This window comes from Zingiber officinale, chromosome 2B (genome assembly GCF_018446385.1).
Source record: "Zingiber officinale cultivar Zhangliang chromosome 2B, Zo_v1.1, whole genome shotgun sequence".
NCBI classification, from domain to species: Eukaryota; Viridiplantae; Streptophyta; class Magnoliopsida; order Zingiberales; family Zingiberaceae; genus Zingiber; species Zingiber officinale.
The window spans coordinates 144,893,102-144,965,190 of NC_055989.1; the positions used below are offsets into that span (position 1 = coordinate 144,893,102).

Sequence of the window (72,089 nt, forward strand, 5' to 3'; positions counted from 1 at the left end):
ACGCACAAGCAATGTATACACTTCAGTGCGGCTTAACGAATAAGGAGCTGAATCACGCCGGCCCATTCTCAAGCGCCAAGGAGCTGTGGGAGAATCTGATTCAGTTACACGAAGGCAGCCAAGTAAGTAAGCATAATTTAATAGATGACTTATTTGAATTAGATGAACAGTATGATACTACTTCGGCCGAGGAAGGTATTACGTTGGTTGCAGGTATAAGAAAGACAGAGGAAGCTAGAAAGAAACAAATGATGAAAGCAACATGGTCCGAGTCATCAGACGAATCTGAATCCGATGAAGAAGAACAAGCAAGCCTCCTCGCTCTACCAGTACTAGCACATGTTGCCGAAACCGAGTCCGAGCTTGAATCCGAAATCGAGAACGAATCAGACACCGAGTCCGAGCGAAGCCACGGATCCGTATCCGTTTTCAAAGGACCCAAACCCACTGTAAGTTCTATAATGTCTAATATTAACCTAGATGATTCGAAAAACTTAATTCCTTACTTGCTTAAGAAGTTGGCCAAATCTAACGTCCAGGTCAAGTCACTTCTAAAGGAGGTATCAGCCCTTAAAGAAGTGACTAACTCAAGTCCCTTAACTGAGTCAGTTCAAATTGGAAGTTCAACTCAAGTTCAACAACTTGAGGAAGAAAATTCCAATTTGAAAACTCAAGTTAAAAAACTCAAGGACACGTTGGAACGGTTCACATTGGGTTTCAAGAATCTGGATATGATTCTTGGAAAACAGTGAGCCGTTTACAACAAATCCGGACTTGGATTTAAAACTAAAAGAAAATACAAATCGTATTTATCATTAGTATATAGAAATAATAAAAAGGTAGTCCAAGCATGGGTACCTAAGTCCAACTTGGTCAATCAAGTTGGACTTGGTCAATATTGGGTCCCCAAGGATCAAGTCTATTACCTTGATAGACCATATCGAGGCTCAAAAAGAAAAACGATACTAATAAAACGAACTTAATTCAAAATTCAATTAAAAAATCGAAATTAAAATTCAAAATAAAAAATTAAAAATTAAAAATAAAAAATTCAATTAAAAAATTTGAATTTAAAATTCAAAATTCAATTAAAAAATTTGAAATTAAAATTCAAAATTCAAAATTCAATTAAAAAATTCGAAATTAAAATTCAAAATTCGAAATTAAAATTCAAAATTCAATTAAAAATTCGAAATTCAAAATTCAAAATTCAAAATTCAATTTAAAATTCAAAATTAAATCAAATTCAAAATTAAAAATTTGAAATTAAAATTCAAATTTCAAAATTCAATTAAAAATTTGAAATTCAAAATTCAATTAAAAACTCAAAATTAAATCAAATTCAAAATTAAAAATTCAAAATTCAAAGTTCGAAATTAAATTCAAAATTAAATTTAAAATTCAAAATTAAATTTAAAATTCAAAATTCAATTAAAAATTTGAAATTAAATTAAAATTGAAAATTTAATTTAAACCAAATAAAAATATAGAAGAGGATCCAGAATAGCTGGCACCCCTAACTAAACTACCCGATTGGGTAACCGAACTTAATCTACCCGAAATGTGTAAACAAGAGTAGACTACCCGGCAGGGTAATTAAGGTTAGAAAAAATGGGCTAGGTTTAACTTGACCCACGGTACTGGTGAAGTTTTTAGATGATAGTACGTTAGGGAAGCTTGGGCATCGCATGTCTAGGAAGATATGACTTCGACCTGGTGCATTTGGCCAAGTAGAACTGACCGAAGCTACCCTTAAATGAATCCTAACTAGTTAGACCAAGGTTTAGTATTAAGTTCAATGGGTAGGACTATTTGGGAAACCTCGAAGGCATTGTTACTTTAATGATGTCCTTATGACTCACCATAGCCCAGAAGTTTATCCAAAGAACGCCTACTTATTGAACCCAAAGCTAAACCTGAATCTAACCCAAAGTTAAACCAAACCCTTAAATCGAACCTCAATTCATCTCACAAAAAATTATAGGATTCCCTGATTGAAAATTTAGATCGGGTGAGATGACTAAAGAATTTAAAATTCAAATTCAAAATCAAATTAGTAACTATAATTAATTCAAATTCGAAATTGAATTCATAATTAATATTTCTTTTCAAATAAAACTTAATTTCAAAATTATTTCAAAAACTTTTAAAAATTATTTTAAAAATCTTTTAAAAACTTAATTTCAAAATTATTTCAAAATATTATTAAAAATCCTTTGAAAAATCTTTGAAAAACTTATTAAAAATCCTTTGAAAAATCTTTGAAAAAAAACTATTTAAAAATCCTTTGAAAAATCTTTGAAGAAACTATTTAAAAATCCTTTGAAAAATTTTTAATTCTCAAATCATATTATAAAATTATGATTGTAAATGTTAACTCCAATTAATTTCTACTATAGTCTCAAAGTTTAATATTTACTAATTTGACATTCAAACTTATATTTTCAATAGTTTTATTGACAAGGTTAACTTTATCTAACACTCTCTCATAAGCTAAACATGCCTAAAAACCTAGAATGGGTGAGATGGAAAATTAGGCAATAAGCAAGTAGCTAAAGGTTAGATAGTTGGTGAAGGAAATGGAAATATTAAGATTCAGCATGCTTGTACTTTAAGGCTCTGATATCTGATCAAGACATGTTAGATAATTTGAATGCTATTTATCTTGACTCATGTTTGGACTTAAGGACCAACTGAATAATTAACCTAAATTATATTTTTAGCTACTCTCTCTCTTCATCCTTAAAATTAACAACTCCTAATTTTTTCAAAAATAATTATTATTTTATTCAAAATTAAGCTAAGTCTCTGTTTAACTTAAGTTATATTTTCAAAATCCAATGTTTGCAAAAGGCTTAGCTAAGTGACTATAGCAACTTTCAAACTTTCTCAAACTTAGCCACCTTTATAAATTTTAACTCTAAGTGCTAAAATATTTTTCTAAGTTACCTCTTAGATTCATTCTATACTTAGCTAAAAGCATTATAAGCTAAGTGATACACAAGCACTTTTTCTTTCAAAGACTAAATCTGTTTTTCTAAAAACTTAAAACTTGCTTTCAACTGGTTTATTTTTTGATAAATGGCAAAGGGGGAGAGTAGGAAATTCAAAAGTAAAAATTCAAAAAGGAAGCCCTGTATTAAGGGGGAGCTTCGTAAAAGTTTAAGTGTTAGCTTAAATTATGCTTTTATTTGAATTTATATACTTAAGCTTGCTCACTTAAAACCTTTTAATATACTTATGCATTTGTTTTACTTAACTTTGAATTTGGGTTGTCATAATCAAAAAGGGGGAGATTGTTGGTGTGGAAAGCATCCGACGATCAAACCTGAGTTTTGATAATGACAAAGGATTCAAAGTTAAGGTGTGTTGTGATCTAACGTGCTTGACTAAGTGTTTCAAGAAAGTCCTAACTGTGGTTAGGCAGGTAAAAATCCTAGGGGGTGGTAACCCTAGGTCATAGGGGGTGGTAACCTTATGCGGAAAATCTTGGCAGGTCGAATGCTTCAGGCAAAAGTCCTAGGGGGTGGTAACCCTAGGTGGAAAGTTCTAGTGTCGCGAACCAGGTAAAAGACTGGACTAGCCGGGAAGCGGATGTCCAGCAGAAAGTCCGGAAGCTTCGAGTGCTGAGCAAAAGTCCAGTCGATCTGGAGGATCGCACTGGCAGCAGGTAAATCTCCTGAGTGGAGTAGGTGAGGACGCGTTCCCCACAGAGGGAACAGTAGGCGTCAGGTCGACCTAGGGTTTCCGGTTGGAAACCCGAAGTTAGACTCGGACAGTCTGGAGACTGTCAAACTTTCACTTTTATACTATCACTTATGTGTTATGAGCTAACTTTGTGCTGTAGGGTATTTTTGTGTTTAACATATCTTGCAGGGACCAAAGTGCAAAATTGGCCTCGGATGAACAGTACCGAGGCGCCTCCATGGAGCTTGGAGGCGCCTCGGGTGCAAAACCTGAGCTGGCTGCGAAGCAAGCTTGGAGGCGCCTTGAAGGAAGCCAAGGCGCCTTGGACAGCTTGATGAAGGCGCCTTGGAGAGGCTGAAGGCGCCTTGAACTTGATAAGGTTCAACTAGTTCAGCCCTTATCTCCACGGCTGACTCGGCTCATTCAAGGTGCCTTGGTGAACAGTAGAAGGCGCCTTGAACACCCTTTATAAGGGATCTCGACCAGCAGTTCACAACAAGCAATTCCAAGTAATCTCTCTGCGACCAGCTGCTAACGACACGATCCCGAACTGCTGTGACAACCACCCGACGACCCGGAGCTCCGAAACTTCAGTTTTTCTCACTATCATCGGTATAATTCAATTGTTTATTATTAGCTATTGTACTTCATCTTGTAATCATTTTTATCGAGCTTATAGTTGTTGCCCACGCAAAGCGATCAAGGATCGCGGGCCTTCGAGTAGGAGTCGATCTAGGCTCCGAACGAAGTAAAATCCCCTACGTCTTTCTGTGTGATTATTTTTTGTTTATTCCGCTGCTTTAACTCTTACGCCTTTACGATTTCTACAATCGAAATAAAATAATCACGAGCACTATTCACCCCCCCTCTAGCGCTTCTCGATCCAACAGTTTCTCCATACCTTGTAAAATCGGTTCTGAACTCATACAGAGGGCCTTCTGCGACTTGGGAGCCAGCGTTATCCTACTCCCGTACTCTTTATGTAAGAAGCTGGGACTCCATAACTTTAAACTAACCACCATGGAACTGCAGTTAGCTGACCATTCATGTAGATATCCGATGGGAATAGTGGAAGACGTGACAGTAGAAGTGGGCGGATGTATCATTCCCACAGATTTCATCATTCTTGATATGGAGGAGGATCCCAAGATACCGATCATCCTTGGAAGACCATTCCTTGCCACAGCTGAAGCCCTCATTGATGTGAAGAGTCACAATTTATCCTTGAAAATCAGCAAGGAAAGGATTGAATTTGATTTATCCGACTCTTCTAACTGCGTCTCCTTTTCTTAGGAAAACTCTAGCAGGATGAACATACACAGAGACGAGGCATGTAGTTCTCATCAAAGTTCCCCTCCAGCGAACAATAAGAAGTATATATGTCTTGAACGAGCAAAACTAAAGGCGCAGGCTAGAGCATTAACCCTAGGCGGAGAGTCGTGCTTCCATGGGTTTAGTCCACACTGACTGAATGGGGTCGAGATAAAGACTTAAAACAAGCGCTTCTTGAGAGGCAACCCAAGGGCTTTTCATTTTGATTTGTTATTTCGTTTATTGTCTTATTCCTTAGTTAGTTAGTCGAGTATTTTATCCCTTTTTTTTGGTATTTCATTTTCAGGATGTACATAGCCCCCACGAGCTAACCATGAACGTTTCATGGGCGTGGAAGCGACTGAGGAGCCGAAACGACGACATAAGGTGAGTCACCGTGAGCTTAAAGGAGTTGGCCGTGTGACCTCACATGGTCGTGCGGAGCCAACAGAGAAACGGAGACCATGAGTCGTGCAACCCTACATGGTCATGTGGCTTGTGCAGAGAAGAGAGGAGCACGGGCCATGCCAATTGTCATGGTCGTGCGATGCTGCCAGAGAGGAAAAAGAAGCAGGTCGTGACAATTGACACGGCCGTGCAACTTGTGCAGAGAAGAGGAAGGCATGGGCCGTGCCAACCGGTACGACCATGCAACTTCGGTCGAGGGGAGAAAAGAAGAGGTCGTGCTAATCGGCACGGCCGTGCAGAACTCCATTTGACCCGACCGTACTATAAGACACGACCGTGCCCTAGCTCGTGTGCACCACCTACTCCTCCAAAAACCCTAGTTTCTACCTCCTCCTCTCCCAAGAACTTTCTCCTTCCCACTACACCTCATCTAACCCTAATTCCCCCCCCCCCCCCACCCTAGAGTCCAGTTTTGCTTAGATCTACATCCAGATCTAACACCTCTTCAAACCAAACCGAAGAAAAGAACCCCCACTTTCCTTCTTTCTCCTCTCCCATACTCAATACTCATCTCCACAAGAAACTCCTCAACACTTTGCACACCATGTCGCAGATCTTAAAGAGACTTCATCGAGAGAGTAGTGGATCTGGTGAAGTAGATGCGTTGGGAGGCGACAAGGGCAAGGGGAAGGCTTCTTCATCAAAGGGGAAAGGAAAAAGGGTGGCACGCAACGAAGGTAACGAAAGAGAGTTCAATATTTTTTTTAGAAATCATGAACAAAAAGCTAGATTTGATATCCTTGTCGCTAGAAAAATTATATTCACTAGATATATGGATCCCGTTACTATAGAAATACTAGGAATTAAGGATGACGTAGATTGGATGACTAGTTCTTTGGATTGGAATGACATTATGTATGCTCATGCACCGACTTACCCTCGTCTAGTCCTTGAATTCTTGAGCTCGCTTGATGTTAAATTTTCATCTGAGGACGACTACGTAGGGGTCATAACTTTTAGGATGATGAATAAAGAAGTTCGGTGGACTTTTAATGATTTTAATGATTTTAATGATTGTTTTGATTTAACTAGTGGTGGTGCCCGTGGATTTGATAGTGGAATTATATGGAATGAATTTTAGAAGTCAATAATCGGATCAAACGACCCTTATGAACCCTCTAGAGCCAAGGCATCCCGCATGCAAAACCTGACCTTTAGATACCTTCACCGAGTGATAAGCAAAACGATCTTTGGTCGAGGAGAGAGTGATGGGGTAGTTAGAAAGGTAGAGCTCTATTTTCTTTGGGCAATGTTGAATAAAGTGAATTTTGATTCAGGATTTCATTTTTTGCAAAATTTGTTAAGGGCAGCTAAATCATCTTCGAGGATGATAGTGTTTGGTGGATTGATCACCCTAATAGCGTTCAATTTGGGTTGTGAGCTTGATGGATTAGAGATTATTCATAGCAATGATAAGATCGACATCGATTCTTGTCTTGCAATGAAGATGATTTGTCGGGATGAGAATGAGTTTGCCTTCCCTAGAAATAATGGTTTTCCATTACCCCTTCCTTACCCCGAGCACACTTCAGTTCGCAACCCCGCGAACTGGGTGATCACTGATTTATACCCCGGGATTATTCCTTCCCTTATGGAGGATACCGAATACCACCAAGAGCCTTTGTCATCAGGAGTCCCGCAGCCTTTCGGACATCTGGAACCTCCTAGACACTCTTTTGCTTATGGCACGGGACCCTCTCGATTTGATTTTTTTGACTTCCGTGTCTCCCTAGAATCCCTTCACGAGAAGTAAAATATCCAACAACAATTGTTGGAGGGTCACTTCAAGTTATCCGACGACCAGTTTAGGGAGGTGCGAGATCACTTTCAGTTAACTAGAGATTTTCATAGTCAGGTGACGAGATTCGTTCAGGATTATGAGGTTGACCAGGAAAGAATGAGGAATTTCATGGATGATATGAATATCATTAGACAACAAGTAGATGTCTTGTATCAATATCATCAACACATTGGTCATCTTCCTGGTATGCCTAGATTTCCCCCTGGTACACATCGAGAGCCTCCTTATCCCCCACCCCGCCACCGTATTAATTTCATCGGGACGATGAAAAGTCTAAGTCTGGGAGGGTGTTGTGTTGCACAACCTGAGTGGTGTTGTGTTGCACAACCTGAGTCAAGTCGAGTTGAGTTTTTCTTTTTCTTTTTCTTCTTGCATATTTTATTTAATTTGTCTTGTTTTATTTAGTCTTGTTTTATTTATTCGCATTTTATTTGTTTCTATGTGCATCTCATTTGCATTTTCCTTTCCTATCTTTAATTTTATGACATATTTGAGAGCATCAACCATCTACCTTTTCTGCTACTTGTCCGATAGCAAAATGACTAGCATTTTCTTAGTTCATGAGTTGTCCAGATAGTGTTAGTATGTTTGGTATATCTCCTTTCTCTATCTTTAGTAGCATGAAATAAGCTAAGTATTGTACGGACTTTGGTATAAGTTTTGGCCTAACCTTAAGGACCTTATTTTCACTACACTTAAGTACTTAAGCTTGAATGGTTGATATACTTTTGAAATAGTTATGATTCATCCAAATTATTTAGTACTTTTGTTGCCATGGTGATTCCTTATTTACATTTTAGTTACTAGGTAACCTCGGATCATGGAAGCTCATTTGGAAAAATCCAAATCCCAACATATGCATCTCGCATGTGTGCTATAAATAAATAAATAAGGGATAAAAAACAGTTGTCGTGAGTGGAAACTAACAATTCACTCCTTTGAGATCGAGTTAGGTTGCTGGGGAAATGAATGTTATGTTTCTCTTGATTCCGAGTAGTATCCTTTGAGACCTTGTGTGATTTAAGGAAAATGAATAAAGTGTATGGCAGGTAAGTGCCTATCACCGGGAACATTAGGAATTCAATTGTATGACGACTTAACTAGGACAGAGAATTGAAACTTGAAGAGTTTGAGCTACTTACTGCACTGAGCACAAAGGACTTTGCTTAGGCCATACTTAGGTTACTCCACAGTCATGCTTATCAATGAAACTAGTTGATAGAGTTAGGCGAATGCATTAGGGATTATGAAACACTGCAGGAACTCATGAACATAGTTTGTAGCATTTTGCTTGAGGACAAGCAAAGGTTCAAGTCTGGGGGTGTGATGTGCGTAAATATTATAACCATTTACGCATATTTTAGCACACATTCACTTATTTTATGCATGTATATTCGTTGAATGATCGCCTCTTTCATCATGTACTCACTATATATACTCTTTTATTCGGATATCTGCTCTTTATTTGGTTTTGTGTTGACAGAGACAACTTTCAGAGCAAAAATAATGATTATTGATGCACCATAACAAGCCAGAGAAGATGGGCGTGCAATCTCGCACGGCCGTGTGACCAGATAGAAGGGGAGCAGTGCACGACCGTACAACTCTTGCACGGCCGTGCGGCCAAGATCGAGGCAGATCAGCAACCGAACAATGCACGACCGTGCACCCTTGCACAACCGTGCCCTAGGAGTCGAGCCCGGAGACCACACGACCATGCCAATTGGCACAGCCGTGCAGCGCGACCAGAAAAGGGAAAGGGCACGACCGTGTCGCCGCAGCCGTGCCCTAGCCTATATAAGGGTGTCAACCCTTTTTCTCAAGGGGGGAGAGCCGGGAAGCGAGCCGTCAGTTAGAGAAATGTCTGGGTGTCATCCCAGGCCGTCTTGGACTTCCGTCCAGCGATCTTCCATCACCACATCGACTCCAGAAATAGAGGATTGGATATGAAGGCCACTCGTCGTCATTGATAAGCATATCTCTTCTTTCTTTCTTCGTGTTTGAAGATTGTATGTCTATATACACTATGTCTTCGTGGATTTCTCTAGCACCTATGGAGTAGATTCCTTGTTCTACGATTAGGGAGTAGTTGTAGTTCAGTTTGATGTAAGACTCGTATTTATGCTTATATTTGTTGGATGATCTCTTTTGTTTTGTCTCAGTTGCATGTTGATTGATTGTGTAGGAATTTGTTAACCTCGTAAAGGGATTATCTCTAGATCGTACACCAGAGGGGCCCTAGTGACAGGGGTAACCCGTTCACAGACATCTAATATACTTTCTTGAAAGGAGAGGTAAATTCTCCTCAAGGAAGTGAGAGACTAAACTTAGCTCTTATTCTCTATTCTAAATAATACCAATTAGAGTTGTGTTCTTAAGATTTGCCGAGGCGCCCTAGTAACAAGGGTAAACCGTAATAGGACTTCTTAGGGATCTTCTTTATTCTGGTACTTAAGAATAGTCGCCTTAGCTTCCGACAAATGCATGTTGAAGGACAGTGAGTGTAGGATAGAACGTGACACATCAATACCACCACAACGAAACCGACCTCCTAAAACTCCTCATAACCAAGTTGACACTTCGACTTACCAGTTCTCGATTCTTCTTCCCGACTTTTCTTCTTTAGATTATTCACAACTATTGGTAGTCTAGCTAACCCTAAGTGAATCATTGCTAGTGCTTATAACCAGTTCCTGTGGGATCGATATTTTTATTACTGATGACGAATCCATGCACTTGCGGATCGTAACACTACGCTCTCCACCTAGTACTGCAAACGAACGGGAAAACTTTAGTGCCGATCGGATGTAAATCCTGAATTTACTGCCAAATACTTGCTCCGGTGGACATTTGTAGATAGATATTGGCGAGTGTCCCCGGGGGCATCATCGTTGCTCGCGCCCTGGCTTCCTCCCAAAATGTCAGTGAGTGGCCCACGGATAAGGATTTGGTGCTCGGGAGTGCGCGGCTGGGTGCTCGGCTCGAGGTAATCCTCCATTGGCAGGCGGAGGATCGCCGTTACGGACCACCGACCGCTTGGGGCCGACTGAGAAGATGTCGCTGGACCGGAGGGTTGGGCCTCGGAGGCTGGGAGGATCCCGGATCGCAAAATCCTCCGTCGGGGCGGTGGCAGAAACTAGATCGACGGTGCGGCAATGGTCTCTGGCGGCAGCTCGGCCAGGGACGATGTCCGATCAGATGAAGAGACCTCCACCATTTCAGGGATAGCCGTGGGAGATGAAGTACTGACTTGCTCGGTGGCCCTCACAACTGAGATCGCGGACTGGGAAGGCTTGTCCGCTCGGCGCCTCTTGCGCCTAGAAAAGGGCTCGCCGGAAGACCCGGAGCCTTCGATCCGGGCGGCGAGCTGTGAGTTAGGGGGAGGGAGCGGCTCGCCAGCCACTTCGATGCTGGGCATATGGCTGGTGACGCCCTCGCCCACAGTGGGTGTCTCCCCGCTCTCGGAGAGCGTGCCTTCATGGGACCCGACCGACGTTAGGCCGCGGCTCGCCAATTCTTTTGCAGTCGCTGCCTCGACCTCGGCGTCCTTGAGCTTTGTTAGACCGGCCACACGTGCTCGCATCATGACTTTGGCTGCAAAAGAAAAAAAGAAATCAGTTAGACTCAAAGGAAAGGATCCAAGAAGTTCCATACCTAGGCTGCTCGGGAGCTGGGTGCGGATCAGACTCAGGTCGAAGATGTACATGACACCTTTCAGTAGTAGCTTATGGATGTCATATTTTTGACCGACCATCATGGACGCTGCATGAAGATAGTTCGATCGGTTCTTATACTTCTTCAGATTGGGTTGAGGTGGTAGTCCGACCTGCTAGCGCGTCGGAAAGCTAGGTCATTCAGGAAGTCGCATGAAAATTTATATTCCTTTCAATATTTGTTGAAAGTTGGCATTTTGTCAAAAAACACTAACCCAACCTGAGACTGAAAAAGAAAGGTCCTTAACTCGGACTGCTTGGGATAATAAAAGTAGTGAAAAACTCGGGGGGGGGGGGGGTCAGAGGAATGTCGTGCAACCGAAACAACACAATAACGCCGCACAGAAGGCGAAAAGAGTTCGGTACTAGTTGCGGAAGGGGGACGCGAAAATAGTTACAGACTTCAATAATGAAGGGGTGGATAGGGAATCACAGACCGACCACAAAATGGTCCCTGAACGGGCATATGGTGCCAGACGACGGGTCATTTGGCCGGTCAAACGAAGAAGCCAAGATGATCTCGTTATCAGGAGGAATCTCGAAAACATTTTTGAGGCTCTCAGCATCACCCACATCAAACCTGGCCTCCATGATGGTATACCAAAGACCAGGAGAAGGATCTGGTGGTTGCGAGGAGCTCGCCATTGCCAAAATACGAGAAAGAGGGAGTTCGAAGAGAAGAAATGCGAGCGAAAAAAGCAGAAAGCACTGGAACAGAAACACAAAGATTGAAGGTAAGCAAGGTTTAGGAGGAGAGCTTACAAAAGAAGAAAAGGTGGCTACAGAAGAGGGGAAGAAGATCGCCGGAGCACTGATTGCAAAGGGACAATTCGCCGGCAGCTTTTGCAAAAGACGCAAAGTGGGAAAAAGAAGCCAGCGTTGCAGCTTTATAAACTTTGGGGTTGACCGACCGGAGCTATCTGATCTAGGTCACGGAAACCGGAGCACAGATCCAGCCATAGAATTCAAACCACCAAACGTCACATCAACGCCTGTCGCTTCGGGCATGCGGCGCCTACAACAATGACACGCGGCATTTCCTCACTGGTCCACATTTAATGGGCACCATTACCAGTCATGGGCGCATGCTTGGTCTTAATGGGGGTGATTTGCACAAATTCTAAGAGATCCGGGTGACATCAGCATTGATCGCACTCGTCCAAAGACACCGAATGAAAAATTCCAAGTGCAAATACGCGAAGCGCTGATTAGCCCCAAGGATCAGTCCCATGGCCTACTGACATTCTTCAGTAGGCTTATCGGAGCCCAACTAGTGGCATGGCTGATCGGCCAACCAATACCTACAAACTTTTTATCTAATCAGTCGGACTTGTAGTCTCCTTCGACTAGACTTAAGAGGGAGGCATACGATGCGGTGATAAGGAGGGGCCCACCCCGCAGAGGGTTAACACCCCTATATCACCGATCGGTCGGGCGACCCACTCGCCCGACCGGGATAAACAAGGTCCGATCCAACACCATCGCAGCTCAGCCACGTACCGAGCTTCTGGTGCTTAGAGAGATGAGTATTGTAGGAGATTCGCCGAGTGACCATCCCGCTCGGCCTCACATAAATCCTTGAAGCCAGCGAAGCAGAGTCATGACCGAGCAAACTACATCAGATATGATGAGATTAAAGTCGAGCGGCTCAAAGATCCCCTGCACGACACACCAGCGATCGTTCTGCGATGACAGTGGAATATTGGCCGAGTGGCCCATCCTGCTCGGCCCAAGGGCAGAACGACACTCAGAGGGATGAAGGCTGGACGAGCGGCTCTCTCGCTCAGCCTAGTAACAGACAACAAGAGGATATGTTGATATCTTTTTAGGAACCAGTGCCACCTGTTGGAGCAATCCCAATGGTCCGTGTGACCATGTGTTTTGGTATTTGGGCAAGGGGTTTAAGTTAGGATTACCCTCGTTCTTTGATATATGTATGTGAGTATGTAGGTTTACAGGATACACATATGCTTGATGGCTTCGGGTCCGGTGAAGGATGGAACATCCGAGGGACCGTGGACAAGGCAATAAGGACAAGGGCCGAGGGAAGTGACTTCGAGGCATACGCGAAGGATGACATTGGGAACGAGCCGCGAGCTTGGATGCATCCGAGGGATGAGAGCCAAAGGAAGTAGGCTTGAAAGCAAGAGGTCAAGGCTGCAAAGAAGAGTCAAGTGAGTCGTGAGGGTACGAGTGCATGAGAGATTGTACTCGGGAAAAAAATCCGGTGGGGGGGGGGGTACTATAGCAGTCAATAGGGCACTATACAGTCAACGGGTACTACAACAGCCAATGACACTGTAGCAGTCGACTGATGCACTGTATCAGTCGACTGGTGTACTATAGCAGTTGACTGGTAAAGAGCCGTTGGGCTGGCACCAGTCGACTGGTGTAAGGACCAGTCGACTGGTAACGGTAAAATAGTAGGGTTGTTTTCTTCCAAGCTTTATGAGAAGGAGCTTCGGATGGCCGACCAAGGTGATGAAACTAGACTTGGTTAAAGTCTAATTAGTAGTCACTAAGTGCTCAAGGGTTCCCTTGTGTCCAAGTGTTCTTGGTGAGCGTTGTGGTGAAGTTTCTCCACCCACAAGGAGGTTTGAGCTAGCCAGAGTTTCCGGGGACTAATCCACCGATAGATTGAGGGATCGTCCACCTTACGAACAACCGTGGAGTAGGAGCAAGTTATCTCCGAACCACGTAAACAAACATGTTAGCGGTTTGCATTTCTTTCTTGTTTATATTTGTATTCGTATTTGTTATTATATTTTCGCTTGCACACTGACGAATACCTAGGAAGCGAACGATTGGGGGGCACATCTATTCAACCCTCTTCTAGCTGGCCGCATGATCCCCCTACAATCTGGTATCAGAACGAGGACGCTCTCCATCGAACTAACCGCCGAGAAAGCTAAGAAGATGACCGACTTGATAAATCCGCCGAAATATGAAGGAGGAAGCTTATTGGACATCACCTTTTGGATGGTAAAGATGAATAACTTCTTTGAGACAGATTGGGACACAATGATATGGTGGAAGAGCCATTTGAAGTCTTGAAGGACAAGAAAGGGAAGAAGCTCCGACCACGACATTGGACGGAGGAGCAAACCACATGGGCAAAGGCAAATTCAAAGGTAATATCTATTTTGATTGATATTTTGCCTAATGATGTGATGAGTCATGTAGGTGAATACGAGAATACTCATGAATTGTGGATCAAAGTGAAGAAAGTTCTAGGAGAAGAACTTTTACCTACACATGAAGAGGCAGAGCCCAAGGAGATAGGTTTAAGTGCTCAAGAAGAGGAGGTGGAACAACCGGAAGTTGAGTCATGCTCAACATCCGAGGAAGAGAAGGAAGATGAGGAATCATCTACACCCTCAAGAATTGAAGAAGATTCCAAGACAAGTGAAGAAGAAGAAGAAGAAGTCTTGGAAACCAACTTAGTGAACATCTCCACCGAAGTGAAGTCAAAAGATCACATCATTTGCTTCGGATGTAATGAGAAGAGACACTACAAGAGTAGATGTCCATTGGATAAGAAGAAGGTAACTCCTAAACCCAATCAAGTTATTTTAAATACTAACAAGGGGTGTAAGAATGAAGAAGTCCAAAGGAGGAGATTGCGTATTGTGTGCTTCACGTGTGGCAAGAAGGGACACTACCATACAAAATGTCCCAAGAAGGGAGAGATCAAGAAGCTAACGCAATTAAAGAAATGGGAGCAAGAGAAGAAAAAGAATGGAGGTTCATGTCAAGGGGGAGCTCCAAAGGTAAAGTGTAAGGTAAACCCTAGTTTAAATTTGAAGTCAAATTTAAATTCTTATACTCCTTGCATGCTAGGAAAAATAATGTTAGTCATTATATGCCCATGCAAAATTTTGGCTTTAGATATCATGATAAAAATATGGTAAATGTCGATTATAACCCTAGGAGACCTATGCATGATAGACCTAAACATGTTAAATTCTCATTACCTAAAGAGAAGAAGGTAATGGAGAACCTAGGCATTAATCCTAAGAAGGGAAGACACATGCATAGAAAGGGTAGGTCTAGGAATGTCCAAGGTGGACATGTTGACTCTAGGTTTAGGAACCTAGAAAGGGAAAATCAAGCTTTGAAAGCAAAGCTTGATAAATTGGAGAAAACTCTAGAAAGATTTAATGTTGGATCTAAGGGTTTAGGTATGGTGTTGGGTAGTCAAAGACCCAATAATGATAGATCGGGTCTAGGATACCGATCTAGTGTCTCCAATGCTAAGGGAAAGTCTTATGCTAGAGTTGCATATGACTATAGCAAGGAGAAGCCAATAAATGACAAGGGAAAGTCATTTAATGGTAAGAAGAAATTAACCAAGGATAAGATGCCCAAGGTTAAGAATGTTAGGTTTGTAGGCCAAGTATCACCGGAGGTACACCGATGTGACCTAACAATTATGAATGAATCACCTAGGGAAGTGACTAAGGTAAAAAGCTCTAGGGGGAGCTCAAAGAGTCAAATTGAGACCTATGGTAAATGGATCTCAAGTGAGTTTTACTTGGGAGTCTAGAGGAGCCATGAAGTGTGCTAAATGGTTTGGAGACGGACTTGAGTCTCAAACCTAAGGAATTGACACACATAGATTGTGTTTCATACAAGGAAATATGACATTAGGGTCATATAGCATAATAAATGATTTTGGATGTATATATGCCATATAAACCAATACTAGGGATGCATTGTGGGTTAGTATGAGCAAATACATCAACAGGAAGCCAAAACTATGACTTTAGGTCAATGTTTAATTGAACCATTTAGCTAGTTTTGTGATTTTGTGTCAATCTTGGGATTGGTGATAGATACATTTTGTAATGTATTTTTCCCAAGTATAAAAGGGTACAATATACCTCTCCACAAAATTTGAGAATTTTTGGAGGTCTGTGGAATTTCTGGTGCATTTCTGAAGTTGACCATAAAAGGCTGAATTTTATAGAAATAGGGTACCAATCGACTGGTGCGGATAGCAATCAACTGGTAACAATATTTTTCGACCACAGAATGCTTCTGTAAGGTTGTGTCGAGGGTGTTGGAGGATCGGTGGCCGCTAGAGGGGAGGTGAATAGCGTATCACCCAAATCGATGGTTTCCTACGTATTCGTTAGTGCGCAAGCGGAATAATACAATACAAATTACGAATACGAAAGCTAAAGATAAAGAAAAGAACAAGAAAACCAATGCACGTCGATGTAACGTGGTTCGGAGATGATGCTCCTACTCCACGGCTGTCCGTAAGGTGGACGATCCCTCAATCCGTCGGTGGATTAGTCCCCGGAAACTCCGGCTAGCTCAAACCGCTCCTTGTGGGTGGAGAAACCTCACCACAACTTCAACCAAGAACACTTGGACACAAGAGATCCTTGAGCACTTTGGTGACTACTAATTAGGCTTTAACCAAGTATAATTTCGTCACCTTGGCCGGCCATACCAAGCTCCTTCTTATAGAGCTTGGAACAAATCAGAACCTGATTTGCCCGTTACCAGTCGACTGGTCCTTCCACCAGTCGACTGGTGCCAGCCCAACGGCTCTCTCAACGGCTATGCTACAGTGCATCAGTCGACTGATCCATCACCAGTCGACTGCTACAGTGCGCTATTTTCATGATAAATAGCATTATAACGATTTAAATTTGAACTAGCATTTAAGTTAGGGTTTACCTCCCTTACCCTTGAAGCTCTCTTCTTATCCCACTTCTTCAAGTGCACCAATTTCTTGAGCTCTCCTCTCCTTGGGCACTTTGTGTGGTAGTGACCCCATTCACCACATGTAAAGCACCTAATGTGTTTCTTCTCCTTCTTCTTCTTCTTCCTACAACTCACATTAGTTTCTAAATTAACTTTAGTGAGTTTAGGGTTTACCTCCTTTACCTTCTTGAGTGAAGGACACCTACTCTTGTAGTGCCCCATCTTACCACACTCAAAGCATTTGATGTTGTCCTTTGTGCTCTTCTTGGTAGTTGAGGTGGAGGGTTGAGCTTCCAAGATCTCCTCTTCCTTGGATTGCTCTTCTTCCTCTTCACTTGAAGATGTCGTTGATTCCACTTCTTCCTCCCTTGAAGATGTGGATGATACCTCCTCATCTTCCTTCTCCTCCTCGGATGTTGACTTTATGTCAACATCGGATTGGTCATTCTCTTCTTGGACCAATGAGCCCTTCTCATTGGACTCCTCTACTCCTTGGAATTGTGACGGGTCTTCATGATAGGCAATGATCTTTTTCCAAAGATCACATGCACTTGTGCATTCACCTACACTCATAATGATATTAGAAGGTAGTAAATTATGCAAAATTCTCGTTACCTCCTTGTCCGCCTCCGATTGCTCTCGTTGCTCTTCGGTCCAATGCCGAGGTCGGAGGCGTTTACCCTTCTTGTCCGTAGGAGCTTCAAATGGGTCACTCAAGACAACCCATTGATTCCAATCCATTTGGAACCATGTCTCCAATCGCTTCCTCCAATAATTGAAGTCCTCTTTGTCATACGGAGGTGGAATTCGGATATCCCATCCGAGCGGTCCTTCGGACTCCATCTTCTTCTTCCTCTAGCTTCTTGCTCTCTTGGCGGTTAGTCCGTAGAAGAGCGACCTCGCTCTGATACCAATTGTTGGAGGATCGGTGGCCGCTAGAGGGGGGGTGAATAGCGTCTCACCCAAATCGATGGCTTCCTACGTATTCGTTAGTGCGCAAGCGGAATAATACAATACAAATTACGAATACGAAAGCTAAAGATAAAGAAAAGAACAAGCAAACCAATGCACGTCGATGTAACGTGGTTCGGAGATGATGCTCCTACTCCACGGCTGTCCGTAAGGTGGACGATCCCTCAATCCGTCGGTGGATTAGTCCCCGGAAACTCCGGCTAGCTCAAACCGCTCCTTGTGGGTGGAGAAACCTCACCACAACTTCAACCAAGAACACTTGGACACAAGAGATCCTTGAGCACTTTGGTGACTACTAATTAGGCTTTAACCAAGTATAATTTTGTCACCTTGGCCGGCCATACCAAGCTCCTTCTTATAGAGCTTGGAACAAATCAGAACCTGATTTGCCCGTTACTAGTCGACTGGTCCTTCCACCAGTCGACTGGTGCCAGCCCAACGGCTCTCTCAACGGCTATGCTACAGTGCATCAGTCGACTGATCCATCACCAGTCGACTGCTACAGTGCGCTACAGTAACTGCTACAGTATGCTACAATAAAATTCTAAAACTAGGAGTTTACTCCGAGTACAATCTCTCATGCACTCGTACCCTCACCCTTATGACTCATTTGACGCTTTCTTTGCAGCTTTGACCTCTTGCCTTCAAGCCTACTTCCTTTGGCTCTCGTCCCTCGGATGCATCCAAGCCCGCGGCTTGTCCCCAATGTCATCCTTTGCATATGCCTCGAAGTCGCTTCCCTCGGCCCTTGTCCTCGCTGCCTTGTCCACAGTCCCTCGGATGCTCCATCCTTCACCGGACCCGAAGCCGTCAACCTGAGTCACATGTGTCACCTGCAGTCGATGCCAAGGCTACACACTTGGACTTACTCCGCCGAATGGACTTACATTGCCAAGGCTACACACTTGGCAACCGCCGAATGGACTTACATTGCTAAGACTACACACTTGGACTTACACTGCCAAGACTCATCCTTGGACTTTCCTCCTTTGCCAAGATCACACTTGGACTTACGTTGCCAAGACTACATGATTGGACTTACACCGCCAAGACTCACCCTTGGACTTTCCTTGTTGTACCTGTATCCTGCACACTCACAATGCATATCAAATACAACAATAAACCTAACTTAAACCTTTGCCCAAACATCAAAACTTAGGGCACCTAGATTGCTCCAACAGAGGGGAGCAGTCAACTGGTACCAAGGGTCAGTCGACTGATACTAGCCTAAAAGTATTTTTCAGCACTGTTTTTGACCGTGTTAACTTGTTTAGATGTATGAGATCCATGGGGGATAAATACATGAGTTTAGGGTCAGTTTGGATGATAAGTTTTTAACAATTGGGATATTGTTAGAGAACTTTTTTGATGTTAGGCAAAGGGGGAGAAGTAAGGTTTAGTTGGAAAAACCTTAAGTGTCTTTGCGTAGGGGGAGCCTTGTAATAGGTTCTTAAAAAAAATCCTTGTGGAAAAATCCTAGCTCATTGGGGAGCTTAGGTGTAGGGGGAGCCTTGTGATAGGTTCCAAAGCATGTTTACATTTTGTTTCGGTGGTGTAAGTCCAAGTGTGTAGCCTTGGCAACGTAAGTCCATTCGGCGGTGTACGTCCAAGTGTGTAGCCTTGACAACGTAAGTCCATTTGTTATTAGCATGTTTATTTGCTATTTGTTTTCCTTAACATAAACGTATTGCCAAATATCAAAAAGAGGGAGATTGTTGAAGCAATCCCAATGGTCCGTGCGGCCATGTGTTTTGGTGTTTGGGCAAAGGGTTTAAGTTAGGATTACCCTCGTTATTTGATATGTGTATGTGAGTGTGTAGGTTTGCAGGATACACACATGACTCAGCTTGATGGCTTTGGAGCCGGTGAAGGATGGAGCATCCGAGGTACCGTGGACAAGGCAGCAAGGACAAGGGCCGAGGGAAGTGACTTTGAAGCATACGTAAAGGATGACATTGGGGACGAGTCACGGACTTGGATGCATCCGAGGGACGAGAGCCAAAAGAAGTAGGCTTGAAGGCAAGAGGTCAAGGCTGCAAAGAAGAGTCAAGTGAGTCGTGAGAGTACGAGTGCATGAGAGATTGTACTCGGGAAAAAATCCGGGGGGGGGGGGTATTGTAACAGTCAACGGACATTGTAGCAGTCGACTGGTGCCCTGTAGCAGTCGACTGGTAGAGAGCAGTTGGGCTAACACTAGTCGACTGGTAACGGTAAAATAACAGGGTTGTTTTGTTTCAAAGCTCTATAAGAAAGAGCTTGGGATGGTCGGTTAAGGTGACGAAATTAGACTTGGTTAAAGCCTAATTAGTAGTCACTAAGTGCTCAAGGGTTCCCTTGTGTCGAAGTGTTTTTGGTGAGCGTTGTGGTGAGGTTTCTCCACCGACAAGGAGGTCTGAGCTAGTCGGAGTTTCCGGGGACTAATCCACCGATGGATTGAGGGATTATCCACCTTACGGACAACCGTGGAGTAGGAGCAAGTTATCTCCGAACCACGTAAACAAATGTATTAGCGGTTTACATTTCTTTCTTGTTTATATTTTTATTCGTATTTGTTATTGTATTTCCATTTGCGCACTAACAAATACCTAGGAAGCGAACGATTTGGGGGGGGGCACGTCTATTCAACCCCCCTTCTAGCCGGCCGCACGATCTCCCTACACCACCGACAGGCGGCATGGTTGGTGGCATGGTCAGGCAGAAGATCGTACGACGGAAGCTTCTACTATCACATCAGATATATGCTTGGGTCGTTTAGGTATGGTGTCAGAGACACTATCGTGACATGTCTTTTCAGAGAAAATTTTGAGAAGCATGCACGCCTCGAGGAGCGTGCACGCGTGCTCCCGAAGCCCTATATAAAGAAGCCCAAGCTTCATCGTAGGTACGCGAAATTACTGTTACTACACTGTTCCTCTACTTTCCGTCTCTTTGCTTCGCTGCTTTCCCATCGCTGGTGACTGACTTGAGCGTCGGAGGGCTAACGCGAGGGAACCCTTCCTTGGCTCAGCACTGATGTTGTGGTAGTTGCAAGTCCATCTCGTTCAAGGTCTACGCAGTCAACAAGAGCATCATGCCCCCAGCATCCATCGTCTCGACGCTCGGACATGATCAATTTGACCATGTTAGTAACAATTGTTTAATAAAATGATTGATTTTTTTTTAAAAAAATATAACTCGAATTTAGTCAGTTAAATATTATTGAACTCTCAATTTAAATATATTTGATTATTTAAAATTTTTATATTTTTAATTTCTATGAGTTGATTAATAAATTTAATATTAGCTAATATATATATATATATATATATATATATATATATATATATATATATATATATGATAAAAAAATTTATTAATAAATAATTAATGATTTTTAATAATAATAAGTGTTTAGTAAATTTAATGAGTCATTTAAATATCTTTATTTAATTAACCTTTTATACATTGAACAAATATAAAAATCTCTTATAAATCCAAACACTAGGTCACGCCGCAGCTGTGGTTACTCGCAGATGCATTCTCCCATCTTCGTTCGTTTCCCTCCCTCTTATTTCCTCTGATTTGGTAGCAGACTAGCAGAGGTTGCCGAAGAAGGGAATGGGGAAGACGGCGAAGGGATCGCGGAAGGGGAAGAAGGCATGGAGGCCCGATATCACCACCAACCACATCGACGATTACTTCGACGAGTCCATCAGGGACGCCTTCACCGGCAAGGCTTCCGAGACGAAATCCACTGACAGTAAGTGTCCTCTACTTCTTCCTTTTTTTTTGTTAGGCTAAATCCTGCTCAGTACTCATGCTTTTGTTTCTCCCTTTTTACGCTGTGACGGCGCTGGTCATGGAATTGACGATTCCTTGATCGATCAATAATCAATTTTTCTATGAAGAGGAACTTAAGAATGTGGGCTGTAATGGAGCTGTAGGACATGATAATCATTTAGAAAAAGAACGTGGTTCTGTCATGCGGATCGCTTTTAGAATTGGGCTATTTGTGGATCTGAATGGTCTTACTTTTGATTTAAATAGGTGGACACCATAGGATAGCTTGTTCGTTTTTTTGGATAATGAGAAATTGTCCAATTCTACCTAAACCGAGTGATTGATCCCCAGTGTTGTAACTACACGGAGAAATAAAAACCCATGACCTGTTTTTCACCTGCCAAACTCAAGTATTTGACATTTTACTGGTCATGGTTGTTTTCACCTACGGTACCAAACAGGGTTTACACATTACTTAGCATCCTTTTTATTGTGAAGATCCAATCACGTATATCAGATGATGATTAGGTTTTACTGTATCTAACTAAACTAATATCATTGGTGTCCTACTGGAAATAACAAGAATGGTGAACGGTTAGGCCATATGTTGGACATACTAAATTAACATAGTTTTTTTTTTTTTCATTCTTTAACACAGTATCATATGTTTTTTAAAGTGATTGCAAGTGTCCCAAGTCGTTGACACTGTCCACAAAATACTTTCTCCTTCTCAAGATGTTTTGTTGTGATATGTCAAAAGTTCTCTAACCTCTGAGTAGAATGTGGCATACATTGCTACTGTATTCCTGTAAATGAATTTAGTTATTTTTTTTTTAAAATTAAGAACTAAAACTAATAGTTGTATGCTATTAGAGATGGAGAAGAAAATATACTTTTGTTCTTTTTAGAATACAACATACAAAGTTTTCAAGTTTCATCTCAAGTGTGTAAGTTGTGCTCCTCCCAAGTGTATGATGGATAAACAAAAGAAAATTGTGGATTATTTAAAAGCCAATATGTTACAGCAAAGAACATTTGTAGTTTCTGTTTTGTTACTGTCAATCTAAAACACAAAAATGCTGGTTGAACCTTCACATATATTTTGCATTGTGTATCATTCTGCCTTCCTAGTAATTAATTTGAGTAGCTTGTTAGTCGAGGTATGAAACAACTTGGAAAGCAACCCTTGAATGTTGCTCTCTCTCTCTCTCTCTCTCTCTCTCTCTATGTTCCATGTGAAATTCTCATTCCAATTTAGTGGTAGCTTGGCCACATATGGTACATGACCATGCTATTTAGTGAATTCAATTGGTTCCCTGCAATCAGTAGCTGCATTTGTTTGGGTAGTTCTTTTAGTAACTTAAGTAGGTAGAATACCATGTTATCGTGGTCTATTGATTGTTATTGACTGATGCAGAAATTCCTGTGAAAAGAAAAATTGAGAAACACAAGAAAAAAGTTCTCCATTATGATAGCTTGCTTCAGAAAAATCCTTTTGCTGTTCCATCGTCTTCTTCAAAAAAATCAAAGCGGAAAAAGAAACAAGTGAACACACAAATAATAGAGACTGACAAATCTTCACAGGTGTACAATCTCTCTTAAGTGTTCCTTTTTTATATATAAAAGTTTATGATATGCATCTCCTATACTGTTTATGTCCTCAGGTAGATGATATAACTTCCACTCTAACTGACATATGGAATAATGAAGGTTCTCCGACTTCTCTACTTCTCATTTGGTCTATTGTATCACTAAGTTCTAAAAGTTGAATTCAACATCATAAATTCTCTCTAAATCTTTCAGGTCAAGCAACTGACATGCCTAAAAAGGTGAGTTTTTGTTTATTTGACAATCAATGTTTGGTAACAAGCCATTGATACTCATGTGAAAGTGTCTCTGATAGTTATTTGTTTCTGAAATTCGTAGTCTTGTAATGGATCCCAGGAAAAGTTTGGTAAATTTAAGGGACTTGAATTTTCTATTTGTCTATTTGATTTTATCTCTGGTCCAGCACAAGACATGATAATGTATCATGACTGCTATCTTGATCATTCCATTAGTTGAACCATTAATATTTGAAATGAGCATTTGCTTCCCCATTGTGAATGTAAATTGTGATGGAAAGTAGTATTGTGTTGTTGATATCATTTAGTAGGACAAATATTAATGCCACTAAATTTTATATGATCATTTTTTTTTTTTTTTTGCATAATATGGGCCTATCCAAAATGCTTAATAGCTGCTATAGCATTTACTGGCTAAGATAGAAAGCCCATTTAAGATAATGTATAGAGAGCCAAATTAATCTTTTTGATTATTTCAAACTGTTATGTGAATTGAATTAAAATATCTTGAGTGTGAGAAAAAATCCACAAAATTGTTTGAGCTAATCAATTTTCATAATGTACCATATAGGCATAAACATATGATTAACATTTTTCTGCTTTCATTGACAATATGGATTATTTATTTATGATGTTGTTGGATCATATTATGCCATTTTTTCTTAACATCAGACTAGGGATTTTCCTTTTAATTGTTTGTTCCTTCCTGAATAAGAATAGATGTTTCTCATTTCTCAACCACTTGATTTTAATTTTTTTTTTTTTAATTTCTTCCCATATTTGTTCTTGCAGAAACAGAAGTCATCTATCATTCAAGCTGTCGAAGTGGAACCACTTGGTTGTTCATTTAATCCTTCATTTGAGGCTCATCAAGTAAATATTCAAATCGTTATGCACTATTGGTTTGGTGTTATTCCAATTCTCCCTATTAGAATCTCACTTTTGTGTTCTGTCCTACTGTTTATATAGGATTCATTTTCTCTAGCTGTTGTCAGTGAGATGCAGAAAATTTACAGAAAAGAATTGGGTCCTCAAGCTGTACCAAAAACAGTTCCAGGTGAAGCAATTGCAGATGAAGATGTGAGCATGACAAATCTCTCTTAATTGTTCATATTATACAAAAGTTGTTTCTTGTTGAAGATATTTGATTTTTAGCAAAAAAAAAAAGCTGCTTCTTTGATGAACCCTTGTGCATTTTTGGTTGCACTTTAATAGATGAATTACATACTCATAAACATAATCATAAACCAGTAATTGATGGCATTTGATAATACTAGTGTTGCTACATCAAATCAAAATAGCTGTCAATTTATATAACCCTTTTATATATTGATCAACAAACATTCAACCTTTATAATTGTAGGACAGGGCCTTCGCTTGGGTGGCCACCTTGCCCGACGAGGTGTGGGAGCACACTTTCTCTTTCCTCCCGAACAACGTTGATCGCCATGCCGTTGCCCTAGTCTGCCGCTCTTGGTATCGGATTGAACGGGTGTCGAGGCGGAAGATCTTCGTGGGGAATTGCTATGCGGTCGCGCCGGCCGAGGCAGTGCGGCGATTCCCAGAGGTCAGGGTGGCGACCATCAAGGGGAAGCCGCATTTTGCTGATTTCAACCTAGTGCCCAACGACTGGGGCGGTGCAGCGGGGATGTGGATCCAGTCGATGGCCTTGGGGTGGCCGCTTCTCGAGGAACTTTGCCTCAAGCGAATGGTGGTCTCTGATGATTGTCTCAAGCTTATCGCCCGGTCCTTTAAGAACTTTAGGGTTCTGTCTCTAGCATTCTGCGAAGGGTTCAGCACTGCCGGGCTGGCCGCCATTGCAGCCAATTGCAGGTCAGAGTCTCTATTTTCTTTTCCTATTGCCTGCCTACTTCTCTTTATTTTCACTTTTACTTTCAGTTCTGGTCTTAGAGTTATAATTTGCTATTCTAATTCTAGAAAGATCAGTTGATGTCACACCAAATTTGACCCCTCTTATTTTTAGTTTGATCTACTTTTTAACTGACCATTAACTGACGTTTTGCTGGCTATTCAGATCCATTACCTTGATTACCTAAAACGAGTCAACTCCACATTGATACTATGAGTTGCTTTGTACGGGGATATTTTCCAATGGATTTGAGGGGAAACCATCCTTTCTCCCCTTTCAGATTTCTGTTTAATTTGTTCATTCTAGACATCTTTTATAGTTTTTAAATTTCAGTATCTTTTTATTGGTTTGTATTTTTAACTCAGATGGATAGGTTACCTCATTTGTGTGGTAATTTGTGTATTTTATCCACCAAAGCAAAGCTTTAAGTGCTTATTTTGTGCTGTAATAATGACCTAATATTTATTGTTTACATATCCTCATTTGTGCTTAATGAAGAGATTAGAGGTTTTGATGTTTTATGGATTTTCTTTCATGAAAAACATATTATTATTATTATTATTATTATTCAATCAACAATAGAAGTCTCTTATAATCTCAGCTTAATCCTATGTAACTTGTATACTGACAGTTGTGTTGTAGTTAATGTGTACTATGTAGTTAAATTGAATGAAATAGCAAGGGAATTCGTGTTAACCTTGCACTTTAAGAAAAATTGTCAGTATTATAAAAGATAAATATGCTTAGCCGATCCCACCTAGTGGAATAAGACTTTGTTGTTGTTGTTGTATAAAAGATAATTATGCTTTCTGTCAATGTTTCAATTGTAATGATTCATATAATGATGATAATTATAGAGATGCCATGAACAGGGTGTTAAACCAGCATTTGTTAGAATACTGGATCCCTACCTTCTTGCTACATCCAGTCTGGACAATACGATTGCCAATGATTTGATTGCTTTGAAGAGCTCTCTTAGGAAGAAAGTGCATGTTTGTGGAGATGATTTATGAAAACTATGAAAGCTTTCAATGAAATAAAAGATTCTCCAAACCAATTGCTGGGAAGACTGCTATCAGGTTACTTTCTTGACTAGGTGTCGCTGAAGTGCACCATGATTTGAAGCCCATTGATCTTAAGAATAGTAATATATGAGACAAAAATTAGAGGCACTCAAATTTTACTATGTATCAGAATATTGATTCATTTGCAAAAAAGAAAAAGCAGGTAAGGTTGCATATAATGGATTCTTCCCCAGCATCTTCATTATTTGCCTAAACTGTAAACTGTCCATTGAGTTTGCTCCAGATGTTGGCAGAGACACTCCATCTTTAGTATTGTGGGCAAGTTTACTGAAAGTGAACATGATTCCCAACCAGTGACCATTTAGCTGTCTTCTCAATGTCAAAGTGTTTGCCAAAGTATTCCAGCTTAGCTGATTTAACAATTGGCAAGTGAGAAGAATTTTCTTAAGTTTAATTAGATATTTGACTTTATGCTAAAAGATTATGTCCACATGCAACCATTATCTTGAACATATTGATTGTCAATTCTCTTAACATTGTTCAGCAAATGAAAACTCGATAGGATTTACTCCTTTTACTAATTAGTATCCTTTTGTTGCTTGGATCTATTATGGTGATTTTTTTTTATCCACAACAGGAATTTGAAGGCACTTGATCTGCATCAATATAAAGTGAAGGAGAATTGTATAAACTGGATATCTCATTTTCCAGAATCCTTTACTTCCCTTGTTACTCTCAACATTGCATGTCTGGATGGTGAGATGAATGCATCTATTCTTGAGCGCCTCATTAGCAGATGTCCCAATCTCAAGACCCTCAGACTCAATCATGTCACTTCTCTAGAAAAACTTGTTGGCCTTCTACACAGGGCTCCACAGATGGTAGACCTTGGAATTAGCATTCTTATAGGAGGTCATCCTGGACTTTTCTCCAAGCTTGAGTCTGCTTTTGCACACTTAAAACATCTGAAGAACCTATCTTGGAAAGCTGGACCATTATACTTACCAGCAATATATTCAATTTGTGAAGGTCTTACAACACTGCAGCTCTTTGACTCTAGCATACTAGCTCCAGAGCTCTCAAAAGTAGTTAGCCAGTGTAAAAATCTTCAACAACTATGGGTATATCTTCATGGCCTTGTCTAATTAATATCATTTTCTTCATTTGGAGCAATTGCATCTTTTGATATGCTTTCCAGCTATTCCAGTGATAGGGTCTCACTTTTACATATGCATGGATTATTCCTTATTGAGAGTTTGTCTTTTCTTAAAATTCACTATTGGCATAGTCTTAAATTTTTATTGTTGGCTTTATTTTTTGCTGCAGAAATGAATTTTATTAGTAGAATTGTCATTACTCACAAAGTCTATATGATTGTTTTATCTTCCTGATATTATGTCGTGCTTCTGTTTGTGTGTGCATATTAAAAAGGGTTATGCTTTGTCAGGTTATGGACTTAATCGAGGACAATGGGCTTATTGCTGTGGCATCATCTTGCAAACTCCTCCGAAAATTGCGAATATTTCCTTCTGATCCACCTTACTGTCCTCTCACAGAAATTGGCCTTATTGCTGTCTCTTCTGGTTGTGTAATGCTCGAGTCTATTCTCTATTTTTGCCGGAAGATGACTAATTCTGCCCTCCTTACTATTGCTAATAATCGCCCCAATCTCACATGCTTCCGGCTCTGCATCATCAGGCCTTACACCCCTGATTATATTACTCAAGAGCCTCTGGATGTTGGCTTTGGCGCTATTGTTGAATCCTGCAAGGACCTCCGACGTCTCTCCTTATCTGGTCGTCTTACTGATCTTGTGTTCAAAACTATTGGGGCCTCAGCAAATCGTCTTGAGAGGCTCTCAGTTGGTTTTGCTGGTGATTGTGATGCAGGTCTTCATTACATTCTATCTGGTTGTAGGAAATTACGCATTCTGGAAATTAGGAAATGCCCGTTTGGGATCAAGGCATTATTGGACAATGCAGATAAGCTGGAGACAATGCGATGCCTTTGGATGTCATCATGCTCCGTGACACTGGGGGCATGCAGATTATTAGCTAAGAAGATGCCACGGCTTAACGTGGAGGTTATTGATGAGAATGGAGGACGGTCGTTGGATCTGATGCCCGATCATTTCCCTGTCCAAAAACTCTACATTTACAGTACTATTGCTGGCCCCAGATCTGATGCCCCACCTTTTGTCTTGACTGTTTAAGGTGAAATCAGGTATTAAGGAATTGATATTATCTTTATCTTGTTTATCATTCTAAATTGCTTTTCAGAAGTCAACTCTTCTTTTGAAATGATGGGAAAGCAGTCAGTTTATAGTATGTGCAGCATGATTATGTTTTTAGATTTCACTCACTGTTAAGTTATCAAGAATTCTACTTTTGATTATCACTTATCAATGAGTTGTGGGACTATATGACTTATGACATATACTCAACATATAGCATTTCTCATCTTTTGGTTTAATATATTTTAGATTGTTAGCTATTACTTTTTAACTTCTTGATGTTCTTAACATAAATTTTCTTATTAAAGTGGAAAGGAAAATATTGAGACCCTAGGATCTTACATGTATTTTTACATCATGAATTTGTGATTACTAAGTTCTTACTGAATGACTGCCTTGTCTAAGTACCTCCTTTTGATTACCAAGTTATTACTTAATGATTGCTCCCTTAATGGTGGGAGAAGTCTCAGTATTTGGAATTAACAATTTCGTATGGAGGATGCAATTAACAAAGAAGACGTATTAGAAGTGAAGTTTGAGATTTCTTCCCAACTATTATCAAATATTAAATTTCATATCTTTTCTTTAGAAAATAATAATAATAAAAAAGAATGCTTTTTTTAATGAGTAAAGAAGAGGTATAATATCGTCTTAGTATTGCTATATTTAGAAAATAATAATAATAATAATAATAATAATAATAATAATAATAATAATAATAAAGAATGCTTTTTTTAATGAGTAAAGAAGAGGTATAATATCGTCTTAGTATTGCTATATATATTATGTTTTGTCGTCTTTTTTCATAAAGGATAATGACTAGAAGTAGTAACATTTCTATTAAATTGAAGCAATCGATTAATTTAGAATTTTAAAATTCAATTTTTGGTTAAATCGTTTAAATTAAATTGGTTAACCTAACCCCTGATTGTTTTGTTTGGAATAGTAATTGACGGATTTGAATTGATTTTTTCTTAAAAAATTTCTTTAAAATTTTTGAACATAATACCTACTCAAATTCTTGAATCGCAATTAAACTCCTAAAAATGTGGAACTGTCGTATTAGCAGCCCTGGCCGCCCATAGCCCCCGCTCATTGCTATTGAAAGAGAGATAAAATGGGAAAGTCTAAGTGGTAAGTGTTAGTGTAGTTTATATTAATGATCTAATTCATGATAAGTAAATTAAGTTAGGTATTTTGTGATCTAATTGTTTTACCGAGTGTGCAGGAATTGATGAGTCCGAAAGACCGGATATCAGGTTGAAATTCAATTAAGTTCGTGAGACCAAATAATTGGTACGAATTTTAGATAGGTCAATGGGCCGATCGAAAATCTGACAAGAAGTCCGGTTGAGTCTGCGGGACCAGACAATTGGCAGAAGTCCATTGAGTCTGTGGACCAGACAACTGGTTTGAAGACTTGATGAGTCGACACTAGTCAACCGACTGCAAGTTGGTAAGTGGAGGTAATTCATTGGAGAAGAGTGACTAAGTGAGTATGTGTCTTAGTTGACGGACGGTAGACATCGGTCTAGGTTAGGTCCATTTTGGATCCCTAATATGAGACCTTGATTAGTTTCTGGTCCTGGGAGGATAGGAACTAACTATTACTCAGTATTATTGTACTAATACGTGTCTTGTAGGTTATTATTTGATTTATTGGACTAACACAACTTGCAGGGCAAAAGGAGTAAAAAGCCTTCGGATGAATAGTACCCGAAGATGCATTTGCACTGTTCATGGAAGACGCCTTCAATGGCATGGAAGACGCCTTCCAAAAGATAAATTTTGGACCTTATCGCAGATAAAGCACAACGAAGTCGGGATCAGATTTCTTGCATTGAATGCGCCTTCAAAGCTTTTGAAAGACGCCTTCTATGTCCTTTATAAGGTAATCTTGACTAAGCTTCAAGACATAACTTCAATACAAGCTTCTAGGCATTCATTTAAGGTTTCGACTACTCCGACTTCCTACTGTGGCTCTGCTGCAAAGCTGCTGTGCCTGACTACTGCTCCGAGGACTTTCGATCGCAGCCGAGAGACTGACACCGACACACGAGCGCTCTCACTTTGATCCTTATGTGTTGGTAATGAAGTTGTTTCTTTGTACTTTATTACTACAAAAGGACAAGTGCAATGTGTTGCCCTTGTTCCAACTTTCCTTGTACTTGATTCCCTCTTCCGGAGGTACAGGAAGAGGTATTTTAGTGGATTACTCATCGATAGGTCAACGGGTCCTGGATCTTGGAGTAATAGTCATCGAAGGCTCGAAACCAAGTAAATCGACCGTGTCGGTTTTTGTTTTCTTACTTGTCTTTTTGATTTCTGTTTTCTTTTCCGCTGCATTCATACTTTGTTTTTAAAATCGTAAAGAAAACAAGTTTCTTAAAAACACATGATTCACCCTTTCACACTTGCGACTCGATCCAACAAGTGGTATCAGTGCAGATTCTGCTCTAAATTGGTGCAACCACCAATCAAACTAAGGGAAAATCATTTTGTTTTTGGATTTCATTTTTTTATTTGAATTAGTAAAAGTTTACCTCTTCAAATAATTCTTTCTCGTTCGTTTTTTACTCGAAGTTGGTGCAACACCAATCGAGCTTCTCGATATTTCTTTCTTAAACTCTGTTAATCCAAGACCAAGTCTTGGTACCTTCTTCTAGTTTTCTATTTCAGCTCTAAATGACCCAAAACGAAGGGCACAACATCGTTTGTCCACCACTCTTCAACAGGAACGATTTCCCATGCTAGAAGCGGATAGAAGTGTACCTGAACGCGGACTTCGACCAATGGTTCAGCGTCACCAAAGGGTACAAGGCGCCAATTGATAACGTCGAAATTCCAATGGACCCAAAAAATTGAAATCCAGAAATAAAGAAGAAGACCCAGATCGACTTCAAGGCCCTCAACACAATCCAGTGCGGGTTAACAAAGGAGGAGCTAAACCGCGTCGGCCCACACGAAAATGCAAAGGAGCTATGAGGCAAGCTCATAGAACTATAAGCGGGAACCAACGACGCAAAGGTAACTAAAAGGGATTTGTTTTTAAATAAGTTATTTAACATAAAAATACAAGAATGAGAATCTGCCAGTCAACTGCACGCAAGGATAAAAAATATCCTCAATGGGCTCCACACAATTGACCATAAGATGGAGAACTGAGATCTGATAAGGTATGCCCTAAATGCCTTTCCTTAAAATGCATTGTGGGCATCCATCGTGGATGCTTACAAAATTTCGAGAAACGTATCTAAATTAAAATTAGATAAACTTTTTTATGAATTAAAGCTACATTAATAGCGCCAGATCCGGGAAAGATATTGCTCTTGTTGCAGGAACGTCAAAAGAAAAATTCAGAACTAAGCCAAAACCTGAAATCGAGTCTGACCTTGACTCAGATGATGAAGAATACCTGGTGAACTTGGTAAGAAAAATGTTCATTAGGAAAAAGAGAATTTCATCAAAAAGGACTTGCAGAAGATCAACTCCACTTCTAACTCTAATAACAAGACAAACGTCACATGCTTTGGATGCAACAAGAAGGGATACTATAAGACCGAATGCCTGAATCTCATGAACAAAAGAGTCCTCAAGGCGACTTAGGATGAATCGTCCTCGGAGGAATCGGACAACGATAAATCGAGGCACACCAACTACCTCGCACTAATGGCACACGGATCATAATCGAAAAGGGAATCATAAGACGAGTTTGAACCCGAATCGAGCCATGAGTCCATACTCGTTTCCGAAGGTTATGATGAGGTACAGTCTATCTTAAGCAAAAAGTTTTTTAAAATTATTACTTGCTTACATAAGAAATTGACTGCATCTGAAGTTCAAATAAACGAACTAACTAAAGAAAATAAAATAATTAATGAATAACTAAATTCATACTCAACAACTCAGCTGATTCAACCTTAAATCCTAACACAAGTTGCAAAACTTGAAGAGGACAATTTCAAATTGAAAGGCGAAGTAGTTGAACTAAAAGAACTACTAGAGAAATTCACAACTAGATCCAAGTACCTTGATATGATACATAGATCACAAAGAGTTGTGTACAACAAGTTCGGACTTGAATACAAATCCAACTCAACTAACAAAGCCTTTACATCTCTACTCAAACAAAATAAAAATCAAATCAAGGTTTGGATTCTGAAACCGTGCTTAATCACACAAGTAGGACTCAATCAATATTATATGCTTAAAAATAAAATTCACTACATAAATCGAAATAAATCAAATAACTCAATCTTAACCTCGAAAATTAAAATAAATCTAAACCAAAGGAATTAAATAAAATTGAATCAACCCAAATTAAGTAAAATCAAAGTTTATTATAATTATAAAATAAATTGACACAAATATAAAACTTAAAATTCAAGCTCAATAATTCATGGGGAGGTTCTAATCTAGTTGACACCTCCAAATTTAATAACTTACCCCGATCAGTAATTAGGACTAGACTAAAAAGGGACAACAGTTTAACTTGATAAACGGAACTGGTGATGTTTTAGATGATAGTAGGTTAGGAAAACTATCCCTATGCATGTCTAGGAAGATATGACTTCGATCTGGTGCATTTGGTTTAGTGGAACTAATTGAAGATACCCCTTACCAATCCTAGCTGGTTAGACCAAAGTTTTGTTATTAAGTTCAGTGGATAGGACTATTTGAAAAATCTTAAAGACATGGTTACTCTAATGATGTCTAGGTGACTCACCATATTTTAGAAATTTATCCCAAAAATACCTATTTGTTGAATCTAAAGCCGAACTTGAATCTAACATAAAGTTAAACTAAATCTTAAAATTTAACTAAATTCATCTCACAAAATCATAGGATTCCCTGATTGAAAATATAGATCGGGCGAGATGATTAAGAATTAAAAATTAAATTAAATTAAATTAAAATCAAAACTTAAATTTAAAATTAAATTAAATTTAAATTAAATTCAAATTCAACTTAAATTAAGTTAAAAATCTAACTTAAATTTAAATTAAGAATTAACTTAAATAATTAAACAATTCAACTCTTGTTAACTTAAATTAAGTTCCTAAATTGAACCCAAATTAACGATTCCTATCCTTTGTAGGAAACTAAGTGGATATTAAACAGTGACTATTCTAGACACATGATTGAGGATCACACCAAATTCACTTAACTCACATACAAAAGCTTAGGGACAGTTACTTTTGGAAGCAACAACAAACTTAAGGTAATCGGGATAGATAATATCAAACTTAAAGTTGATTTTATTGTTAAAAAAATATTACTTATTGATGATTTTAAATACAATTAGTTAGCATCAGCCAATTATGTGATTCAGGATATAAGGTTAGGTTTCTATCATCTGAATGCTTAATTAAGTACCTAGATAATCCTAACATAAACCTAAAGGGGTTTAGGAAGGACAATATCTATGCAATTAACCTAACCATCTCCTCACTTAAATGTCACTTGACAAAAAAAAAAAAGAAACCTAGTTATGACATAGAAGAATGTCTTACAGCAACTTTAGAAACCTAACAAAATTTAATGATTTAGTTAGAGGCTTATCAAATTACCTAACTTAGATTCAACAATTTGTAATGTCTGCCAACAAGGAAAGCAAACCAAGTCAACACATAAATCAACTAATCAAACTCAAACAGATTCTATATTAGAATTATTACACCTAGACTTATTCGACTCCCATGGAATTAAATCTATAAATGGGAGTGTCTATTGCCTAGTAATAATAAATGATTACTCAAGATTTACCTATGTGAAATTCTAAAAAAATAAAGATGAAACATTTGAAGTTTTTAGAAATTTTTATAAGCAAACTGAAAATGAAAAAGACCCAAAAATTAAACGAATTAGAAGTGATAAAGGAGGTGAGTTTAAGAATGACAACTTTAATCTATTTTGCCTTGAAAATAGTTATCATCATGAATTTTCATGCCCTAAAACACCCCAACAAAATGAAATAGTGGAAAGAAAGAATAGAACCCTACTTGAAGCCTCAAGGGTAATGTTAAACGAATATCAATTTTCAAAATACTTTTGGGCAGATGCTGTTAGCACAGTCTGTTATGTACAAAATAGAACCACAATAAATAAAAATCATAATAAACTTCATTTGAATTCTATTATAATAAAATACCCAATATTAAATACTTTAAAGTATTCAGATGACCAGTTTATATATTAAATATAAGAGAACAATTAGGAAAATTTACCTCAAAAGTAGAAAATGGAATTTTTGTAGGTTACTCATTAAACACTAGAGGTTACAGAGTATATAATAAACAACACGCTAAGAATCGAAGAGACCACAAATGTAAAATTTGAAGAATCCAACCATGACCTAGAACAAACTCATACCCAAACAATTGACTTTGTTAGAGATAGCAGTAATTCAGGGGGAGCAAGTGAAAATCTAAGTTAAGAATACGAAGAACATCAACCTCAAGAAAATGAACAAACTAGAACCATAAGGTTTAATCTAAACCATCTATTTGAATAAATAATTGATGACCCGGACCTAAGAGTCCAAACTAGATTAACCTTTAAAAACCTAAGTCAAATTACTTTAATTTCTAAAATCGAACCCAAAACAATATAAGAGTCATTAAGTGATATAGATTAGATCCTAGCCATGCAAGAGGAACTTGCCCAATTTGAAAGAAATGAATTCTGCGATTTAGTTCCATTATCAAAAAATAAAAGGATAATTGAAACCAAATGAGTTTTTAGAAAAAAACTAAATGAAAAAGGAGAAGTTGTTAGAAACAAAGTCAGATTAGTAGCAAAAGGATTTAGCTAGATTAAGGGACTTTGACTATGATGAAACCTATACAACAATTACCAAACTCGAATCAATTAGAATGTTACTAAGTTACGCAGCTTATAAGAGTTTCAAATTATATCAAATGGATGTAAAATTGACCTTTCTCAATGGATTAATTAAAGAACAAGTATATGTAGGTCAACTTCCAGAATTTGAAAACTTAGAATACCGTAATCATGTGCTCAAATTAAAGAAATCCTTGTATGGCTTAAAACAGGCCCCTAGAGCTTGGTATGAAAGAGTGACCACATACTTAATCTCAAAAAGCTTCAAACATGGTCAAATAGACCCAACCCCTTTTGTAAAAGTAATTAATCAAGATCTATTTATAGCTCAAGTCTACGTGGACGATATAATATTTAGATCAATTAATTCAAAACTTCTACAAGAATTCATAATGTCAATGGAAAAGGAGTTTGAAATGAGTCTAGTATGACAACTAACATTCTTCCTAGGTCTACAAATCAAATAAACAAATGAATGTAACTATGTTTATCAACAAAAGTATACACTTGAATTACTTAAGAAATTTGGAATGAAAAACTCCAAAGACATTAAAACTCCAATGGCTACCAATATAACCCTAGACATTGACCCAAATGGTAAATCTATAGATCTCAAATATTATAGAAGTTTCATAGGAAGCCTACTGTACCTAACTGCAAGTCGACTATATATCTAATTTGCAATCAGTATGTGTGTTAGATATCAGACTTGTGCCAAGGAATCATACTTAGCTAATATTAAAAGAATTTTTAGATATTTAAAGGGTATGTTCAACGTAGGAATGTGGTACCCTAGAATAGCAAATTTTGAACTCATAGGGTATTCTGACTCAGATTATGTCGGCTGCAAACTCAATAGGAAAAGTACAAATGGTGGTTGTCAACTACTTGGATCATCACTTATCAGCCGGTTTAGTAGAAATTAGCATTGTATTGCTTTATCTACTACTGAGGCAGAATATATAACAATAGGGAAATGTGTTGCACACCTCCTATGGATGATGCATATCCTAAAAGACTTCAATCTAAACTTTAAAATCACAAAAGTGTTAATTGATAACATTAGCTCAATCAACTTTACAAAAAATCTAGTGCATCATTCAAGAACTAAACATATTGAAATAAAACATCATTTTATCAGAAATCATGTCGCTAAGGGAAATATTGAACTCAACTATATTGAGTCCAAATCCAACATAGCTGACATATTTACCAAACCACTCCCTGAAAGTGAATTTAGCAACTTGCGATGACTACTAGGAATGTGTTTCATCGAATAGGACTGTTACTTTTCAAATAAATTCTTAAATAGTTTAAAAATTCTAAGGAAATATCTTTACCTTTATTTTCTTAAAATTTCCATTTCCTTAGACTTTCCAAATTGATTTTAGCCTTAGTCTAAATCAAATCCATAGAAAGCATGTTCCTATAAATCTAGGACTTGAGTATCTTACAAACACTCTAGGTTTACCTTGATTGTGTATTCACAAACTCAGAACGACGTGAGATGTATACTCTTCACCTGGACTTAAGATGCTTATATCTATGCATCAACACAAGTCTGAGCAAGAAATACTAAATTATAATGATCATGTTAAGTAATCCAATAGTAGTCAAACACTAACTAGATATAATTACTTAACTTGACTAACCAAGTGAACGCTGTTATTCTCTAATAGTTAGTTAGTAACTACTGGTTAGACATGTAAGAACAATTTCTAGATGATTATATTTTTCAAATAATATCATGTCCAGGGGAGCATAGTTGAATAATAATTTCATCGGTTGAAAATTCTATTTTGTTTATTTAGAGCTATTCTTTTTGTTTAAAAATCTTACCTTAAAAATATCTTGGACTTTAAATTTACTTTTGCAAAAGCTAATTTTAAAAATCTAGTATAGTCTTTCAAAACTTTCGTGCAAAATTTTGAAACTCTTTTAAAATATATATTTTTGAGGAATTAAATATTTTTGAAATCTTTTTTAAGTCCTTTGTAAACTACTTTAAACATTTTCACACAGTTGGTTTGAAAGGATTAATAAATCCTTGCAAAAACCTTTTGTGAAAGTTAACAATTTCTCTAAACTCCCTCCTACAATAATCCTGAAAGTAGTTTGGTGCTACTAAAATTTTTTCCTTTTTGATTTCTTTACTTTGCATATTTTTTTTAACATTGACTCATTTTTCTACTCATGTGTTTTTTTCATGAATGTCAAAGGAGGAGAGTTAGAGTTTAAATTAGAAAACAAATGGAAATCAACATATCTTAACTCTAAAAATGATCAAGAGAATAAAACTATCTCATTTTTTTTATTACTTCTCTTAATTTTTTTTTTTATTTTTCATATGTTTTCCCTAACTTAACCTAGGTTGTCATTGCATCACAAAGGGGGAAATTATTGGTGCAGTTTGCACTAATGATTTAACTCAGGTTTTGATGAATGTCAAGTGAGTTAAGTTAGGAGTTTTGTGATCACTTGCTTTACCGAGTGTGCAGGAATTGACGAGCCCGAAGGACTGAACACCAGGATGAAATCCAGCTAGGTCCGCAAGACTAGATAACTGATACGAAGTTCAAATAGGTCAACGAACCGATCGAATATCTAGCAAGAAGTTCGGTTGGATCTGTGGGACCAGACAACCGGTAGAAGTCTAGTTGGGTCTGTATACTAGACAACTAGCAAGAAGACCTAGTGGATCGAAACTAGTCAACCGACTGCAAGTTGGTAAGTGGAGGTAAGTCACTGGTGGAGAGTGACTAAGTGAGGACGCGTCCTAGTTGAGAGACAGTAGGCGTTGGTACAGGTTAGGTCCATCTTGGATCCCTAATATGAGACCTTGACTAGTTTTTTGTCCTGGGAGAACAGAAACTAACTACTACTCAGTATTATTGTACTAACGCTTGTCTTGCAGATTATTATTTGATTTATTGGACTAACACAACTTGTAAGGTAAAAGGAGCAAAAAGTCTTTAGATGAACAGTACCCGAAGGCGACTTCAAGCATTGGAAGTCGTCTTGGCACTGTTCATGGAAGACGCCTTCAATGACATGGAAGACGTCTTCCAAAAGATAAATTTTGGACCTCGTCGCAGATAAAGCGCAGCGAATTCATAATCATATTTCTCACATTGAAGGCGCCTTCAAAGCTTCAAGAAATAACTTCAATACAAGCTACTAGGCGTTCATTTAAGGTTATGACTTCTCTGACTTCTTGCTGTGACTCTGCTGCGAAGCTGCTGTGCATGACTACTGCTCCGAGGACTTCTGATTCTAGCCGGCAGACCAACACTGACACACGAGCGCTCTCACTTTAATCCCTACGTGTCGGTAACGAAGCTATTTCTTTGTACTTAATTACTGCAAAAGGACAAGTGCATTATGTTGTACTTGTTCCAACTTTCCTTGTACTCGATTCCCTCTTCCGGAGGTACCGGAAGAGGTAGTTTAGTGAATTACCCATCGATAGGTTAACGGGGCCTAGGTCTTGGAGTAGGAGTTGTCGAAGACTCCGAACCAAGTAAACCGACCGTGTCTGTTTTCATTTTCTTATTTGTCTTTTTGATTTCTGTATTCTTTTCCGCTGCATTCATACTTTGTTTTTAAATCGTAATGAAAACAAGTTTCTTAAAAACACATGATTCACCTCCCTTTCACGTGTGACTTGATCCAATAGTAAGTGCTTAGGCGAAGATCTGTATAGTGTAAGATCGGAAAGAAGCTAGAGGGGGTGAATAGCGATCGTCAAAAAACTCGATTTAAAACTAAGTTACGTAGTGAAAAACAGAAGCAAAAAGACAATGCTAACACAAGTTGGTTTTACTTGATTCAGAGTCTTCGACGACTCCTACTCCAAGGCCCGCACTCGTCGAGTGTTTTCGTTGGGCAATCCACTAATAATTCGCAAAAAGTGTTACAAGAGTCAAGTATAAGAATTGGAAATAGGAGTTACCGATAACAAGGAAAATAAGAAAGTCTTGATCGTAGGTTGCTCGAGAAGCGTTAGAAAATTAAAGCCTAAGTTTATATTTTTTATTAACTCCCACTTTAATTGTAGGGGTGAGCATTCGGTCAAAACTGAACCGACCGAACCGAATAGACCGAAAACCGAATAAACCGAATTTCTTTTCAACCAACCGAACCGACCGAATTTCCCTATGAAACCGAACCGACCGAACCGATAAGATATCGGTTAATTCGGTTTTCAACCGAATTGATCGAATTAACCGAATTTTAAAACCCTATTCGGTTTTACCTTTTAAAAAAAAATTATTTAATTAATTATATTTTAAAATAAAAATTAATTAAAATAATATTCTTATTCGGTTTATTCGGTTTAACCGAATTACAAAATTCAAAACCGAAACCGAACCGAATTAATCTAAAACCGAACCGAATTTTCAAAAAAAAATCGAAAACCGAATTAATCGAACCGAATTTCTAAATTCGGTTGGTTCGGTTCGGTTAATTCGATTTTTTCGAACTTTTGCTCACCCCTATTTAATTGGGTATTCAAAACAGATTTTAGAAAAGCCTAACCCATTTATCCTTATGAATTATCTAAAATGACTCAATAAAAAAATTCAGAAAAAATTCAATAAATCCCTAAAATTCACATATACTCTTTTACATTTATTTCTTTAGTTATTATTGATCATTTCATCCGTATTTTTGTATATAAATTCTAAATGATTGAATTTTAATCATTTTATGTTGGTGCAGCGGAGACCGACAAGAGGGGGGTGAATTGTTGTAAATAAAAATGAAACTACCCTCCTCGGATTTTAACTCATAATAAATGCAGTAGTAAAATAATAAAAACAGAACGTAAAAACAGAAACAGAAATTTAACCTGATTACAACCAAGAGGGTTGTTAATCCAGGGCAGTGAAAAAACGCACTAAGAAAATTCTCCTTCTCTGAAGGCGGAGAAGCCTTTTACACTCTAATTGCTCAGAACTACTGCTAGGAATTGCTTACAGATTGATTGCTTGAGTTGTTGTTGAATTCCTAATTCTAGGGGCCTTTATATAGCTCCTGCGTCTTCCACTCGACTTCCTGTGTTCCTAAGCTCCTGCACACTCAGACACAGGGATCAAACACAGCAGGACTTAACCAACTTGATTGATCACATTAAAACTACCACGGGGTCCAACATTTTAGTCTTTCTCTCGAGATATTTAATTATATTTAAAAAGTATATATATTGGATATATTACATTCTCCCCCACTAATCAAAATTTGATCCTCAAATTTCTTACTTAAGTCGTAATACCAAGATATCCCCATCTATGGGTAACAACGAGGCAATATACACTTATACTAGTCTATTCTAATGTCTTTAAAAATTTATAACGGTATGATATCTCTCATACACTACTTCCGAAATCCTTTTCACATGTCTGTAGTAGATCCTCCAGTTGGTGAATAGTGTGCTTCATCCGCTTATCTGACATTCTGAACAAAAATACAGTTTTGTACACATAACTGATTGGAAACTCCGCCAAGTAATCCAAAAAGTCGGTCTGTGGATCAATAGAAAATGATCAAACTTTATATCAGTCAATGATCACCCAAATCTAATCATGTACCCTCCAACGTACCAAACACATCCTAAATAAGTCTACTGATCTCTGATGTTATCAGTGGGTTAGGGGCCCACTTACCCTCTACTACACCACTCTGATGTTCTATCTTCATTTGTTGACACATAAAGCATCAGACTCCAAAGTCCACAATATCTTTTTTCCCACCATTCCACTAGTAGGGGCACTCTAGGTCATGATACACAAAAGTATCCTGCAATGATCCATAAACCATGATTGATGTGTTTTTCGATGTAGGTCTTCTATAATCGGATGTGTCTCGGGAATACACAATCTTCCTCGCAGATGGAGAGTCTACTCTTAAGCGCGTGAAAAATCTATCGACAGTCCTGAATATCATTCATCATTTTAGAACATGAGGTGTTGTTTCCAACTCGGGCTTCCTTGTTACATGCTACAAAAAGGTGACTAAACAACCCTAGTCACCCGTAAGTAATCTAATTTCCCAACTGGTAATAATTTTCTACCATTTTGGGGATACACAAAAATGTCTTTGTCATAACCCCATATCCGAGAAGTCCAATGGAAGTTAACTAAAACGTGTATTTTTTTTAAAAAACTTTGCATATCAAACCTCCTTTCGTAACGTTTTGGATATACTTCTCTTTTGATCTTGAATATCAAGATATCGTCTATGAATGATAACAAATTGATCAAAATACTCCAAGGACACCATATTCATCAAATCTCTAAGAGTGGCTAGAGAATTGGTGAGCCCAAACGGCCTCACTAAAACTCGTAACATTCGCACCGACTGCGGAACGTCATCTTCTACACGCCCGTAACTTTTACTCTACACCGATATGATCTTAGAGTATACTGATATGTCCTTGAGTTGATCAACAAGTCCTCTAGATGGTCTCTATGTTAAGTTGTCTCAACTTGCTAGACATTGTCAATGATTCATTCTTCTTCTTCCCTTAATCCAACACAGTACATAGAGTCAATCATCCAATTAACTAGAGTAAACAACAAAAGCTTGTATTGAAGATATTTAATCCAAAGTTCATCAAATTCACACCCAGGTACACTCAATCGTAATACACTGGCAATGGTTTTATAATCTGATCACCAACTGTAAATTATCAGATCTATAAATATCACTCCGTGTCACTCCTTACGCTACAATCAACGACAAATACCTAATGATAAACCATTAAGTCCATATCCACTAATAGACCATCCGAAATCAACATACCAAATCTGATCTCACAATATCCATCAATGTCTCAAATTATCTTCAACATCAATCAAAATAAAGTCATCCACCCACAAGTGTATGACTACTAAAGTCCAAGGGATATCCCTATACTTCCTGATTGACGATCATCCCTCTCCAGGTGGTAAAGATGCGGCTAATCCATATGATATGAGTATAGAAATCTTACTCATCTTATCCAAAAATATCCTCCAATATGTGCCAACATAGTGTCGACTAATCTGATATAGACTTCAAGACCTTGAGTAAATGATCATATGCTCAAGTTCTTGAACTAATGGATGGAGACAATGTTAGTTGGATCAATTAACTCTTATCTTGTAATCTATCACACTACAAAAGGTCACTAACACTAGATGGTCAGTTGAAATAACTATCAATTGATGCTCTGCCACTCGACTATCATCGTAAATTTCCATCAACTATGGTCAGATCTCATATGTGTTAAATAGCTAACACTACATCCTCCGTACTATTACGGGGCGCAAGTTCCAATGTACCATCGAGGTTATCAACCATGTACGACCAATACATAGTCAAAATTGTTGGATCGTGATGCACGTGAGAGGGGGGTAAATCACATGGTTTTGAAAAATAATTCTTTTCCAGTTTTTGAAAACAAGAGTACGCAACAGAAAGTAAGAATTCAAACACCAGAAAAACTCAAGCGATTTTTACTTAATTCGGAGTCTTCGGCGACTCCTACTCCAAGGCCAAGGTTCGCGGACCTATCGATGGGCAACCCACTAAAAACTTCTTCCGGTACCCCCGGAAGAGAGAATCGAGTACAAGAGACTTAGGTCAAGTACAACACATTGCACTTGTCGTTTTGTAGAAATTAAATACAGAAAATAAATATTACCAACACTTTTAGAAATCGAAATGGAGCACTTCGTGTTAATGTCTGTCTGGCGGGCGCGATCAGAACTCCTAAGAGTAGTTGTCAGACTTAGCAGCTTCACTGTAGAGTAGTAGTAGTAACCGGAAGTAGTCGGAAGCTCGAATATACGCGTAGTAGCTCAAATACTCTTGATGTATCAATGCCTCCTCAAAACTGCCTTATAAAAGGCTTGGATGGCACCTTCCATAAGCATATAAGATGCCTCCAATGAGGCAAAATCAATCCCAAAGTGATCGGTGCTTGTTCTTGACTTCGGCCAAATTTCGTCCAGTGGAAGCTTTTGCGGGAAGCATCCGACGATCGAACTCGTGTTTTGATAATGGCAAAGAATTCAAAGTTAAGATGTTTTGTATTCTAACAAGTCTACTTGAGGATTTCAGGAAAGTCCTAGCTGTGGTTAGGCAAAGGGATAAACCCTAGGGGGTGGTAACCCTATGCGGAAAGTTTTGGCAGGTCGATGACTTCAGGCAAAAAGTCCTAGGGGGTGGTAACCCTAGGTGGAAAGTCCTGCGAACCAGGTGAAAGAGGATGAAGTCCGAGGCGCCTCCATGAGGCTTGAGGCGCCGGCAGCTTAAGGGCCTAGGGCTAGTACGTCGTCGGTATAGATTTCTTTTATCGCATTTCTTGTAATACTTAGTTTGTAATAATCGAGCTTATAGTTGTTGCCCACCGGAAGCGATCAAGGATCGCGGGCTTTCGAGTAGGAGTCGTCTTAGGCTCCGAACGAAGTAAAAATCTCTTGCGTCTTTGTGTGTTGATTTTTATTCCGTTGCATTAACTCTTATCCGATAGTTTTTACGATTCCGATACGAACAAAATAGCCGTGAGCGCTATTCACCCCCCCTCTAGCGCGGTCTCGATCCAACAGGCGCCTTCAGGGGTATTGTTCACCCGAAGGCAACTTTGCTCCTTTGCTTGCTTTCTTGCCCTGCAACAAATGTGTTAGTCCAAAATACCCTGCAAGACAAGTGTTAGCATAATATATAAAAAAATAGAGTAATTAGTTCTTGTCCTCCCCATACCAAGAACTAGTCAAGGTCTCAGTCTAGGAATCCCAAATGGACCTACACTGGACCGACGCCTACTGTCCCTCAACTGGGACGTGTCCTCATAGTCACTCTCCTCTAGTGACTTACTTTTACTTACATTTTGTCAGACATCCGGTCAACCCGTCGACTAATCTGGACTTCGTGCTAGCTATCTGGTCGACCCGTCGACCTAGCTGAACTTTGTGCCAGCTATCCAGTCGGCCCGTCAACCTAGCTCGGCTTCGCACCAGCTATCTGCTCGGCCCATCGACCTAGCTGGATTTCGTGCTAGCTATCCGGTCGGCCCGTTGACCTAACTGGGCTTCGCACCAGCTATCCGGTTGGTCCGTCGACCTAGCAGAATTTCTCCTACATACTCAGTCAAAATATTAAATCACATCAAAACTAACTTAACCTACTTTGTCATTCATCAAAACTTGAGTTAGACCGTTAGTGCTAACTGCACCAACAAAAATCTCCTATAGAAAAGTGTAGGCGAGTTGACTAACCATCGATTTGAAATTCATTACACTATGGAGCGAAAAGTACTGCATCTCCAAGGCATCCCAAAATAAAACCAAGTAATGCATTATTCCCCGAATATCATCTTTTGTATTTTCCATCAAGTACAACCTAATTCCATATATGGTATGCAGTTAATTCAACCTTGTCTATATATGTATAAATCATATACCCAAATGTACCCTCCAAGTTATCTAACCAGGCACAACCTACCTAAGGTCATAAACTCTATAAAACAGAGTAAATCGATCCTTTATTGACCGAGCCAACAATGATATGCAGTTTATATCCTTCTTTGCATTAGGTCAAGTGATATACCCGAATATATCTCGTAAGCGTTAAGCAGCTGGCTACTTAATACTTTTCCCGTATCGGTGCACTAGAGGTATTTTCTAGGTTAGCTAACCAAGTACACAAAGTCCCCATGACTAGGATGTATCGATCCTCTACTAACTATGAATATAGGTATATATTCCTTGTCCTTTACCAAACTGGTAATAACAAGGGATGACTTGAGATTGTGTTCCTTGATCTCCACTAGGTTGTTAACAGATTCGACCTTTGCTTTTAGACTCTGTATCAGTCGGCACTACCAGATAAATAACATTCTCTTCCTCAAGGTCGTGTTCTCAATGGGCCACTAGTCGCTTCCATGGTTGACCTCGACCACAATTACAAATAGGGTTGATTGACTAAGTGCTATCATGGTACACCAAGTCAGGGAATACTTATTAGATAGATATAGAAATACATACACAATCTAACTAAATTGGAGAGTGTCTAACCATAACCTAACAAGATAGTGAACATAAAAGATAAGATAATCATCAGAGGTATACCTTACTTTCTATAGCTTAGAGATGTCCTTTGGCTTACCTTGTCCCAAACTCGAAAAAAATCATAAATTGAAACGGAATCGAAATCTCAAAAACACAAAACCTAGCATTTGAACTCGAACCATACTCTGATACCAATAACATTGTCACACCTTGATGGTATACTTGTCCGCCAAATAGGACGATACCCCTATTGACAATATAGGAAATATAATATCGAACCAATTCAAATCAACATAAAATACCAATGAAATATAATAACACCAAGTCACAAATAGCAATAATGATAATGCGTGTATGTATGCATGCACATGTGAACATATTAAATTAACCAAAAGCATAACCAACGACATAAAACATTCGATATAAAGAGGAAATCCAAACTATAAATAGCAGAAAGTAAAGTAACAACTCATATAGCAATCCAACTCGAAAATATGAACTTGAGTGGGACTGACAGCCAGAACTTCTGAGCAACACACATCCTCTATCTGCTAGCCTGGAGGATTAAAGAAAAACAACGGGTAGTGAATATAAAATACTTAGTGGATAGAACAAAATAGTGCATAGATAATATACTGGCAGGAGATCAAAGGATACAGTCTCAGGTAAAATACTTACTAACCAACGCAGGTGTCCTAATATAATCACCCGCTAACTAAAAGTATAATCAATAACAAATCATGAGTACATACAGTACATCCAAACATGCACAAACAAATATATGATCGACATATAGCAAGTATATAACAAACACTGACGGCAGGAAAACGTTCTACCACGGATGGTCCCGTGGGCAGTCAAGGTAAATGACTAGTCACTCTCCACAACTGTCTGCGGGAGAACGTTCTTCCACGGATGATCCCGTGGACGGACAAGATAAATAACTAGTCACTGTCTGCGGGAGAACGCTCTACCACATGGTCCTGTGGGCAGACAGAGTATATACCAATGGTCACTAACGACTCTCTCACCCATGCATGGGAGACAAGATATACTAACAGTCACTGACGACTCTTTTAACCACGAATGGGAGACAATGGTCGACAGGTTATACCAACAGTTGCTGACGACTCTCTCAACCACGAATGAAAAACAATAGTCGATAAGGTATAGCAACCAAGGGTGTAGTAGGATCCTCGAAATCCTACACTATGGTATAATTCTACTAATATATAGACATGAGTCTATACAACAAGGGTCTACTAGGATAGTCGGTACCTTATATTACGATATAATCTTACTAATATATAGGCATAAAATAAATAATTACATCCCCAAGTTGCTAGTCACCTAGTATTAATATCCCAACTAATTCTATCGTATCATCACATATATAATATACAACGGGGTCAAGATCAAATAAACCTAGGGGTTGATCCGAAAGGAAAAGCCTAGTAGGATACGCTACCCTTCTACTAGGGAGTGATTCCCATCAAGTATAGGTCAGTATAATCTCACTAACATATATACCCTTGCACCTAACTATACTACCTATAGGATCAATGACTTATATACACGAAACTAAGTATATAACCATACTATAACATAAATTCATGAACATAAGTTATAGGCTAAAATAACAATAAAGGTCTATTAGGATATTTAATATCCTACACTGCAGTATGAAATAATAAATAAGGGTTTAACAAGATGCTTAATATCTTATATTAAGGTATGATCATCCTAACAATAAACACATAATTAAATCATCTGCTATGGGGTCTAGCAAAATATCCAAAGTCTTACACTACGATAAGGTAATAACATGCATATTCATAATCACAATCATAAATATTAAACATAACTGCATAGTTATCCACAATAGATCAACATGTAAGGGCAATTAATAATGTATCAAGCTCAGATTATGATTGCAAATGTTAACTCCAGGTAATTCTTAATATATTCTCAAAAGTTTAATATTTACTCATTTGAAATTCAAACTTATATTTTCAATAGTTTTATTAACAAAGTTAACTTTATTTCACACTCACTAATAAGCTAAACATGTCTGAAAACCTAGAATGGGTGAGATGAAAAATTAGGTAAAATATAAAAGACCTATTATATTTTATACATGCTTGGACTCTAGGACCATAGGGATTCATGTTTGCATTAATTAAGGGGGAGTCAAGCTAATTATCAAGTAACTTTTGAAAAACTTTTCAAATTTAATATATTTCGAAAAACTTTTCAAATTTAACTCAGTATTAAATGGTCTTTCAAAATTATCTCTAATTTGGCTATATTTTTTTTATTATCCCCTATCAAACTCCCTACTTTTCAAACTAAGAATTTAACTAAGTAGTTAAAAAAAATCCTTATTAAAATCGTTTTCTAATTTTAAAAGTTAACTAAATATTTCTTTCAAGAAGATTTTTTAACTAAATATTTTTTCGAAAGCTTTTCAAATTTAATTAAGTATCTTTCGAACAACTTTAACTAAGTCTTCTTCAAAACTACTTCAAATTTGACTAAGTTTTCTTTGAAAAATCAAGTTAAAATACTTTTTATTTTGACTATGTTATCTATCCTTAAGTGAAGTATTTCTCAAGTTTAATCAAGTTTTCTTTAAATTAAAATATGTTCTAAACTTAGCTATCTGGCAAAGTGCTTTTTCAACGCAATCTTTTTAAAAGCTAAAAATATATCTAAGTTGATTTCTTTTCGAAAAATATGTGCTACCCTTCAGGGGGAGTTTAAAATCGAATATTTGTTTTTCTCTTTTCCTAGTTTTCTTTTTTGATTTATGTCAAAGGGGGAAAGAGAAAAGTTAAGTAAAGAGTAAACTTAAACATAATCAAAGGGGAAGCATAAAGTTTTATTTATGCTCATGGGGGAAACATAAAGTTTTTTATTTATGCTCATGTTTAAGTTTCTGTACTTATTGTCATACTTTTTTACTTAACTTTGAACCGTATTATCATAATAAAAAAGGGGGAGATTGTTGGTGCGGGAAGCATCCGACGATCGGACCTATGTTTTGATTATATCAAAGGGTTCAAAGTTAAGGTGTTTTGGTTTCTAATATGTTGAACAAGTTTGCAGAAAAGTCCTAAGTGTACTTAGGCAAAAGTTCTAGCTGCGGTTAGGCAGGTGAAAAACTCTAGGGGGTGGTAACCCTAGGTCATAGGGGGTGGTAACCCTATGCGGAAAGTCTTGGCGGGTCGAGAGCTTCAGGCAAAAGTCCTAGGGGGGTAAACCTAGGTGGAAAGTCCTGGTGTCATGAACCAGGTGGAAGACTGGACTAGCCGGGAAGCGGAAGTCCAGCAGAAAGTCCGGAAGCTTCGAACGCTGAGCAAAAGCCCAGTCGATCTGGAGGATCGCACTGGCAACAGGTAAATCTCCTGAGTGGAGTAGGTGAGGACGCGTTCCCCGTAGAGGGAACAGTAGGCGTCGGGTCGACCTAGGGTTAAACTTTTCAAATCCGAAGTCAGACCCGGCCAGTCCGTTGACTGTCGATATTTTGATTTAGTATACATATTCTGTGCTAACTTTGTTTTGCAGGGTATGTGTTTGGGACTAACACATTTTGCAGGAACAAAGAAGCAACTTTGGCCTCGGATGAACAGTGTCCGAGGCGCCTCCATGGAGCTTGGAGGCGCCTCGGGTGCAAGCCAGATGGAGTCCGCTAAGAGGAGCTGAAGGCGCCCTGGTTGGATCTGGAGGCGCCTTAGAGCTGGGATTGAAGGCGCCTTGAGCAGGATAAGCGCAGAAGAAGTCTGCGCTAATCTACGCGGCTGAATCGGCTCGTTGGAGGCGCCTTGGATGGCACTGGAGGCGCCTCCAGCATGCTATAAAAGCAGGTCTCGAGCAGCTTCTTGGATAATCATCTTTGAAGCGACCCTTCTGTTACGAGCTGCTAACGCAAAGTTCCAACAAAGCTACGACTTAACGCCGACGACCCGGAACTTCACTTTCTCCAATTCTGTTGTCGGTATAACTTTAATATTTCATTTTGTAATCCATATCTGTAATCTATTTGCGCGAAATAGTGAATTGGCCACAGTAATCGCTCAATGAGCGAGGGCCTTGGAGTAGGAGTTGCCCAAGGCTCCGAACTAAGTAAAAATACTTGAATTTTTGTGTGTTGTTCTTTTCTGCTGCTTTAACTCGAGTTTTACGAATCGAACGAAATAGCCACGAGTGCTATTCACCCCCCCTCTAGCGCTTCTCGATCCAACAATTATTTGGGGTTTACCTTGTTTGTCCCGAGAGTGACGCATCTGTTCCCACCATGTTGATGCTCGCCCTTTGAGTCTGATGCAATTAACTTCACTTTCATCCGATCTGGAACTTACTTGTAGTCGAAGATCCTCTCTACTTCGTTGATCCAGTCAATGAAGTCCTCTGCTCGCAACGAACTAGAAAATTTGGGCAGATCCCGAAATTCAAAGTCTCCAGCAGGCTCCTCTCGTCCACGGCTTTCTTGAGGTGAGTCCCGCCGATGATATGAATTCTCGAAGGAAGACTCAGATCCACGATCTGAAATCCCACGATCTTTGAGATCTTTTGCCGCCAGACACTGGGTCAAATCTGCAACTTGGATTCATAAACCCTCAATCATCATTATATCTTGGACCCTATGACCACAGTGCTCAGCTTCCTCTGTTGAAGCCTGCCTGCTGTTGCGACCGCGATTAAAACCACAACGACTTGCCATTGGATTTGTTGATGACCTTAATCTTGCTCTGATACCAACAAACACCAGACAAAATAGCGATTATCCTGTAGGCTGACGTGAAGAGAAAATTAAGGATAAGACAAGAAGAGGAACCTCCAAGAAGGAAACTTTTTATTAAAACTTGAGGGTTAATCCCTCAACATCTAAACACGACTCTTATATAGACCACAAACTAAAACTCAAATCAGGAAAAAATTATAATAATTATAATTAACATATCTTAATTCCAATCTTATAAGAAAGGAAATAGATTTTTGCCTGAAAAGGAAAGTAATTAGCTTAACGATCTTAACTCAAATCAAGATATGGATCAAGACAAATCCTCTCTAAAAAATACCAAAAATATGAAAATTGCCTAAATACCCTAAAAAAATAAAAATAACCAAAAATAGTAAAAAAAAAAAAACCCTAAAAAGGGTTTAAACGGTAGAATTTGGGCTAAAATTTGACGGTTATGGTTATACTCGTAACAAATGTAGGGTTTTAAATTCTGCACGTGTGACGACGGATGGAGTCTGATTCCGAGTCTCGAGTCAAATTGTATGCCCGTTTGAAGTTTGAAGACTTATATTGGGTTTCAACATGGGTTGAGCCTACATCATAATATAAATTGTCACGCCCCAAAGGAGTCCCTGCCAGAGGAAATTCCAGCAGCACCTCCCCTGTACGGGTGACAATCTAAACCATTTCTACAGACATAATATACCTCAGCCACAGGCGATTGGAATATACACACAACCACACAGTTTATACGCAGCCTATTCGGCTGATACAATAAAAACACAACCACGCAGTTATATGTAAATCTAACAGCCCACTCGGCTGTACCAAAACCAAACACAGCGGAAAATGATAGAAAACCAAATACAAACTAAAATACAAGACTGCTAGCCGGATATGCTTACACAACTAACAAACAATATAAAATACCACATAACAACACTCCAGCGCCAAAACCAGAATATACAATGCTAAGTACTCTTAATACATAAAACAAATAAAACATAAATGAAACCGGTAAATCTTCTGATGTGACGTAGGGACCGGCAGGCAGAATACTCCAAGCAACTCCATAAACAACCAGGTACCTGAAAAAGATAGTGTCCACGGGAGTGAGTTCAACAACTCAGCAGATACCTAGTTGACATGTATAGTAAACTATAACAAATAGTAATAACTATGGAGTACAGTCTCCTGGACAAAAGCTGGAAATGCACTATAGAAAAGGCTGAAGAGAACTGTACTCACCAGGGCCTCCTATCAGAATAGTCAGGTCGTCAGATCGAGAGTATCATAAATCTTGTATGCATGTCAAACAAATACATCCACCAAAATGCAGCAAATAAGTGCAGCAAATACAAGCAATAAATGCATCAATGCGTATGATGCCAATGACATGTCTTGGTCACCCCTGATGTCAGTCAGCCATCTCACACACGATGGTGAGACCGAGTGGGTAGGGCTGTGACAACCATGCACTCTGATGTCACTGCTCCTGATGAGTGACCGAGTGGACGAGATGCTGTCGGAGTACACCTATCTAGAGTTTATGAATCCTGATAGCCAAGTGAGCGGCGCTCACTTGGTTACCAGGATTTATAAACTCTAGTACTTAGCCTGGAGGTCTAGAGTTCAAATACTGGGGAAGGCAAAAATCCACTAGCCAGGGGTGGAAAGACCTAGTGAGTAACAGCACGGTCGACGGGTCAGTCGACGACATAAGGGGTCGCCAGTTGGGCCGCTAGTGTGGCCGCCCAAGGGACCACCAAGGGGCCGCCAGTTTGGCCGCCATTGTGGTCGCCCAAGGGGTCGAGGGGTTGGGTCGTTACAATTTCAACATGGGTTGAGCCTACATCATAATCTTAATTGCAGCCATTAGACATTTTTCTATCATTGCACTAGCAGTTTTGCTAAATTCTTCAATGCAAGAATAATGGGTAGGGCTATAAACGAGTCAAGCTAAGCTGAACAGTAAAAAGCTCGAGCTCGGGCTCAGTTCGTTATCCCTAAGCTCAAGCTTGGATCGAGTTTCATTTGAGCTTTAGTTCTTAAGTTCGAGCTTAACTCATAATAAAATTAAATAGCTCGAGTTTGGCTCAAGCTCGGCTCAAAAAAAGCTCGTTTAAAAATTAAACAAGCTTAGTACGAGCTCGTTTAAGATAATTAACTATAATAATTAATAATATATTATTATATTTATTATTTATATGATATTTAATTATATATATATATAGAGAGAGAGAGAGAGAAAATATATCTTATGGCACTCTTCGTATGGTTTGGTGCGATGCGCATTTCATCCTGGATCAATCCAGTGTGGCTGAATCGATCAGTGGATCGATCCAGCCCCACCTGCCTTGTCTTCTCGCGCCCGTTGCGCCCTCCCACTATTGGCGGCCTCTAGTCGCCTGCCCTGAACCTTCCTATAACTGGAGGGGAAGGTGAACCAGGTCGTTCCGGGCGTGGTTAGGGTTGGATTACGGCCGGAATGATCCACAATCGCAAGACGAGCATGAGAAGATGAGGGCTGAATCAATCCAGCCCCCGCCTGCCTTGTCTTCTTGCGCCCGTTGCACCCTCCCACCATCGGCGATCTCCAATCGCTTGGCCCGAACCTTACTATAACCAAAGGGGAAGGTGAACCCAGGGGGTTCCAGCCGCGGTTGGGGCTAGATTGTGGTCAGAATCGTCCGTGATTGTGAGACGAGCGTGAGAAGACTAGGGTTGAATTGATCAAGCCCCCGCTGGATCAATCCACTACACACAAAAAGACCAGCAGGCGAGGCCGAATTGATCTACTGATTGATTCATCCATGTTGAATCGATCATTGGATTGATCCACCACACCAATCCCCGATCCGCATGGATACGTACCGTAGGGTAATATATATATATATATAATTGTTGCGCTAGAGGGAGTGAATAGCGCTCGTTTTAAAATAAAACTCGGAGATATGCAGTGGAATAGAGGAATACAAACAATCGCAAACACTAAGAGTTACTTGGTTCAAGGCCTGTGGTGACTCCTACTCTAAGGCCCACACGGGAGAATACTTTCGATGAGTAATCACTAATCAATCGAAAGTTACAAATGATTTATAGTTGAAGTACAAATAACTTTGAAATACAACAATACCGATGACTTAGAAAGTTGAATCCTTAGCGCAATCGTCGTCGGGGCAGTTTTCGAGAGTCGAGGAGGCGTTTTCTGAGTAGCTCGAAGAAGCAGAACTTGTTCAGAATGTTGTTATCAAGATCTTGGTCGAAGGCTGCTTTTATAAGCTGTTCTGGGCGCCTGGAACCACTCCGAGCGCCTGAACCACGTGGTTCGGCCAACCGACGTGCGCCACGTCAGCTTGCAGATAACTTTTGGGTTCCGTGCACCTGGACTGACTCTAAGCGCCTGGACCAGCTTTGAGCGCCCGAACTCCGAGCACCCGAACCAACTTTTTCCAGTCCCTTATTTTCTGCAAAATAAAGTTAGTACAGGTAGAAAACAACATATATAATATGAAATTTGAAAGTCTCTGACTGTCCGATTCTGACTTTGAATTTCATTGAAACTCTAGGTTGAACTGACGGCTATTGTTCCCTCTTTAGGGAACACGTCCTCACCTACTCCTCTCAGGAGATTTTACATGTTGCCAAACCGGTCCTTCAGATCGACTAGACTTTTGCTCAGCGCCCGAGACTTCCGGTCTTCATGCTAAACGTCCACTCCACGACTCGCCTAGGCTTCCACCCGGTCCACAACCACCAGGATTTCAACCTAGAGTCCTCGACTCTAGGATTTTGCCTGAAGCGCTCGATCCGTCAAGACTTTCCACCTAGGGTTACTATCCCTTAGGTACCGCCCCTTAGGATTTTTCACCTGCCTAACCGCAACTAGGACTTTTCATCACCTAGGGTTACCACCCCCTAGAGTTTTCACCTGCCTAGAATACATTAGGAGTTTTGCCTAAGACAATTTAAGACTTTCCTACAAGCTCAATCAACCTTATTAGACAACAAGACATCGTAACTTTTGAATCCTTTGCATTATCAAAATACAGGTTTGATCATCTAGTGCTTCTTGCACCAACAATCTCCCCCTTTTTTATTATAGCAATCAGGTTCAAAAGTTAAGTAAATATATAGCAGTTTAATGAAAAACATTTAAAGAAAAATATAATATTTTTTCACTAAGTATTAGCTCCCCTTAATTTATCACTCCCCTTTACTTTTGACTATTTCCTCCCCCTTTGTCATATATCAAAAACAATTTAGGGAGAAAAAGTTATTTGACAAAAAGGTTTTTACTCTGTTTAACTTAAGCTCCCCCTAAAGGGTAGCACTTAAAAAAAACTTAGCTAATTTTTAAACATTGAAAGTGAGTTAGCTTTTTAAAAAAACTTAGCTTTAAAAATAATTTCTTTGAAAAATATTTAGCTAAATTAGAAAAGCTTTGAAAATACTTAAAGTTTTTTTATGAAAAACTTTATCAAGTACTTAGGTTTTTGAAAAACTTTTCATAAAAACTTGGCTATAAAATGATTTTGAAAAAACTTAGCTTTAAAAAGATTTTGATAAAAAAAAACTTAGCTTTAAAAATATTTTGATAAAAGTTTAGTTAAGTACTTAGCTTAAAAATGATTTTGATAAAAGCTTAGTTAAATACTTAGCTTAAAAAGGATTTTGATAAAAGCTTTATAAAAAATTTGATAAAAGCTTAGTTAAGTACTTAGCTTAAAAAATTTTTAATAAACACTTAGTTTTAAAAATATTTTTTTAAAAAAAACTTAGCTAAGTAAAAGATTTATTTGAAAAATACTTAAAAATATTTTAGCAAATACTTAGTTTTTATCTTTCAGAAATAATTTATTTTCTTTTCAAAAATAGTTTACAAAAATTAAACTTCCTCTTTCAAAAGTATTTTGAACTTTTAAAATGTTTAACTTTTAAAACGAATATATAAAAATTAGTGTCTTAATCTTCCTTTCACTTCCCTTAATTAATGCCAAAAAATGTTTAAGGGTCCTAGAGTCCAAACATGTAAAATAAACATAAAAGTTATTATTTATTTTCCTAAGTCTCACACATTCTATGTTGTAAAGCATATTCAACTTATGAGTGTGTGTGTGAGGGAGTTAAGTTAAGTTGATTTTATCTTTAACTTTGAAAAATATTTATGATATAGAAGTATATTTTAAAAATAATTTAAGTTAAATTTAAAATTTTTAAAATACTAACTTTGAGATTTTAAAATATAAGTTTTAAATTTGAAGATTTCAAAATGTTAAGGTAAAAGTATTTTAAATTTGAGTTTCAGAATAATTAACTTTGAATTTGAAAAAATATGCATTAAAGTAATTAAATTTTGAATTTGTAAACAATATATAAAAATAATTATGATTAAGATTTTGAAAATTAAATCATTTGAAAATAATTTACTTTGATTAATGATTTTAGAATTAATTAAAATTAATTATACTTTTGAAATTAATTAAAATTTTAAAATTAATTATAATTAATTAGATTAATTAAAATGAATTAGTATAATTGAATTAATTTTTAGTTAACTTAATTGAATTTAATTAATTTAGGTTTGATTAACTACTTTATATTTTAAACTTAGATCCATCTCACCCTTTTCTAGATTTTCAATCAAGGAATCTTAATAGTTTTGTGAGATGGTTAATTTAATCTTCAATTTAAATTTCAATCTAAGGATTGATTAACATTTGAGTTAGATTAAGATTTAACAGTCAATTAATTAAATATCTATTTCAATAATTAACTTCCAAACTATGGCGAGACACTAGACCTTCTTGGGTATGAGATCATCCATCACTTTTAGACAAAGTCTTTTAAAGAAATTAAATATTTAATTTCCTTTATGAAAGTCCTAGGTCTAATTAGTCAAGTGTGGATCAAGTCTAAGCTCTTATCTATCCTAATCTAGATTAAACAATTAGTAATCATGAATGACATTTATCAATTAATTACTTATATGCATATTCATGGTAATTATGCATGGATCAAACAAATCAAGCATTTATTAGTTAAATTAACATGTTACCATTTTAAGTTAACTTTTAAGTTGAGTTATGAGTTTACTGATTAATTTAATATTTATCAATTGGTTTTATAATTAAAAGATACTTGATTATAATTTGGTTTGTAGAGTTTAAGTTTTACCTTCGACTTATAATCCAAGTTTAGATTTTGTAATTTGGTTAAATTATTAACAATCTTTTCTAATTTATCAATTTTATCTCTTAAAATATTATTCTATTTTTCTAATTTTCTAAGAGTTAATTTTTTATTTTTATTAAATAATTTTGAGTTATTCTTATTTGGATTTGAATCAACTTTATTCATTATATTATTGGCATGCATATCTAATTTTCGAGAGAAATCTATACTTGAGCAAGCAGGATTAGCTAGGGCACTGACATGTGTTGTAAAAATTAGATTTTCATGTAATTTAAACTTACTAACCTTGATTTATTCCCCTGGATTCTTGGGTCTTCTTTTTGGGTATTGACTTTTGCAGTGACCCATTCGTTTGCACTTGGAGCATTTAATGTGCTTCTTCCCTTTCTGGATTGATTTATCCTTTTCCTCTGGTTGTGCAGGCTGAATCTTACGAGTAGAGCACTGGTTTCTATAGTGTCATCTCTCCCTACACTTAAAACAAGTTATGTGAAATTTACAATTTGAATTTATAATTTTACCTTTTGGATCCATGATAGGATTCTCCCCCTTAACTATTGTCATCTTGAATTTAGACTCAGATTCAGTTATCTCTTCTTTGGCCATCAGTGCTATGAAATCGGTCTGATTCGATTCTTTTGAGTCTGGTTCGGAGATTGATTCTGGAGATTCATACTCAAATTCAAACTCAGGTTTGACTTGGTCTTCTGGCTCTAAAGGAATCTCATGAAGCTTGATCAATTTTTCCCAAAACTCCTTAGCATTGTTGAACTTTTCAACTCCATAAGAGACTACATGTTGCTTTTGCATGTGCCTCGATTTTTCTTCTTGTTTGTGCATCCCACTTGTCACAGGCGATGGACACTCCTTCTTCGGTGCGGAGTATAAATCCGATCTAGACTATGGTCCATATCTCCACTTGGGTCTTCAATTGGTGCTCCATCTGGTCTTTCCAGTATCCGAAATTCTCGTTGGACAAGAGTGATACGTGTGCGGTGCTTTTCCCATCTTGGTAGGCCAATAAAAAAGAATCTCGCACAAAAAAAAATAATAATAAATGTTCCAAGACTTGGTCTTGAATTAGTAGTGCAGAAGAAAAATAAAACTAGCAATTCACTAATTTCAGGAAAAAAATAATAAAATATTAAAAAATATATTATTATAAATTTTAGTAACTGTGATATTTTACTAATACCGACCAATAGTGAAAAGATAAAAATAATTTTTTAAAAAATAATTTTGGAGGGAAAAACCAAAAGGTCTTGCTCTAATACCAATTGTAGGATCGTTGCGCTAGAGGGGGGAGGGTGAATAGTGCTCATTTTAAAATAAAACTTGGAGATATGTAGCGGAATAGAGGAATACAAACAATCCCAAACACCAAGAGTTACTTGGTTCGGATCTTGCGGCGTCTCGTACTCCAAGGTCCGCACGTGAGAGTGCTGTCAATGGGCAATCACTAATCAATCGAAGGTTACAAATGATTTATAGTTGAAGTACAAGTAACTTTGAAATACAACAATACCAACGACTTGGAGAGTTGAATCCTTAGCGCAATCGTCATCGGGGCAGCTTTCGAGAGTTGAGGAGGCGCTTTCTGAGCAGCTCGAAGAAGCGGAACTTGTTTGGAATGTTAGTGTCAAGCTCCTGGTCGAAGGCTTTTTTTATAGGCAATTCTGGGCGCCTGGAACCACTCCAGGCGCTTGGACCATGTGGTTCGGCCAACCGACGTGCGCCACATCAGCTTGCATATAACTTTTGGGTTCCGGGCGCCTGGACCAGTTTCGAGCGCCCGGACCCCTTTGGGTGCCCGGACCAGCTTTTTTCAGCCCCCTTATTTTCTACAAAATAAAGTTAGTCCAGACAAAAAACAACATATATATATAATATGAAATTTGACAGCCTCTGACTATCCGATTCTTACTTTGAGTTTTGTTGAAACTCTAAGTCGAACCGACGCCTACTGTTCCCTCTTTAGGAAACACGTCCTCACTGACTTCTCTCAGGAGAGTTTACCTTTGCCAAACTGGTCTTCCAGACCGACTGAACTTTTACTCAGCGCTTAAGATTTTCGGTCTTCATGCTAGCACTACAAAAAAATAGGTGTTTTTGAATCGGTCTTTTTGAAGCGTTTGAATAACCGCATCGAATGAGTAAAGGTTTAGAAGCGGTTACATACTTTCCGCTACAATAGATTTTCCATAGAAGCAGTTATGATATACCGCTTCTATTTAGCACATTTAGATGTGGTTTTATATTTTGCTTCTAAAAGAATCCTTTTGAAGCGGTTGGAACCACTCCTAAAAATAATAGGTTTTATTTAAGCAGAGATACATAGAAGAGTTCACGTTTATTTAGACATTAATAACTCACCTATTTCATTGCTCCAATCGTCGACAGGGGCAGATCCAGAGATAATTTTTAACGAGGGCTAACAAATTTTATTTTACAACAATAAATATATTTAATAATAAAAATTTTAATTTGACATCATAAAAGGATAAAAATACTAAATTAATCAATTACAAAATTACTATTAAACTATTGCTTATTAAAGTATTGGTTAACACTTGGTGACATAGGTGGTCATCAAATACAAAAATTGAGATAATTGCATCTTGCTTTTTCATCTTTTGAAAACACTGTAATATTTCAATTGTTGAAAAGATATCCTTTTTAATACATATGACTAGACTATCATTCATTCACTCATCTTCAATTCTGTTACGGGGAGAGAAGAGAGGCCAAAAATGGAAACGAATCCAACTAACTAGTTTTATTTTGTTTTCTAATAGGTAGGGAAATAAGGAGCACAAAGAATATATTATAATACCACCGTCAAGTGTAAAACTATAAATTTTGTCAAGTGGATATTTTGTTTTCATTGTTGATTTAAACATTGTCAAGTGTTTACAATAAATTTTACCAATCTTAATAAATTTATGAGTTCATTTTAGTTATTATTAATAAATTCTACCAAATATTCAGAATGAAAAAATTGGCTAAGTGTAAAACTCAGCAAGGTTTACTCTTCAAGTTGATCGTTTTTTTAAGTCTACCAATTCATGGGCAAACAACGTCATTATCAAGTTTATTTACTTTGCAAATTTTTTGTACCATCTATTAAGTTCAGACGACCATTAATTAATTAAATTGGTATTTGATGAGGAGATTGATGAGATTTTATTTAACTAAATAAAATCCTTGTAAAATTGAAAAGATTTATTAGGATTTGTGCTATGGAGAAAATATAATTACTTTTAATATTAATTGTTTATATCTATCTCGTAAATTTCATATTAAGCTAAAATTCTCTATATACTATTGCCATATTTTCTCACATCTAATTTAATAATTTAATATTTTATAAAGTTAAAAATGGTATGCCTTAATTAAAAAGAGATTTTGGAAAACGAAAAGGCTCTTATATGTTGCCTAAAAGAACGTGGAAAACGAAACGCGTCATCTTATTCAAAATCCCGCATTAATATTTGATATTCCCGCTTGTAAGTTTTTTTTTTTTTGAGAAAATCTGTCTGTAGTAAATATACCTCATAATCGATTTTTTCTGTCTTGTGTAAAGAAAATTTTTGGTCTACCCTAAGTTACAATTCGTTTTCAGATTCTAGAGGTAAATACTCTTAACATTATGTTTTAAACGAGTTTGATGTTCAGATAGCTAATGAACTTTTGTAAATCTTTCATAAAATTTCTTTTATGTTGTGAAGGATTATGAGCAATGATTCTTTTAATATTGTGTTTGTTCTTTATTTGGTTGTAACTATTTTTCTTTTGAGATTGGAATGTAGAAGTTGTTCCCTAGGAGAGAAATTTTCATACGTGTTATTATCCATCCAAGTTCATGACCAATGTTCATAGAAACAAACAACCTATTGATCATATTCTTTTTCTATATAATATATAATTAAATTAAAGAACTCCACCACATCAGATATATCTATCATACTGGTGCAAATTGGGGTCTTCTTTATCTCTACAATCGTCTATTTGTTTATTTTTTCTATAATTATTTGTTATGTATCTTTACAATCTTCATTACTATTATTATTATTATTATTATTCTCAGGTACATATGAAAAATGACAAACAAAAGAATTCAAAAGTTGACGAAGAATATCAGAAGGCGATCTAGGGGACAAGAATCAAATAAAAGGTGTGACGATGAAGTTGAATCACAAGACACAACATCACATTCACCATCGGAAACCCAAAATAATGCACTAGCATCACAACAACATGATGAGGAGTTCCATGAGGAAGGTTGGAAATATATTTTTTATATATTTAATTAAGTTTAACGCATGACAAAACAATCATATTTTGCATGTATATTTATCCGGCAAAGATGCAGTGTTGCCTTCGCAGAGGCAGCCGAATAGACGTGGGAGGACTGTAATGAAGGATGTTCATGCATTGCATCACGATGATTTGCTACATGTCACATTTAATGAAAGAGGCCAGCCTTATGGTGATTTACAACCGGTACTAGCAAATTATGTGGGAACAATAGCTCGGAATGGAGTTTTGTTAACCCTTGATTATTTAGACTGGCGAAAAATTCCAAAGCATCGGTTGGAGGAGGCATGGAAACTTGTTATTGTAAGTTGAGAAGTACTTAATATCACACATGAGTTTCAAACATTAACATATTTAATTTTATGTTTATAGGCACGATTCATAATCTCCGATCAACACCGAGATTTTGTGATGCAAATGATGGGAGCTACATGGAGGCGATGGAGGACCCAAGTTAAAGCTACGTCTTATGACTCGAATATCCCATTAAGGGACCTTGTGTCCATTCGTCCTATTCCTCATGGCCTGGCTACAGAAGTCTGGGAAAGATTATGTGAGCACTGGAAGGTTACTGAGGTAATCACTAGTATTGATAATTTTTTATATATAGTTATGGATATTCCTAGTAAAACTTAAACTTTTTTTTTCAGAAAAGTTCAAAAATAAATCGAGAAAATGGAAAAAATAAAAAAAGAACTCATGCACAGGGACGAATAAGTATTGCTTCTTTGGAAGATAAATTTGTAAGTATCAAATCTTTTTTTTTTTATTTGCAACAAGTTGATTTTTTTTTTATTTGCAACAAGTTTCATATTACCTATTTGTTGTTTAAACTTTGATGTTATAAATAACTAGTGTTATATGCTTCTATGGTGTTGTAAATATATATAGATTTATAATGATATAGAATATAATGTAGTTAACCTTTATAGATATGTTGTTAACGATTGATATATGCTTATTGTTTGCAAAATTTCAGCTGTCACATTTGTTGTATATGTGTTATTGTTCTTCTATTAGTTGAAAGACAATGGTAGGAAGCCGACTCGCATCAAAATAATGCATTTGATTCGAAGAAGTAAAATAGAAAGGAGGTGCTCCAGTTGATGCTGAAGCCATACGCTATGAGGTACTAATTTGTTGCAATTTTTTAAAATGGATTTTGAATAAATTTTTCATTCAATTGATGTTTTGTTTGTTAGCATTTGTTGGATGAGGCTGTGCAAATTCGCCTACAAGACATGCCTGAGTGAACACAAGCAATAGAAGTGCATGAGGATGCATTTCGGTTATATTTTTTTTAAATTTTGATATCATTTTTTTAAGGCTATTACAAAATGTATATGTATTAATTATAAATTTTATGCAGTGATGTATTCGGAACTGAGCATTCTGGTCGAGTTCGATGTCTAGGAGCAGGAGCACTGCCTAGCCAAGTCTTCCCTGAACAATGCAAACGTAGCTCATTCTACAATAGGCAAAACTATCACTCCACTACGGATATCATAGATAAATTCAAAGCAATGCAAGAACAAATGAACAAAGATATGGAGATGCGTGAATCACAATTGCGAGCAGAAATGGAGGCGCAAAAAGCACAATTTCAAACAAAAATGGAGCAAATGAGACAAATGCAAGATCAGTTTGAAAGTTTTACACGTGTTATGCAGAGTATGATACATGGAACTGTTGGAGGATCTAATGGACATGAATTGTTACCAACACAGGTATTTACATATTATATTATATCAAATTAACAAGTTGGTTTCTGGTTCAAATCTATGATTTTAATTTTGATTTATTTTTACAGATGGCAAATGTAATGACAAACATCATTCAGAAACACATGGATGTCACATCAAATCCAAAAGAAAATGCCATCTCCCGAGAAGATTCATCTGATAATTAGATATTGAAGAAAAAATATATTTTAGTTTGTGCCTTGATTTGTAATCATTAGTATGTTTTTGTTTTTAGAATTTCATGTTTCTTGAAACTTAGATACTCATTTGTGGATTGTTGGATTTTGTTTGGTTTATATCCTAGTAAATGACAATTCAGTTTTGTTTTTTAGTTATTTCTCTTAAATGTACCATTTTTTTTCCATTGTGGAGATGCTTGTGCAGTAAGAATGGAATAGAAAATTCTAAAAATGTTTTTTTAAATGACTTCCGAAGCGGTTAACAACCACTCTTAGAAGGGAAAATGTACTGCAGTACTCATGGTTGTACAAACGGTTTATAATAGCTTCAGATGTTTGTACAAGCGTTTTGAATAACCGCTCCTATATATTAATTTGAAGCGTTAGTTAACCGCCTCAAGAACAAAGCAATCACAGCGCTAGAAAACCGAATGTGATGCACGTCTATAGGTCCGGTTATCAACCACTTCCAAAGACTAGAAACACCAGCGGTTAAACAACCGCTTCTGTGACTACCTGTTGGAGCAGTTTATAACCGCTTCGAATAATTCTTTTAGGAGCGGTTATTCTTGTCTCACCACCGGTCGCTGTTGTGGTACAATAGATCCTAGGAGCGGATGAAATTGAGTCAGTAAAGGAACCACTTCAAATTTATTTGAAGCGGTTAGAATACGCTTCGAAAGGTCCTAAAAACCGGTTCTAAAGCCCTTGTTTTTTTTGTAGTGGCTGGACGTCCGCTCTACGACCTGCCCAGACTTCCACCCGGTCCGCGACCACCAGGATTTCAACCTAGCGTCCCCGACTCTAGAATTTTGCTTGAAGTGCTCGATCCGCCAAGACTTTCCACCTAGGATTACCATCCCCAGGACCTAGGGTTATCGCCCCTAGGGTGTTTCGCTGGCCTAACCGCAGCTATAACTTTTCATCACCTAGGGTTACTATCCCCTAGGATTTTCCACTTGCCTAGAATCTACTAAGACTTTTGCCTAAGACAACTTAGGACTTTCCTGCAAGCTCAATCAACCTTATTAGACAACAAGACATCTTAACTTTTAAATTCTTTGTCATTATCAAAACACAAGTTTGATCGTCTGGTGCTTCCTGCACCAACATATATATATATATATATATATATATATATATATATATATATATATATATATATATATATAGCAACAAACCTCTTAACGAACATGTTCACTAGTTTCTTAATGAACACGTTCGCGAGTCTCTAAACGAACATGTTCATGAACTCATAAACTAAATACTGTTAAGCTCAAGCTCGGCTCGATAATGTTTTCAAGCTTGAAATTAAATCAGGTTTGAGCTCGGCTCGTTAACTTAATCGAACGAACTTTTTTCGAGCCAAGATCTAAATAACTCACGAATGACTTGACTCATTTATACCCCTAATAATAAGTACAAATTTCAGAGTTAGAATCACAATGACTTACCAGCATAGTTCACTACCAGTAACAAAAACGTGTCCCTATATTCTAGATGCTATTATATTCTTGGATAGGTGTGTGTGTGAGATGCTACTCTCAAAATCTATAAAATATTATCAAAATGAAACATGTTTGATTCTTATATAAAGATCTATCATTCAGAAATTCATAATCATCAATTTATCCAGCACTTTATCAATATTTTTGCATTTTTATTTCTTCAACAAAAAAAAATGATGCCAAATACTAATTGACACAAATAGAAAAACATACTAGGATTCATTTGTTATCAAGAATTTTGTAACTTTGCTTGGCAACAGCAAATCAAGACATCAAACACGATTTTTTGGGAAGGCTTATGAGATCCTCGATAGAATGATGCGAATCTGATGAATACACATGTTAAGTCGGGACAACTTGGCGAGAAATTGAGCGTAGTGGACAAAGTGAAATCTTCTGGTGGTACTCTTATCACTACTATCGGAAGCCCTTCATATCTTCGAAGCAGAGATGAAATTGAAAGGCGTCGATCATAGCACATTGACATATAACACAATGATCTCGATTCTTTGCCGTCACAAACAATAATGGAAAAATGCACTCAATGTCTTTAGAGGAAATGGAGAGCTCGTCATGCAAGCCTGATCTTCAAACATACATGTCATGCCATACTCGGTGAAAGAGAGCTAGACGGTGATTGGTTTGACTACTTAAATAACTCTCGATGCCTATACAGCACAAATACACAGCTTATGCCGAGTAGGTGATATCAGGTTGGCGACGTGCGTCTTTGATGAGATAGCACCGTGGAGGCGGGCATGCAAGAAGTCGAGCATAGGAACGTGAATAAGTATGTAGAAAAGATGAGAATTTTGATGAAACAATTGTAATCAAAGATGAGAACTTTGATTCTCTATTAGCAAAGGTTATTTTCTTCATTTTATTTAATTTTTATTGGCTCACATTAAATTAGAGAAATTTCATTTATAAACAAAAGATCAATTGAATATATTTTTATATTAATTTTTAAAATATATTTAAGGAATACATTTTTATAAAAAAAAATAAAAATGCTAGTAATTTGAGTTCTTTGTGGAATTATTCGAAATGATGAATTTCAATTTAGAGCATATTTCCTATTAAAAAATAAATAAATATCAATTTTAGTTGTTTTTCAATCGGTCAGAATGATAAATCGAAGATATTGGTCCAGAAATCAATGCATAGACGATATTTACGGGAAGAACGGAGTCATGGACAGTGTTCGTCCACTGGGAAACTGCCACGCGTCCTATCCGATACCATGCGTCGCCGGCCCTTGTTGATATCGAAATTGAATCGGGCCTCCTTGAAACCAGGCGGGATATGTGGATCAGAGATGGTCCACTGCCTGCTCCGCTCTAGTCCGGCCCGCCGCCACCCTCCTCAGGTTCCGTCCGAAGCCGCTTCACTGCCGAAGACTCCCGGTCTCCGCCTTCTACCTAACTTCCTTCTCCTCCTTCTGCGGTAGTCCCATGGACGGCCTCAGTCCTGCCACTATCCTCGTCCTCTCTGGCAAGTCCCCTCAAGAGGACGCCCTCGCTCTATCACTCAAATGGAGGTCGGATACAGTGAAGTTGATCGACGAAGAGGAACCAGAGACTAGGGTTTTAGTTGGTTTCGAGGCCGAGGCCGCCACCTTTGATCCTCGTACATACATGGGCGCCCTCAGCACAAGCCGGTTCGTGCGGCTCCTCATATTGTCCCCGAAGATTCCCTCCACCCATGACCTCGTTTCCAAGTGGGAGCAACCGAAACCCATCTCGTTTTTCTCCTCATTCCAGTTCTCGATTCGTTTATTGGGTTTTGAATCCCCCGCATTGGGTTTTTGTATCGTGGATAGGAACTTCGCTGAGCTTTCTCTGGGCACAGTCTGTGTTTCTGATCTGCAGTACAAAGGAAGAGGTCTTCATGAAATTGCAATTTTGGTTTTGGTTCTCGTTCACTGTTTCTTTGTTTTCTCTTGAGTCTTTGAAGTTTGTTATTCATAAAAGAATCTCTCTCTCTCTCTCTCTCTCTGACTATGAAGGTCGAGTGAAGAATGTTTAGGAATCGCCCATTGGTTGCCTCCTTTTTTGGTTGCCTCCTTTTCTCCTTCACATTGCAGATGGAAGGAAGCTACCTCTTTTGCAGTATGGTGTATCTCTTGCTCTATCTCTTGCAGTATGGTGTATCTCTTTTGGCTCTTCTTTCAATTTTTTTTCTTCTCAATTTAACTTTTGACCAATTATCTGTTGATTTATGGATATGATCAAATTTCAGGTTTGCCAAATCTTGATGTTAGAATTAAGTGGCCGAATGATCTTTATCTAAATGGCCTGAAAGTTGGTGGAATTCTTTGTACTTCAACTTATAGATCAAAGAATTTCAATGTTTGTGCGGGTAAACAGGTCCCTTCTTTTGTATTAGCGTGGGTTTTCTAATAATGTTATTTTTGAGTGCTCCTGACCTTCTAGTAAAACACTGGTACAATTGAAAACCTGTGTGAATTACAATGATTTGAAAATCTATTGTACTGGAATTATCCTCTTTTGTTGTATTTTATTTTTCTTGTTGGATATATAAGTTAAGTAGATGACTATAGCTTGTGTATTTGGTCTAATTTGATCCACTAGGTTCTCCTTAGGCACAATTTGTGAACTATTCTTTTACAGGCAATGGATTGAACTTGGACAATGAGAATCCAACTACATGTTTGAATGCTGCACTGCAAGAGATCAACCCAAGTTCACTTTGCCTAAGTAGAGAAGAAGTGTTTGCATGATTTTTCAATAAATTCGAGACTCTTTTTGAGATTTTCTTGACTGAAGGTAAATTCCATATTTATATTTTTCATTAATGCCATCACTATGCGGTGTTAGATATTTATTTTATTGTGCAAGGTCACTAGTCCTTTTGAACTTGTTCAACCCCATCTGTGGTTCGTGAGTCCTGGAACAAGGAGACTGACTTGTTCTGGATTGGGAAGCATTTATTTATTTATTTTTGATAATCCAAGTGTCCGAGCTTCATTCTACTAATTCTGAAGATAGAAGGGCTCGTTCAAGTTGATTTTTATTTCAATCAAGCTTCCACTTTCTATCAGTTTCAAATGTAAAAAATTGATATTATTCACTATAGTGGTTTTCTAGTGAAAGGTGGTGAGGAAAATGTTAGAAGCAATTAAATCTCAAATCTTAACCTAGACGCATCATTGGTATTTCTGCCTTGTGATTGTTACGTCCTTATTGGAAATTTGGGACTTAGATGGTTAACTAGAATTCCACTCCTCCGCTATGACATGCTTCCATATCCATATCTGATCCCTGCTTAGGCTTTTATTTTCTGCTTTCATTCTAATATTAATAGCTACCGAAAGATGTCAAATTCCAACTATTAACACAAATACACAAATTGTTTGGTTTCTTTTTTTCTCCTACAGGTTTTCAGCCTCTTGAGGAGCTTTACTATATAAGACATGGCCTCACAGGTATTTCAATATCATGGCCACTACTATCTATCTTTTGTAGCTATTGATGCTGAAATTTTTGTGCAAGTAAGCTATTTACTTCAATAAGTGTGCATGGAGAAAATTTGATGTGATAATTTTTCTTTTCTTTCTATGAGAATATTTATCTCTATCTTCTTGTCAATAAGTGTGCCTATTGGCAAATTGCTAGTTATGTCATGGATGATCCTATATTTGTGTTTAATTTGGATAATACACTTTAATAGAGGGGATCTTCAAGTTTTGTTAACATGACAGATATGTCATTTATAGATAATGTACCGCCTCATGCTTGCCAATCTTCAACTAGCAATGCAATACACTCAAGATTTTGTTTTTTCTTCCACTTAATGGCTTCTTCATATTGAATGATATTATGTTTTACCCAGTGTATTCAATAGCGGCGAATAGCGCGCTACATAGTGCGCTATCGCGCGCTACGACCAGCGAACGCTGCAGAGCGTTCGCTGAATCGCGATTGTCCCGAATAGCCCACGCTATTCAGGACAAAAGCGTCGATAGCGCACATAGCGTGCGCTATCATGCCCTAGCGCCCCATAGCGGGCGCTAAAATTACAAATTGCTGACCAATAGCTAGGGCAAAGGTGAGTCGAATCGTGACTGTGGCAGAGGCGAAGGTAGGGCAGACTGCAGAGGCGACAGGCGGCGATCGGCGAGCAGCGAGCGGTGACCTGTGAGTGGTGGCGAGGGACAGCGATTGGAGGTAAGCTTTTCTCCTTCCTTTCGTTTTCTTCGTTTAGGTTTTCCTTCTCGTTTTTTTTTCTCGAAGGAGCAAAAACGATTTCGCGATTTCCAGAAGTCGGGCATCTGGATCGATCCAGCGATCGATCCAGGGTCGAACAGAAAGGATCTGGATCGATCCAGCGACCGATCCAGATCCTTTCTGTTCGAAATCTGGATCGGTCGCTGGATCGATCCAGACCCTGGATCGATCGCTGGATCGATCCAGATCCTTTCTGTTCGACCCTGGAAGGATCTGGATTGATCAAGCGACCGATCCAGGGTCTGGATCGATCTAGCGACCGATCCAGATCCTTTCTGTTCGACCCTGGATCGATCGCTGGATCGATCCAATTCCTTGGATCGATCCAGATGCCCTGGATTGATTTTTTTTTTTTTTTTTGCTGATTTGTTTCTAATTAATTAATTATTTATTCTGATTTTTTTTTTCTAGGATTTTGATTGTCTAGTTAGAATTTGCAATGTCTACGAATTTATCAAAAAAAGATAAAAAAGATATTGGTTGGAAGTATTGTTATCAAAATGAAGGGGAAAAAGCTGTTCGGTGCAAATTTTGTCATCATATATCGAATGGAGGGATTACTCGCTTGAAGGAACATTTAGCTCAAACTCATAAAGGGGTTGCACCTTGTGTTAGTGTTCCGGATGATATTAAGAAAGAAATTAGAGAATCACTTGACAAAATTAGAGCATCTAAAAGTAAACAAACTGAATTGTTACGAGAGATCGGTGAAAGTCCCCAAAGTATGAGTACACAATCATCAAAAGTTGGAAGTGTAGGGGGAAATTCAATTGGATGTTCTGGATCTGGTAGTGGTGAATCAAAAGGTAAAGGTACTCTTCATGGGTTTGTTAGTTCCGAACCTCGACAAACAACCCTAAATTCGACATACAAAAAAGATTTGTTGGTTGATGTGAAGCGTAGAATTGGTCGTTTTATTTACTCTGCCGCACTTCCGTTTAATGTTGTGAATGATCCTTATTGGCTGCCTATGGTTGAGGGCATTGCGGAATATGGAAGAGGGTTCAAGCCTCCTTCAATGCATGAGTTAAGAACTTGGATACTTAAAGCTGAGGTTGATGGCATCAACCTAATATATGAGGAGCATAAAAAGGCATGGAAAAAATATGGATGCACTATTATGTCCGATGGTTGGACGGATGGAAAGAATAGAAGTTTGATCAATTTTTTAATAAATAGTCCCGCCGACGCTTTCTTTTGATGCATCAGATTCTATTAAAAATGGGGAATTGATCTTTAAATATCTTAATGATGTTGATGAGGTGGGAGAGGAAAATGTAATTCAAATTGTCACGGATAATGCTTTGAATTGCATTAAGGCGGGGAAAAAATTATGGAGACTAGACATAGAATTTGGTGGACACCTTGTGCGGCGCATTGCATTGATCTAATGTTGGAGGATATTGCAAAGTTGAAGATTTTTTCTGACACAATTGAGCATGCTAAGATGGTTGTGAAGTTCCTTTATGGTCATGGGACTATACTTTCTTTGATGAGAAAGTATACAAACGGGAAAGAAATTCTCCGTCTCGTTACTCGCTTTGCTACTTCATTTCTCACTCTTCAGAGTATGTATAAGGTTAAAAGGCCACTTGAACAAATGTTTGCTTCCGAAGATTGGGTTAGTTCACCACTATCTCAAACAACTCAGGGGAAGGTCGTGAAGAGAATTGTTATTAACGATCCCAACTTTTGGCCACATGTTGCATTTTGTGTTAAGAGTGTTGTTCCTCTTGTAAGTGTGTTAAGGGAAGTTGATTCGGAGGAGAGATCGGCCATGGGATATATTTATGAACTTATGGATAAGGCAAAAGAGACAATAAAATTTAATTGTGGGGGAGTTGACAGAAAATACAAACCCATTTGGAAAAAAATTGATTCACGATGGACTCCACAACTTCATCATCCTCTACACGCGGCCGGGTACTATTTGAATCCGCAATTGCGTTATGAAGAAAGATTTTCTTATTGTGATGAAGTTAGAGATGGATTGTATACTTGCATAGATAGGATGTTGTCTTCTGATGATCGTCTTAAAGCAGACATCCAATTGGACTTATATAATAAAGCTGAAGGAGAATTTGGAACTCCAATAGCAAAACGAACAAGAATGTTGCGAACTCCGGGTAAAATTTTCTTCTTGTAACCGTTCTTGTAAAATTATACTAGCATTCATATTTTAAAATTATATACATTCTTGTAATTTTTTTTAATGTTATTACTTATTAGTCTTGTGGTGGGAATGTTTTGGAAGTAAGACACCCGAGCTTACTACATTTGCAATTCGAGTGCTTGGTCTCACTTGTAGTGCTTCGGGATGTGAAAGAAATTAGAGCACTTTTGAATCGGTGAGTATTCTAAGTTTCTAACTCTACTTGAATTTTAATTGTTTTATAATTTTCATATCATTGTTTATTTTTATATATATATGTTTTCTTTTTTGTAATATTAGATTCATACAAAAAAGAGAAATAGGCTTGAACATGCAAAGTTGAATGCGTTGGTGTTTGTGAAATATAACTTCAAGCTTAGGGAGAGAAGTATTAGGAGGAGAGACAAGATTGATCCCATTGTAGTTGATGAAATTAATTCAGATGATGAATGGATAACTGAGAAAGAAGGTCCAGTTCTCCCCGTAACTACTAAATGGCTTGAAGATGATGAATTATTTGAAAGTGATCCTATTGTGAGTGTGCCATCTGCTACTTTTGAAAGTCTTTTCGACTCAGATAAGCGAGTCGAAGATGTTGAGGATATAGTTGAAGTTCCTCCTACGAATTCAAAAAAAAGAGTTGCTGAAAATTCAAGTAAGCACTAAGCATATGCAAATTATTTATTTATATCTACTTCATCTATAATTGATTCTTAAATGTTGTATCTCTTATATAATAGGTGGAAGCAAAGACAAACAAGCAAGGTTGAGTCTTATTGATGTGGAAGATAATCATCTTGATGCTGAAAATTATGGAGTAATTCCAACTTTTGATAGTGGAAATTTTCCAACCATAGACACTATTGATGATGATAGTGATATAGAGTTGGATGATACTGATTATTTTTAAGTTATGTTGTTTTAATTATAAGACTTTTTAAATTGTTGGTATGGGATATTTTGACATGTAATGAATTATTATGATTAATTTTAGGTTATGTTATTTTTATTTTACTTATATAAGTATATTTTATTTTTTAAAATTTAAACATTGACGTGCACGAAAAGCTTGCGCTATACGCTACGCTATTTACGCTACGCAATGACAAGACAAAAACGCTATGAACCAACGCTACGCGATTTAAAACACTGGTTTTACCAAACTAGACTTGTTATTTGTCCTCAACAATGGTAGGAAAAAAGTTTGACTAATTGTATTGTTTATGTCCTAATGTTAATGTGATTATAATCTTCCCTTAACTTGCCATCATATAGGCCTAAATTTTCTGAAACTTCTTATCTGTAGTTCTTTTCTTTTCTATTATCCTTTTTGGAGTAATACAACTCTGTTATGCTTATAAACTTCTTATCTGTAGTTCTTTTCTTTCAACCCAGGTACCTGAACCTAACCCAACCCCAAAAAAGTTTGAGTTAGATTTCGAGTCCAACCCAATTTGACTATATCCTAAAACTCTCAATCCTAATCCAATATTTTTCGTGATGACTCAAATCGCCTTGCATATAGAGGTATTTTAGATATACAATTATGGATTTCACGTTCTACCAAAAAGAACTCTTTTAATGATATAAATAATTGGGCAAAAAATCAAAATGATGCTCCATCCCACTAACTCTCCCAGTAAAATAAAAGAGTTGCCCTCAGTATCTTTCATGCATTAAATTTAGATGGATTTGACATGTTC

At 37.9% G+C, this 72,089-nt stretch overlaps 2 protein-coding genes and 1 long non-coding RNA gene across 26 annotated transcripts in view; all 3 read left to right on the forward strand.

The window, feature by feature from the left end:
- The first annotated feature begins 21,139 nt into the window (after positions 1 to 21,139).
- On the forward strand, positions 21,140 to 28,640 carry LOC122047625 (transport inhibitor response 1-like protein Os05g0150500). Its single transcript, XM_042609017.1, has 9 exons — positions 21,140 to 21,409; positions 22,847 to 23,013; positions 23,094 to 23,139; positions 23,233 to 23,258; positions 24,066 to 24,146; positions 24,243 to 24,353; positions 24,637 to 25,106; positions 26,806 to 27,289; positions 27,616 to 28,640. The coding sequence occupies exons 1-9, from the start codon at positions 21,268 to 21,270 to the stop codon at positions 28,378 to 28,380; spliced, it is 2,292 nt and encodes a 763-aa protein (XP_042464951.1). The 5' UTR covers positions 21,140 to 21,267; the 3' UTR covers positions 28,381 to 28,640.
- A 32,954-nt stretch (positions 28,641 to 61,594) lies between these two features.
- LOC122049636 lies at positions 61,595 to 62,270 on the forward strand. The gene is made up of 3 exons (XR_006131009.1): positions 61,595 to 61,684; positions 61,758 to 61,843; positions 61,925 to 62,270. It is a non-coding gene; the product is annotated as an uncharacterized LOC122049636 (long non-coding RNA).
- A 2,898-nt stretch (positions 62,271 to 65,168) lies between these two features.
- The window catches only part of LOC122047626, a 13,239-nt gene continuing 6,318 nt past the window's right edge, over positions 65,169 to 72,089 (forward strand). For 3 of the 24 annotated variants that reach the window (XR_006130621.1, XR_006130609.1, XR_006130613.1), the window contains exons 1-3: positions 65,174 to 66,345; positions 66,618 to 66,773; positions 67,385 to 67,432. Coding sequence is in view for 1 of the 24 variants with exons in the window: in XM_042609018.1 (XP_042464952.1) it covers positions 69,805 to 70,360; positions 70,464 to 70,567 (660 nt within the window). In the remaining 23 variants the exon portion in view is untranslated. Of the gene's footprint in view, positions 66,346 to 66,617; positions 66,774 to 67,384; positions 67,433 to 69,772; positions 71,396 to 72,089 lie in introns of those variants that run through there. The other 21 variants (XR_006130602.1, XR_006130604.1, XR_006130603.1 and 18 more) reach the window with 16 other exon arrangements.

Coding starts and splice junctions, on each gene's coding strand:
- LOC122047625 (XM_042609017.1), top strand. CDS start 21,268: ATGGGGAAGACGGCGAAGGGATCGCGGAAGGGGAAGAAGGCATGGAGG. Junction 23,014..23,093: donor AGACTGACAAATCTTCACAG/GTGTACAATCTC, acceptor TTATGTCCTCAG/GTAGATGATATAACTTCCAC. Junction 24,354..24,636: donor AAGCAATTGCAGATGAAGAT/GTGAGCATGACA, acceptor TTATAATTGTAG/GACAGGGCCTTCGCTTGGGT.